We start from the raw sequence: 72,089 nt of genomic DNA on the forward strand, positions 1-72,089 counted from the left end.
GGATTGGTGCCTAACACCTTCCAATCCGTAACATGATCCCCGGACCTATTTTTTGTAGTTCAATATTTTTTTTCTATTTAGAGTTATGTTTCGGTTCCTAAAAACTGTAAAGTTAGGTGGCGTCTCGCAAAAAATAAAAAGCGGATCCACACCTACGGGTGGAGGGCACTTTTAGCCTTAACCCTCAGATCTAATTTTTAATCTCTTGTTCTTGACAGGATGTCACACAGCCCTAACCCTCAGACAACTCACCTTCAACAGTAGCCAATCTCGACATTATCTTCTCCTGCGACAATCGTTCAAGTATCCCCTTTCTCTTTTCAACCTAAGTCAAAAAACCATCGATTTGTAAAACAACTAGTTTTTCATAATTTTTTATAATTTGAACAAGGAAGATGATTTCAAGTTAGAACTCACAATCGAATATTATTAGGTATTTGATAATCTAATCAAATTCAAATTTTGAGGTAGTTTGTAACATCTATTGGATTTCAAATTTGAATTAGAAAAAAAAAATCGAAATCCTAATGTAGCTTGAATCGAATCGAATTGAATATTATAAGGTATTTGATAATCTAATCAAATTCGAATTTTGATGTAGTTTGTAACATTTGTTGGATTTCAAATTCGAATTGGAAAGAAAAATATCGAAATCCTAATGTAGCTTGAATCGAATTGAATATTATCTAGTATTTGATAATCTAATCGAATTTGAATTTTGATGTAGTTTGTAACATCTGTTGGATTTCAAATTCAAATTGGAAAAAAAAATCGAAATCCAAATGTAATTTGAATCAAATCAAATATTATTGGGCATTCGATAATCTAATCGAATTCGAATTTTGATGTAGTTTGTAACATCTGTTGGATTTCAAATTCGAATTGAAAAAAAAATTGAAATCCTAATGTAGTTTGAATCGAATCGAATATTATCGGGTATTCGATAATCTAATCGAATTCAAATTTTGATGTAGCTTGTAACATTTGTTGGATTTCAAATTCAAATGGAAAAAAAAAAAATCAAAATCCTAATGTAACTTGAATCGAATCGAATCGAATATTATTGGGTATTCGATAATCTAATTGAATTCGAATTTTGATGTACTTTGTAACATCGGTTGGATTTCAAATTCGAATTGAAAAAAAAAAATATCGAAATCCTAATTTAACTTTGTTTATTATGATTTATCTCTTATTAATTTTGATGTAATTTGTAACATCCATGTCTATCTTTATCATGTCTATATTTATAAATCCAAGTCATTCCAATTTTTGCTTTCTATGGCTGGTTTACAAGGCTACAAATGAAGATCTTAGTGGACATATTTCTTTGTGAATCAAAATTTGTTAGTCTTGTTTCATAAAGTGACACAAATTAGATTATTTGAGCTTCCCTCCTAGTGGCATTTGGTCCAAATTCTAAATTTCGATGTTACATTTAGTTTGGATTATAAAAGGGATTCCCTCATAATGAAAATCAGAAACGAGTTAGGAACCATTTCTTGAATGTTGTGCTAAATATTTCACTAGTGCATATAATATTTTGTTAAACCCATTAGTGGAAATGATGTAATTTTTTTAACAATTGTCAGTTGGAGGATGAATTTTTTATGGTTTTTAGTAGATGGATTTTGTATTTATATAGTTATTGATGTTTGAAATTTTCATAGATTTTTTTGTTCAATGTATATTTATTTTGATTTGTAAATACGAATGGAAGTCATTCATTGTTTTACCATTGTCAAATAGAGGATAAGAATTCAAAAGATGCGAAAACAGATTGGACATCCAAACAATATGAAATTTAGGTCGATATATGCTATGAATTAATTAATAAGGGGAGGAGATCACATAAAGTGCTCGACAAGATTCCATATGAAATCTTAGTAAGAGAGTTTAAAAAAAAAAAAACTAAGGTTTATTATAATAGAGGGCAAATGAAGAGCAAGTGAGATAGACAAAAAGGCATTTGGGGACGATAGAATAAGATTTGCATGAATACTAACGTCTCTTATGATGTTGAAACCGGCATATTAGATGCAAATGACGAGTGGTGGGATGAGTGGTTAGAGGTATATTTTTTATTAATTTTTTTTCTATTTATTTTAGTAATTTTGTCTCTTTATGTAATTATATATTTATTAGGGTATTCTAATCATTTTTGGTGCATTCTGGGTGCATTATCAACATTAAAGGTATTATGATCATTTTATCAGAATACAACAAAATCCAACAGCTGTATCAAACAATAATTACCAATTTCTGGTAAACAATACAACATTTTTACAAGACTCTATCAAACAAACTTTTCAGTATTTCTGCTTTTTATAACTGTTTTTGACAATTGCTTCTTATAGCAGAATCTGATAGCAAATTTTGGTAGCGTTATCAAACACAAAGTTTTAAAATCATGTTTTTCAAAAGAGTAGAGATAATCTGACTCTTCCATGCGGCATGTGCTAGAATTATAGATTTTTTTTGTCTTACAATACACATCTATATATCCCCATAAATATTTGCAATTATGTATACCAAGGCAAAAAGATCTATGAGTCTAGCACATGCCACACCAGGAGAGTATGTCACGTGTGGGAGTCAGAAAATCATTACTCTTTTCAAAATGCTTTTCAAATCATAAGGCTAAAGACACGTGATTACCCTCGTGGCTGACATGGCAAGGACACAGAACCGCAAATCTTTTTCCTGTGTATCCCGATGAAAAAGATCTATAGTTCTATGCCCTTGCCACATCAACCACGTACCCAACTGCATATCAAAATTGCATGCATTCATCATGACTCATTATTTAAAGAGAGCTACTATTGACACCCTAACTTTTACTCATTACACCCCAATTAGTGATAAAACATACTCTTTAAACATTACAAAGGTTTCACTCAAATGCTCCTATAAAATCCTAAGCCCAAAAAGTAGAAAATCGTAAAAAAAACAAAGGTGGATCTCCATTTCGTGCGTTGAATATGATGAAATTTTGAGTTTAGTACATTATTCATTTTAATTCCCAAAACATCTTTTTCCAGTGAATTCTTCACTTTTATAATATACGAAATCATGAGTTCAACACTTTTTATTATCAAAGAATTTGTAGATAAAATACCAACAATTTTAGTGATCTCACTGGTAATTTATTAATGAATTCATTGATTACAAAGGTAACGAATTTACTAGAAAAACATGTTTTGGGAATTAAAATGAACAGTGTATCAAAATCGAAATTTTGACATTGTGAATGTTTTGGGAACCCCCCACCCCCACCAAAATAATGATAGTAATAAATAAAAAAATAAAGAGAGCTTCTATTGGCACCCTAACTTTTTCTTATTCTCAACTATTTACTTATTTTCTTTATTTTTAATTGGGTGTAATAAATAAAAGTTGAGTGCTAATAGAAGCTCTCTACTTAAATTACTAAATCAAAATTTGAAAAGAAAAAAAATTCACTTTAAATAATCAAGAAAAAGCATTAGCCAAGGGGGTAAACCTAATCTTGTATTTTGTAAAGGGTTAAACTTAATATCGCCAATTTCATAAGAGTGGTGTTTCTAAAATAACATTTGCACGATTATGATTACTGAATATCACCAATTATACAATTATTTGGCTATGGTTATACTTAAACGTCTCAATAAATAGGGGTGATTTCATAAATATTTTGTGAACGAATGGGCTAATTCTTGATAACATTTCCTCAATTCAAAAAGATTAGAGAGTGGCTTCTTTTGTTTTTGTTTTTGTTTCATTTTTTTCTTGGTTGCATCTGGCATTTTCAGAAACAACTTCTATTGTTATTTGAGGTAGTCGAGTAGCCAGTAGAATATAATCAAAGATTAAAATGTTGATCATCTCTCGTTCCATATCCAACCACACGTTCTGGTCTTGAGCAACAACCAACTCAACATAACACATAAGATGCCTCCCCGCTTCGTTCTTATGATGCATCGGTATCATGAAATTATGGTAGTTAAGTACACATTATTATTTTAATACCTTAAAAATAAAAATTCAAAAAACATATTAAAACATTACCCACTCTTCATTTTGAACATTACTCTGACCATGAGAGGATCCTATATCTAGGGCCGGTGGGTTAAACTGAGATCTTCATATGGGTAATGTTATGGAATCATGATAGATATCCATATACATTATCTCATGAGTTGTTTAAGGATTTTCCACATTTTATGCAAGATTAACATGTGGTTTTCCCAATTGTCCCAATGTTACTCTATGACTTAGTATAACACCTTATAGACATTTGTTGTGGTTCCTCTTCTAGCATGGAGTGGTGTGACTGGGGTTGCGGGTATTTGATTGAATGAAACTAAATTGTTGGACCACACGGTCGGGTTGGTATGCTTCAATAACATTAAAAACTCGCAAACAACTACAGAAAAATGATATTTCATGCAGAACATATTATGCCCTATTATATGGGTCCCAATAAACTTGTAATAAAAGTAACAAAAAAACTATATTATTGGCGGAAAAGATATATAGATTATGTACATTAATGAATAAGATCATAATCAAACGTTACACCTTTCCTATTTAGCATATCCAATGCTTCACAAATCACAACGAGATTTGTTTTGAGTATCTTAAGTTTGTAATCGTGTAGGTATGGAATGAGTCTATCAGTCATAAAATGCTTGTATACCCAAGCTTACAAATCAATAATTAGAAATCAAATGAAATTACAACAACAACTGCAATGTACAATTTCAAATATATACCTCGAAGAGGATTAGATACCTTGCAATCTATTTCACTCCAAATCGTGAGTATATTCCAGTTGATGGTAGAGAAATGCTAAAATCAACTCCCCCTACATATGTTGAATTATTTAAATCAACGAATATCATGCAATCCAATAAATACAAGGGATATCCCTTCACATACCAGTCTTTTTTTTTTTTTCATTTGAAGATTCTTCTAGAACTTTATTGAGTTTGGATCGCAACCACTCCATACATACAAAAGTAGTCGAACCAATTTCTTCTACAACCGTTGATCTTGTAATCCCCAACGAATTGACAACCAAATCAATGGCGTCATCTATCGAAAGCATAGGTATTAATACTGCTACACCTAGAATTGATAATCCCAAAATTTGCTTCACATCATCAATCGTGATGACCATTTCTCCAAATGGTAGATATAATGTATTGGTTCTGGTTGTCATCACTCAACAAAAGCCGAAATCAAAACTTTATTTGTTTACTTGTAAGAAAACTGAACTATCTCTTTCAAACCCGAGTTTTCAACTTGATTCTTAACATGTTTAGACTCATCCTCTAATTTTCAATCAGTTTCCTTCATTGTTTGTTAAACACACATTAATATTTCTCTTTTCTACATACATATACTAACATACTACAAAAATTACAAAACATTCATCCATCACAAATCATAAAAAATAATAATAATTATAACATGTATATACTTCTCCAACCCAAATACGTGAAGCAATGTGGGTCTTAAAGCTCTGGAAAGTTGATTGATCAATGAGATCACCAGAGAATCCATCCCAATACGTTGTCACATCTTCTACACATGGGTTGTGTGGTTGTAAAAGGAACACAAAGCCTCCTGTATGAGGTTGTCTGTCTTTGACGTGAAGATATTGCTAAAAATAATGGATAAATACCTCTAATAGGCATTTTATCGAACATGTGACATACTATTCAAGTGTAATGCAATAAACTAATAAAAAAAATTAGATTTTAACTTGAATGAACAATATTAAAAAATGAATAATTAATTAAATGAAACCTATTTTATAAGTTACATTTAGATGTAAAAGTGAATGAGAAACTTACATCTATCATTACATGTATAAATAAAATACCTTTAATGGGCATTTTATCAAACATGTGACATACTTTTGAAGTGTATAGCAATAAACTAACAAATTTCTAGATTTTAACTTAAATGAATAATGAAAAATATTAAAAAAATAATAAGTAATTGAATGAAATCTCTTTTATAACTTACATTGAAGATTGAAAAGACCTTGAACCAAATTTATGAGATGTAGAGCTTCAAATTGAAAATGGCAAAATTTATGAGGCTTTGATAAGTCTTCAAGAGGTCATGATAAGAGCTTAATCAATCGAAGGGAGTACAACCGTCTTCAAAAATTTGATTTTATCAAGATAAAAAAAAATCACTTTTTTTGGTTGGTAGGTTTGAAATAGTATTCAAAAATAATCCGGTAGGTGAAAGTAGTGGACATATTTGTGCTGCATATGGGTAGTACAATGAGTGTATGCAGTAAGTGGTTGTATTAGGCAAAAAAAGTGGGTGTAGATAGCGTGCTTCTTTTCAAATACTTAAAGCTACTATTTGCACCTTGATTTTTTACTTATTACACCTCAATTTCTTAAATTGTTTATCACACCCCAATTAGTGATTAAAACACACTCTTCAAAGATTACAAAGGTTTTGGCTCACATTATAATTTGAAAATTACAAAACATTATAATAATAGATTCAAATAATTTTACTGGTTGTTTACATTTATGACAAGGCTCATATAAAATCCTAAGCCCAAAAAACGTAGAAATCGAGAATAAGAAAGAGAGATTCTATTGGCATCCCAACCTTTACTTATTCTCAAATATTCACTTTTTTTTTTTTTTTATAGGGATTTTTCCCAAAACATGCACAGCTTATGTCCAAATTTTGGCTTCGGTACACTGTTCATTTTAATTCGCAAAACATGCGTTTTGAGCGAATTCATCGCTTTTATAATAAATGGATTGACAAGTTTATCTATGAATTCATAGAAGTTAGTTGGTCATAAAATTAACGAATGTAGCGCACAAAATGAACAGTGTACCAAACTCGGTATTTCCTCATATTCAGTGCACGAACTGGAGATTGACCATTTTCTTTATTTTTAATTAGGGTGTAATAAGTAAAAGTTGGAATGACAATAGCAACTATCTAAATTTCACTATTAAATCATCGAGAAAAACAACGGTCTAGGGGGTAAACCTAATCTTATAATTGACTATTAAATCACCAATTTCATAAAGGGGTGTTTTAAAATATATATTTTTAATGACAGTTAAATTTATTTTTTCCAATTATTTAAGGAATGGATTTTTCCGTTTATATGATGTGGCGCTCTCTCAACCGTTGAAATAAAGTAGGAGAGTAAAAGTAGCATAGAGGATCCGCTCCCGCTACAATTACCTATATTATATATATCACCAAATTATACAGTTACTTGGCTATGGTTACAGTTAGGAGTGATTTCGTAAATATCATGCGAATGAAGGGCTAAAACTTGGTAACATTTCCTCAACTCAACCCGAAAAGATTAGTGGTGAAGGAGGGGCTCTGTTTCTTTCTTTCTCTTCCAGCCAACAATGGCAACTTTTAAGTTTCTCTTCCCTCCTCTCTCTTCTTCACTCTCTCTTCCTTGCAAATTCAAATCCAAAGAGTTCACCACCCACCAACCATCATGGTTCGTACCCACTCGACCCAAGAGGAAGAGGCTGGTTATATCTTCTTTTCTCGAAGAACCTATCTCCTCATCTTATTCTTCAACAATTGTTCATCTCCCTGTGTTCTCTATTGCAGAGACTACAGGCTACTCTTTGGCCAGCTATTACACTTCTCTGGGTCTCTTCGTCATCTCTGTTCCTGGCCTTTGGTCCCTTATCAAACGCTCTGTCAAATCTAAGGTATCCTTTCCTTTATGTATCTTTTCTTTCTTTCTTTCTTTCTTTCTTATGTAATAAATGTTCAATTTTTTTTTGTTTGGTTGGATATTTCAGATTGTGCAAAAGACGTTTGTGTGGGAAGGGGATGGGGAAGGAGAAGGAGAAGGAGAAGGGAAGAATGCGCCAACTAGAATAGCAGGAGAGATTCTGTCTTTCTTCACTCGCAACAATTTCGTGGTATCTGATAGAGGAGACACCATCACGTATGTACCCTACCCCACCTATCCACTTCTCTTCTTAGTTTTTTTTTTTTTATAAATATTTTCTCTCTCTAGTCTCTACTTTAAAAAAAAAAAAATGTGCTAAGGTGACTTCCTACAACACTCTGTGTATGTGTATAGAGAATCATCGATTTTCCTCTATCTATAGCCCTTTAAAAATATTATAAACTAAACGCAGTACATGATAAATTAGAAAATCATTAGTACAAAACACATAAGATATGTAAAGAGACATTGTAGTATGGATCCAAATTTAAAGCCAACCCACCCATTCACAGAAATAAATTTAATTGGTGAATTCTAGCAGCTGTAGTCGATCCATCATTTTCATCATGCTTGAATCAAACAAAGTTGAAGTCACCAATCTGACTGAAATGGTTGAGAATGAATCCAATTTTAATAAATCACCAATCACCCTGATTTACATTCAGAGTTATGTGATGTGCAAAAAAGTGTGTTCAACCATCCCTTAACTAAGGGTGTGTTTGGAAATCAGAGGTTGAGTGAGAATTGGATTTTCAAGCGTCCAACTCTTAGACGTTCAACTTTCTAAAGTTGATTATGAGACTTAAATATAACTTCGATGTTTGGTTGTTAAACAAATAGTTGGAAACCCTCTTTCATGCCCTGACTTGAGTACACGGTCGAATTGAGGGATGCAGAGAAGTGCATATGAGGGTTTTATCTTCTTAGAATCAAAGTCTATTATTATGTTTTGAAGGTTCCTCTTGCTTAGATGGGTATGTAACCCTGGGGTAAGGGATCTTAAGATTTTGCTCTTCCAACCAGAAAAAAAAGAAGGAAAAGAAGAATGTATGTGTGTGTGAGAGAGAGAGAAAGAGAGAGAGAGAGAGAGATTTGGATGAAGAGAACTTGAAAAATGGGGGCAACCTTAGGAGAGGAATCTTAAGGTTTTGCCCCTCCAACCAGAAAAGTAGAAGAAGAGAGAGAGAGAGAGAGAGAGAGAGATTTGTCAATTCTGGATGAAGAGAAGCTTGAAAATTGGGGAGAGACGTGTGTTGCTGACCTTCACCTCTTAGGGTGAAGGTTGGAACACCATAAAATTAGGAAGTTAAGGTGTTGGTGAGTTGGCAATTTGCATGAGTTGTCCTTCCTAACGCACAAACTAGCATAGATTGGTAACTATATTATGTGACTAGCTGTTTTCAAACACATCCTAACTCAATCTTCAAAGATACTTGCCATACTATTTAACCGTCGTAAAAGAGATCTCATGGATTATGTAATATATGCCTCTTTAATTGACTTCATGTCTTTCTTGATTAAGGTTCGAAGGCATGATGATTCCAAATCGGGGACAAGCTGCATTGCTCACTTTCTGCACTTGCATTAGTCTTGCAAGTGTTGCCCTTGTTCTTACCATAACCGTCCCAGACATAGGTGATAGATGGTATTGGCTCACCATCTTAAGCCCGTTAGCGTAAGTGAAACTCTCTGTGATAAATTTACATGTTCTATAATTTCTATAACCAAATGGATGATAAAATTGTTCAATTTGTGAATACTACAGAGGAGCATATTATTGGAAGCGAGCTTCAAGGAAGGAGCAGATCAAGGTCAAGATGATGTTGGCAGAGGATGGAACCCTTTCTGAGATCGTCGTCCAAGGAGATGATCAACAAGTAGAACAAATGAGGAAGGAACTCAAGCTTAGTGAGAAAGGCATGGTGTATGTTAAAGGCATCTTTGAGAGAGAGTGATACATTGATCATGTTGTTAAGCTCAAGCTGGAACTTGTTGTGTACATCGCAGCACGGCTACCAAAAGGAAAAAAAAAAAAGAGTAAAGGAATGAAGAGAGATTTTCAAGACATAGACCTCATTGTATTTGCAATCAAATTTCTAGTGTATTCTTTACATATGAAACTATAGATATGGCAGCTATGATCTTGTATGTGATTTTTTGACCATTTGGTCACTATGTCATCGCATACGATTTTCTACCCTATGGGCATGAAGTTAATATATTTTAATCCAACTCTTATAAATATTTAATTACTCCCATCCCATTCCTGCAACACTTCAACCTATTTTAACTCTCTAAACTCATTTCTACTATTAAACTTCCAATTACATTCTCTAGTTCTACATCAATTGAGAAATGTGGTAATATAAAGATGATGGCAACACACGCAACGATGATGATGGATTCAAAATATGACGGCAACACAAGCAATGATGATGATGGCGGTAATAGGGGAGATGTGCCACATCTTTTCAGAATCAATATGTAGAGTACATGGCTGGTTCACATTACTAGTACCAATGAGCAAATTACTTGTAATTTGTAACTTGAAAATTATATTAGAATTTCTAAATTGTATTTATACTTGTCTTAGATGATTCAATTATATAGTCGTTTCGTACGAATAAATCACAGTAATGATATCATTTTTTTAATATCATTGAATTTATGCATTCTTAGTGATATAGGGTAGAACACACAAATCTGGAGTTTATGTTAAAAATCAGGTTCTAGAGTGAAATTCCAAGAATTAGGAGTAATGAAGAATCTCTATGTGAGCAAAATAGACTAGAAACTTCAATCTAGGTTTGAGATTGATGGAAATCAATCGCATACACTAAAATTTAAAAACCAATATCAGATTCTTATGCTAAAACAAAAAACACAAAAAAAGGGAAGAAGTCCTTTTTCTTTTATTAATCAATCTTTAAAAAAAATTAACTCACTGAATTTGTTATTGGAGTTCTTTATATAGATAACTCGCTCATAACAACTTAAAACCTTCTAAAATACTAAAAAATAACTTCCTAATCTATCTAAAACATATGACTAACCTTCTGGTCTTATTAAAACTCAATTTAGACATCTAAAAAGACTTCTAATTATAACTTAATGAATAAAAACGAATTTTAAACATAACACAAATTAGAAACTAACTAGGAAAAGAAACTTTCTAAAATTGAAATAGCAAGTAAAAGATAGATACCTAAGAAAAGTTGGATTAGGTCTTGTGGACTGATCAAAGATTGGACCGAGTTGACTCAGTCAAATCAAATTGACTTGGACACCCCGAGTTGACTTAGTCAATGTTGCTGATTTCTTTCTTCGGATCTTCTTAATTCAATCATAGACATTGAAATAAGTGTCAGCAATCTTATCTACATCACTTAGATATTTGCTAAACATGTAGATATAAAAAATTATAATGAAATTTCAAATAAAGATGTAATACATATTTTGTTTAAAAATTTCAAAAATTTCTATATTTTAAATACAATATTTTTTTTGTCTTTACGACCGCACATACAATTGGGTGATATGCAATGCACATGGAATGTCTGGTATTGAACACAATAATCCGACAGATCATTTATTGAGAAGATCCATACACAGATTTTGGCTGGACAGTAATCAGTTAAAATTTTGTAAACTTATTTATGAGGTTCAGCAATCGTAATAATTTAATACAGATTGGACCTGGACAGAAAAGAACACAAAACCTTTATCCGCTGCTTGTCAAGTAAAGCACAGCTCTTGCATCATAACAGCACAAGACACTCTTATCTCAATATATTCAGGTAAATACAGATGTAAATGAGCCACACAAAAAAAAAAAATGCACCTTTTCTACTTACAAGAAACATCCCCCAATGTTCTTGGTGATGGAGTTTACAAACTGGCTTCCAAAGCAGCTCATGATAGCTTCAACCCTGAATAGAATGAGATTACTTAGGCCTCGAAGCAATTATCCGCTAGACTTACAAAACAAATTGACAAACTAGACAAGGCCAAAAAACTCTTCAACTCAAAAGTCACATCGTTACCAACAGAACAAGAGACAACCTCAATCAGCTTGATTGGAGATCAGTTTGACATTATTTTGAGCAGCTCAATATCAAACAACAATGTTTTGTCAATCAGTCCTTGGTTCCTCAGCACGAAACTCAAAGCTCTTTGACCCTGTGAAATGAAAAAATTCAGCAATGAGGCATCATTGTGGTGAAATCTAACTATAAATCAAGCACCATTGAAAAGGTTTAAGAAGCAATTACAGAAAATGTCGTTGGTCTTGGACCCTTTTTATCGAAGTCATACTCTGGATATCCCAATTCTGGGGGTACTATGATCCTGCAATGCTGTGAAGCAACTTGTGAGATGAAAATATTTTGGGACAGGTGTTGCATACATGCAAGCATACAACATGTATGTGCACTTTACTGATCGTTCTATCATAATTATCTAATCAAGAGCTTTCATTTGGATAGCTTAAGGAAAAACATTAGAATTCATCAGAAGTCAGATGAACCAAAGTATACTGATGGGATTATGGGGAAGTAAGGATTTCTCTGAAAAAATATCAATGACCAAGACACAGTGCTCAAATGAATGGTTAGGATCATCAGAAGGGAATGATGTTTTCTGTGGTCCATTCAAGGTACTGGACTATATGTGTTGCATGGATACAGGTGCGGGTGTTAAGATAAAGGTACAAATTGTCAAATTCGGTAAATACTGATAAATAGGATATGTGACTTAGCATTATATTTTAAATAATAGAAAATAAAGTTATCACATATATATATATATATTAAAGGGATCTCTTTCTGCCATTTACATATATAGGTACAAAACAATACATAAATACAATATTCTACAAAAAAGAAAATAAATTAAAAAAGGGTAGAACTCATAATCAAAGCTAAGAGACAATATCTTGCATTGAGAGAAGAAAAAAACAATTGGAAGTGTTGCGTAAGAGTTCATATAGTGTCAGAATCCAACATACGTTCGACACATGCACTTACCCTTTTATAAGAGTCCATGCAACATAGCAGATGACATTCGAACAGTCCAATTTAGAGTTTGAATGGCAAAACTATGGCATCCAGAAAAAAAAGTTGTCTTTAAAAAAACAAAACAAGGTTCTTTAAACAATGTGTTGAGAATGTCTCCTTGTAAGAATCCATTCATGATGTATAAGTATTTCATGCATGTATTTGTTGAATAAGGCATGTCTCTAGAGAGTTCAAAGACGTAGTGTGCAAGATGAATACGAAGGCTGCCCTAAGAAATTAGTAGCTGAAGCTTAGGTAGGTGCACAGTTTCAACTTCCAATTAGAAATGCTAGAGGCTACTACAAAGCATTGAGGGATCAGATGATTCCAGTTCTTCTTTAACATTCTGGATAGAAGAACATACTGCAAGATGTATATGAACGTATAGATCTGTACAATCCACCTATATACATGTGTATCCATTTAAGCATCTATGTGTTTTTCTATACATGTGATAACGAAACATAATTTTAATAAAAAGTTTGGACCATTTCTCGATTTGTAAGTGTCATCCTTGCACAGGGGCCATTTTTCCTGTACATGTGCGTATGCATATCTGTGTAAATATTGAAGAATTCACGAATTACATATGCATATGTGGGTATGAAGGGATATATAAATTAACATGCGAGTTACATTTCTGAAGCCACTCAGTGAATCGTTGCAAATACTTGGAAAAACTGTAATTTAGATAGAAGGATATGTAACCTCCTAATGCCACCCAAAGCCATTCCTGCGACAGCTTCCTCAAAAGCTGGTATGACCTGAACAAAGAAACAGGCAGCACAATTAAGAGATTCATTTCCACCATACAATAAAATCCCTCAGACAGAACAAGTGCACCACATGACCAGTACTCAAACTAATGAATCATTTTTCTTCATTCCAAATCTAAGTACTTTTGCTATGAAATTAGAACAAGATCCAGTGCTTGAGGACATAATAAATGGATTAACTACAATGTTATAGCTATTTAATAACCCTGCGACTAGTTTCATGACTAGATGATAAATCTCAGAAAAACAACATTAAGAATGAAAATTTTCCATAATACAAGATATAAGAGTCATAGTCAAGCCTCAAAGAAAACTGATATTAATAATTCGACTAAGACTAATCCAGGAAGAATGAACATAGACATCCTAAAGAGGCATGGAATTTGATCTCTGTATTCATCAGGGCTAAACTTTAAGGATTGCTGTTGTTATAAATTAGGTGATAACATGCTCACCTCTTGGGATCCAAGCTTAAATTTGTAAAATTCTTTGTCATCGCCCTACATGTTAACAAAGTGGCAACATCAATGTTTCATTATTCAAATGAAGTATAGAAGTTGGACTGTAAGATATAGAAACATGAAGAGCTATCAAATATACTGAAAAGAAAATAGGAGAGAACTAGAAATGGACTAAAATGATGTAAGGCATTATACCTCAAACGATCCACCCTTGGTCTTGTTTCGAGCTTCAAAGATCCGACCATAGTATCCTATGGTATATCCATCCCAATCAACCTAACATGTATTTATAAATCCTTCAATTCAATTGTAGTCAAACTAAATGTTGAACTGCTATAGAGCATCAGAGAGTGGTTGCCTTACCACTACAGTCTCCCCCATCTTAGGCCTGGGGCCATTGCCTTCTCTCAAGTCCTGCATCCTTTCAAATTTCTAATTCAGTTTCGTGAATTAAATGTGGGTGGACCATGCATGCATATGCAACCTCATCTTCTCTCTAATAGATTACCTTGTACTGGAGACCTGATTCTGTTTCTACGTAGTCGGGATACCGCATTTTTGTTTTCCCATAATCCTTCCCACGAATTGCCGGCACTGTAGATCAAACATAATCAACAGTAAGTACAGACACCTCTAACCCATTGAAAACACATCAAGAAATTTGAAAACAGCCATGATGTATCAATATGGTACAGAAATGAAAACATAAGTACGAAGAAAAATGTGATAACTCTGGAACTACGCACAATAACTCTTGCAGTAACATTTTTCATCAATCAAAAAGTAGATTTGAGTTGATTAGTCCTTTGATTGGAAATAATACCATATCCCCAAATCACGTCGTATGAATGATGGCATAGTGAGGAAGCATCGAGTTTCATGCAGCACCACATTACCAAAATACCTCCCTCATGTCCTCAACAATAACAACCAAATATCACTGTTAGAACGATAGTCCCACATCGCCTGTGGGAGCCCTATCCGTGCGATATATAAGGAGAAGGCAACCCTCACCTTATGACCATGGATTTGAGGTTGATTTAGGCCCATGGACCTTAATATTGTATCAGAGTTGGACCCGTCTGTTTCTAGATGTGTGGAAGCGTTGACTCTGCACGTGGTGTCCCACGTGAGGGACGATATTAGAACGAAAGTCCCACGTTGCCTGTGGAAGCCCAATTCGTGTGGTATATAAGGAGAAGGCAACCCTCACCTTATGACCATGGTTTTGAGGTTGAGTTAGGCCCATGGACCTTAATAATCACGACCATTTAACAACATCATACAACACATCAGCAACCTATTGGGAAAGGTACTTAGCAAAGAAACTTACTGTCAGTAAATTCTGATGCTCCGGCTACTCCATCCCCTTGAGCACGCCACAAAACCATCGCTAGAAACCCAATGGTTGAGAACAATACTTCCCTTCGCTCAAAAACCTCTCTAGCATCAATCGAGCCAGTTGCATCTATAAAAATGCCAAGCAACAAAGTGGAGAATTGTTGTAGTACCAATTTATCTCTCTTCATAAGATGCCAAGAACAATTATTGAGTAGAAGTCAGTATGAAGATCTACTCTTTCCAATTCTTCTGAGATAATTAACCTCATACATTCATTAATTTCTGTTGTGAGCATTCTAATCAGACCAACATCCATCTCCAAACTAAGCATTTCTTCAATATATAAAAATGCAACCTTGAAATATTACTTGAGATTTGAGATCTAATTATTCCAATCCACTGATTCATGCCTAAACTAAAAAATAAAATAAAATGGTATGGTATGGTTCAAAATTCAAGTGAGACAGACTCATTAGGGCCATCCCTCAGAAAATTGAAGCATCAACTTGCAATTTAAGACATTAACGGAGATAAATGGAATAAATGTTTTTAGACACTGAGGCATGAGGCATGGCCCTTAAGCCTCAAGGCATAAAGCGTAAGCCTCACATACATGATAATTTAAGATAAATAATATAACGTTTAAATAACAAATATTAAACAATTGAAAATTTACAATAGTCACTACATGCTCCTAAATTTCAAATCCACATAGTTGAATTCTAAGTTTTAATTCATTACAATATGATATTATTTTATATTTAACAAAAAAAAAAAACATATTTTATATTTGAATTGTAGAAAGTTTTTATAATAATAACTATTTTATGTTGATTGTAAAAAAATATCACTAAACATTATTTTTTCAGTAACTTCATTTGTGTAACGCTAAATACCACAAAAATTATTAATAATCAAATCAACTCAATGATTTTCTGTGCATATATAATTATTTTGTATTCTAATTTAATTCTTTGTATTCTAGTTAAATTGCATGCAAATAGAAACAAAGAAAAGGAAGTTAAGAATAAATTTATAAAATCTTGCTTAATTAGTAAAACAAAGAAGTAAAGAAATAAGTGTGCCAAGTAAGCCTTAGACAAACGGTTAATCCCCTACTTATACCTCACACTGAGGCATATGTCTTTTGCAAGCCTCTTGATTTGAGGCGTAAGCCTTGGCTGCTTTTATGTTCCAAACTTATGCCTCAGGGTCTTTTTAATGAGCCTCATCCCGAGGCGTGCTGTAAGTTTCATATGCCTCTAAAAACATTTAATGGATAATATTAATGGGATTTCAGTAAATGTCACTTGTTTTTATTTCTTTTCTTTTCTTGAAGAGTTCCACTTAGGAAAAGATTTCTCATTCTTTGGAAATCACCTAAAATCATTTCAAAGTTATTCTTCAAATATACTTGCCCCAAAAAAGAGGCAATGTAGTATTTTGTGTACTTCCCACCTAAACTTCAAAAAAACTTGTAGTCTTCGAAAGTTTTTTCCCACCTGAGTGACACTTTGCAGTGATCTTAATTCTAGAAACACTTGTATCAGTTGCCCACCCTTTATTTTCATTAGTACCACCAAAATTTTGAATTTATTCTATTCCCGGAATAGAATTTTTTTTTACCAAATAGGAAGAAAATCGTTTTAAATTACTAAAAACCCCTTGGTGTTAATAAATATAACATTTAAATAAGGGTACTTTTGTAATTTAATTTAGATTTTCCTATTTGGTGAAAATTTAATTCCAAAAATGGTAAACCATTTCGGAATTAAAATGAACAGAGCTGAAATGGGAATTTCACAATTTTCAGCAAACTTTATCTTACCAAATCTTTCTTTCAGTAAGAATCCAAGAAATAAAATCCATTCCATCTCCCGATTCACTCTTATTAAACCATATTCAGTATGGTTGAAACTCGGAGAATAAACCAGGAAGTAGATTTTTTTTTTATATTAAAAGAAAAAAAAAAAAAAAAAAGAGATATTATATTTCACCTTTTAAGCTCGAAACCACCAAATTGAGTGATCTTATTGGTTTTCGAAGAGATCCTCTTGTAGACCTCCACTGTACTAGTCTCTGAGATACCAAGCCCTAATCAATCAGAGTCGAATTCATCGAAGGGAGAAACTAAAAACATAGATTCAAAATTCGAATTTTCTAGAATTAAAGACGAAGCTGAAGAGATTAAATTTTTTTTTTTTTTTAAATGTTCCTAAATCATGATTTCTAAAAGAAGACATAGAACGAATTACCTTTTCAGAAGCATTTTCGATTGAAATCATTGGGGAGTTGGGGACAGCTCCAATGGCTGAAATCGACGCCATTAACTCTTCGTTTCAGAGAGAGTACATGAAGTTTCCAGGAGAGGCGGATAGGCGTTTCGCGGGAAGATAACGACCTCGTGTTAGACAGACTTGAATGACCATTATACCCTCAATGTCTTTGACATATTTCCGAAAATTTTTATTGGATAATCCAAGGTTGTTTTCGTCACTTCATATAGGTTCTTTTGTTGATGGTTAAGTGAACTGCGTATGCTGGATAACCATAGCATACACTAATAAGAGACTGCAATTTCTATGGAGTACATAAATATTAGAAAATTTACTTAAAGATCCCTGATTCTAACTTTTCTTTTTGATTAATCCCTGACTTTTCGATGTGAGCAATAGTCCATTTACAAAATTCCTCTTTTTTAATCAGTCCCTCAAACCCATTTCAGTTGAAAATTCGGGGGAAACTATCCTTAACCATTCGACCTTGCTATTTTTGCAAGCAAATCCCATCATTTCCAGTCCTATAATCGTGATTTCAAGATTCTATTCTTACCAAAAATGTGAAAGAAGGAAAACACTTCTTTAACTTTGTTTTAACAATGAATGTTCTAGTTAGGATTTTTTTAATTTTTTATTTCGTTTTTTGATGAAAATTGTTTGAATTAGTTTTATTATGTTCAAAATCATCAAATAATGTTGTTTTAACATATTTTTTCATTATTTTTTTCATGTGTTTTTTATGAAAAAATAGAAGAAAAAAAAAATTATCTTCTGATTCACTAGGTCAGGATCACTAGTAATTTTATATAAAAATTGTGACCTCGACCCTTGTTGAGTTTGATGAATAACAGATGAAGAAGGCTTTGCTCTTTTGAAGCTATATAATAGGTGCACTAAGTAGAGGAGGTGCATATATAAAATATTATTAACTTAATAAGGTGCAGTTAGGTAAAATGGTGGGTGAAACAGGAATTATCAAGAAAAAATTTCGTTACATAGAAGATAAGTTCTTTAAACATGTCTTCGCAGTCAATAATCTCATGATGATGAAGAAATCCTAGTCAATAAATGTGATGATGGTGAAGAAATCTTTCTTGGATAGATATCATGTGTATTTTGCTTTGCAAAATTGAAGTACAACTTCCCAAGGTTTGGACTGATTAGGAAAAAATTGCTTATAAAAATAAAATAAAACATCTAATCCAGCTTTCTTTTTGGGTGATTTAGATAAATCATTTATAAAATGAATTCAAATTTTATTTTAGGATGATTTAAATAGACCCCTCCATATTTCGATGAATATTTGAGATACCACCCTCTATTTTCAAACTGAAGACATGGTTTCTACCTTCAATCGTTAGCCCTAAATTTCTCTTTCTCTCAAAATTCGTCATCTTCAAACCATTTGACCATATAGTAATGTTTCTTTTCAATCTATTGATTTCAACCTCATCTTAAGTTAAAAATCCCTTGATTTTCTATTTTTAAACAAATCCTCTATCCAGTCTTGATGCTTGAAGGTTGAACTGGAGAGAATCTTAGTTAAGGTTGAAGATGACTGATTTTCAGGAGAAAAGAAAAAGGAGGGGACAGTCGAAAGGGTTTAGTTACAAGTTGAAGATGAAGGCATTGCCATTCAGGTCATCTTTCCCTTAGTCCATCACACCAAGTCATCAAAGTGCAAAAGGTGGTTCGAGCAACCGATGGCATTACCAAAATTTCAAATGCCCCTCCTGACCCCTTCACACAGCCGCATCCAACAGGTTTGTCACCCTCAGCTATCTGGCAATAATACCTCTCTCTCTCTCTCTCTCAAAATGTGAACAACAAAAGGAAACCCAAAATAAAAAATAAAAATTCTCACTGGTCAAAGGTTCCCATACATTAACAACCTCCTCTTACAAAGCACACCCATGAACTAAATTTACAGCAAGAAGAAACCAATCTGATTTTATTGAACTCATTCTGACAGTCGATAATCCAACTAACCTTACAGGCTGACTAATTTAAAGGAGTTTGCCTTCTCTTGAAGGGTAACAAGTAGGCTATCAAAGCTCTTCTTGAAGGAATCCACTCCTTCGAGTTCAAGTTGAGCCCCAACTTCATCCCAGTCAATCCCCAACTTTTCAAGTGCACTGTAAATGCCTTCAGCCTCCGATAAGTTCGAGTCGATTGTCCTTGAGACAGTACCATGGTCGATGAAAGCTTGGAGAGCCTGGTCGGGCATGGTTGACACCTGACACAAAAGAAACGAAAATAAGTTAAGCCACCCAAATTGAACAGGTTGAAATTATAAGCAATCACCATTATTTTTCCAAAACGAGCTTCTTCACTGTGTTATTTATGATTAATAAAAGATACATTGGCTAGTAAGAACAAGGGGGCTCACTGTATCTGGTCCGATGAGAGGAGCGACATACAACGTGTCGGAGTAAGCCGGGTTCTTGACACTGGTCGAGGCCCAAAGAAGCCTTTGTTTTTTGGCACCTTTCTTCACCAGAGCTTCCCATCGTGGCCCAGAGAATTTCTTCTGGTAAAGCTTGTATGCCAGTGCTGCTTGAGCTACTGCAGCCTAAACATGTTCAAAGTTAAAAACCATAAGTGAGACTATGATTGACGCTTCTATTTCCTTTTCAGAATTGGCAATCAGTGTATGTTTTACATACCTTCCCTCGGAGATTCAAAGCTTCTGGGGTTCCAATCTTCTCAAGCAACTTGTCAACAAGGGTGTCGACACGACTGACGAAAAAGGAAGCAACACTTGTAACCCTTGATAGGTCGCTCAGTCCGGAAGCCTCGAGGCCATCCAAGTAAGCATCAATTACTTCTTCATATCTAGGAAGGGAGAATATGAGCTGTGGAATAGAGGAAGACAAAGGAACAGTTAGTAATAGGGGTGCAACTTGGTTCCATTTGAGGCCAAATTGGAACCGAACTGACATAGGTCGGTTCCGCTAAGTAAGAACCAGAACTAAACTGCCGATAAAACCAAACCAACCCAAACCGAGCTAAGGTCAGTTCTGTTCTATGGGTTGCCAATATTCTATAATAATGCATTAATTTATGTCCTAGCTCCTATATATATATATTAATTTATTTATTATATGAGGGTCCAGTTCTCAGTTTGAACCAGACCAAGTTGCACCCCCAGTTTGTATCACTGTGGTTCCTGCTGGGTGAATTATCTGAATGGTTTGAGACTTTCAAGGGCATCCCCATTCTAATTTAGTTGGTCATAAGACTTGAGCCATCATGTATAGAACAAACTTACAGTTACGTTGACGCTTATGCCTAGTGAAATGACATCCTTGATAGAAGGGATACATTCAGCTGTTGCAGGGATCTTTATGTACACATTGGGACAGTTAACCACTTTATGAAGCCACTTGGCAGCCTCAACGGTCTCTTTTGTATCATGAGCAAGTCTAGGAGAAACTTCAACAGACACATAACCATCGGCACCATCCGTCTGATCGTAGATTGGCTCGAAAAGTTTACATGCATCCTGGATGTCTTTTATCACGAGTTCCCAATATGCATCTTCAATGTCTTTTCCCACTTGAACAAGGTCCCTGCACATTCCAACAGTTTTGAGGCCTCAAACAGAAGTGAGAGACAATTGGCCAGAGATTTGTACAAAAGACAACTCTTCTATCACTTTAAAACTTAATTAAGCGGACATTGTTAGTTTGCAATACCTGAACTGGTCATTGTACGCATCTGATGATGATATTGCTTTCTGGAAAATCTGCAAATCAAACATAAACCCCTAGGTCACATGAGATCTATACAACATCGATGAAACTATGAATTTTTTTTTTTTTTCCATGTTTGACATTACCGCAGGATTACTAGTGACACCTCTAACTCCGTTTGCGATCAATGGAAGCAAATCAGTAACAGGTCGACAGAGATTGTCATACCAAGGACTCTGGCCTTGATGCTCATAAAGGTCATGCAGAACTGTCCGCTTTGTTTGGGACCCATTTCCATCAATTTGGGCACATCTAACACTGTATTAGAAAGTTATTATTAAATAAAAAGAAGAAAAAAAAATGTAAATTCCACCACCAGCATAACAGAGAAATCACCAACAAGTACAAGATGAAAATAAAGATTAACATCGATCAATCAACAAAGCCTTGTCAAAACTATTTGGGTACTGCTACATGACTCTTGTTCCACCATTTCACTCTATCAAAGTTTAAAATTTCATCTTGAGGCAATGTTTCGATCAAGAGAAATACCGATACTCACTCGACCAATACATTCTTGAAACGTTCAATGCTTTCAGTGATTTAGTGTCAATGATCTGTATCTGTCTCGGCTGGTACATTCAAATACTTATCAGTCAATACACATCAATACAATATGATATTTTGGACCATGCACTCAACAACAAAGCCTTATCTGAAATATTTGGAATAAGCCTGTCAATGGATAGTCAAAATCCGAATCCAAAATTTTGGATGTCGGATTCAAATCGATATGATTTCGGCTACAAATTCGAATATTGGTAAATTTCATTTGATAATATGTGATTTGAAATTTAATTTAAATAACTATTATATTTATATAATGAAAACATTTTTTTCACACAAAAATTACGTTTTAATCATTCTCTTCTCACCCTTATCCAATCTCCATTTTCAATCGGCAAGAAAGGATGGGTGAGATGGGCGACTTTCTCCGGTGGATCCAGTGGTAAGTCCTCTCTCCCCCCAACCATCAAGCCAAACACACTTGATTATTCTTACCCAAAAACCCTTGATTTTTCTCACAAAAAACCTTTATCTTCAACCTCAAGCAAAAAACCCTAGATTTTCCTCTCTAAAATCCTTCATCTTCAACCTCTAGCAAAACCCTTGATTTTTCTCCCCAAAATCCCCTCATCTTCAATCTCAAGCCAATAAACACTTGATTTTTGCCCCCAAGCCAAAAACCCTTTTAATTTTCTACCCAAAATCCATCACTTTTAGGTTTTTTTCCGTTAAGGAATTGAATATTAACGGATATCCGAAAGTCTAATCGGATTAAAATTCGGATATTGCTAATTGAAATCCGTTGACTTCAAATTCAAATTCGGATATCAAGAAAAAAAAATCGAATTCAAATATTGCTATATTCGATTTGATTACTATCCGTTGACAGCCCTAATTAGGAATCGGCTAAATGAATCTTGCTCCTCCATTCCGCTATGTCAAAACCCAAATCATCATTTTTAATTGGTAAGCCTGTTTTCAGTGAGATTAGAAACTCAATGATGGCGGGAATTGAACCCAAATCTATCGTATCTTCACCCATAGCCTTTACTAACTAAGCTAGCCAGCATCTTCATCACCAATAGTTCCAAATTATATAGTTCATTAGAAGACAAAATCTATATAATAAAACACAACGATGTGTCCCACTCTCTGTCTCAAGATTTATGCCCTATAAACAACATATCTCAAGGAAAAGTTTTACTGACTTTCCTTTTCTCTTCTTCCTCTTTCTAAAAATACTGCTTACTTTATTCTCTTTCTTCTACCAGTTTTCAATATTACCCCTCCAAATTTATGGTCTTTCTTCATCTTCCGCCCTTCTTAATAATACCTCTCCAACTTATATTATTTCTCCTCTTTTACAGTTTTACTTCCTTTAACCCAAAGAGGCTGTCGGGCACGGGCAAACTCTAGTATTTGCTATAGCCCAGAACCATTAAAGGTTATGATGGCTGAATCAATCAATCAGGGCCTTAAAATTTGTTGACTACTCAATAGATAGGCCATTATCAAATAATCAAATAATCAAATTCAATCAGAAATCTTAATCAACCGATAATCACATGCACTTCCCCCTGAAAGAAAAACCAAATCTTTTTTTTTTCTTATGCCAACCCACTTTTAATTCCAAACTGCAAAGCTATGATCCTTTGATCTTTCGGGCTACATGTACTAACTACCACGTAGAAGACCCTTTCAGCTGCACCCAGTTAGGTACCATGGACTCTGATAGTGCTTCAATCCATCATATTAAAACTCCATCTAATTACCCAAAAAAAAAAAAGATCTGAAAGAAAATTAAAAAATCTAATTTAAACTAAGCTGAAAAAAATAGATCAATCTTAAAATATTCCTCATTGATTTACATAGACTTAAAAACGATCTGTGGAAAACCAAATCAACTAAAAAATATAACTAATAAAAAGAGATCATCATCCAAGAAACAACTATTAAACAAAAAAAAAACTTACATCAAAGAGTTCCTATCAACAGGACTTCTTCGAATCGATAATCTAGAAGATGAAAATCCTCTATTAATGATTGATCTGGTTTGAAGATTGGCTAAAGGCCTTGGTTCAGATGATCCGAATCTAGTAGAAGAAGCAAAGCTAGGGTTTGCGACCTTAGAAATCGAGGCCATTAGACTGAGTGAGAGAGAGAAAAGGATTGTAAGGAATTATATTTGACAAAAAAAAAGAAGAGGTTTTTGGGTTTTAAGGAGAAAATGCACCGTTTAGTTGAACTGAAAAGTCAAGGTATTTAGGAGAAAGGAAGGGGTAAAGTGGGAAGATTTGGTGGAGTGGTAGGTATTGGTAATTGGGATGCGCCACCACTTGGGCTCTGCTGCATGACGTATCAGGTTTGGTAGAACAGAAAACGCAATATTAGATCTTGATTTGTCAATTTTTCTCCCCATCTTAACATAATAACTGGTAGGTGGCATGTGTAAAAAAGCCAATGTACTACAAATATTTAGATTAATTTTGAAATCTACTATTGGCACCCCAACTTTTACTTACTACATCCAATTGTTATAAATAAAGAAGAGATATTTATGTAAACATGCACGACTTTTGTTCTAATTACGATTTCAATATACTGTTCATTTTATTTACAAAAACATGCACATGGTCAGGGGCGGAGCCAGGATTTTCTTGTAATGGGGGCAAATTATGATTAGTTGTATAGTTGAAGAACTTGAATGGAGGGAGGGAGGTGAGGTTGTGGGGGAAAATATTTAAAGGGAGGTGAGGGTGTGGGGGCAAATGGGGAGAGAGGTGAGGGAGTGGGGACAAATGGGGTATGTAATTAGTTGAGAATATAGGGAAGTCTCAAAGTTCTGTGGGGGCAATTGCCCCCACTAGCTCCGCCCTTGCACATGGTATACTGTTTACTTTTACGCATCTACGAACTTGTAAGATTAAAAGTGATGAATTTACAAATTCGTAAATACTAAAAGTGACGAACTTACAAGTTTGTAGACACGTAAAAAGTGAATAGTGCATCACATGCATGTTTTGAGAATTAAAATGAACAATATAATCAAAATCAAAATTTCATATCTAGTGCACGATTTGGAATAAAGAAAATGAATGACTTGGAATAAGTAAAAGTTGACTGGCAATAAAACTCTCTCATTTTTTTTTTTTTTTGTTGCTAGATTTCTATTTCTTGGGTTTAGGATTTCATATGAGCCTAATCATAATTATAAACAAGTACTAAAATTGTTTGAACGAGTGTTATAATGTTGATATTAGAATTTGAGCAAAACCTTTGTAATGTTTGAAGAGTGTGTTTTAATTTTTTATTGGGTGTGATAAATAATTTAAGAAATTGAAGTGTAATAAGTAAAAGTTCGGGTGCTAATAACATATTGACAACAAATTTCACAAAATCTATCTCAAGATTAGTGAAACAAGATCGCAAATGATTTTATATTGATTTTGATAAAAATGAGATGCATATCTCAATGTTTTCCTCTGATTAACAGTCAAGTATGAAAATAAAGATGACGTGTGTAACTTTCTTCTCTTCGGGCTTCGCATGTGATCGATTGAAAATGTTGCTTTGACGGTGACTTTGTTTGAACTTAATTTTCTTAGAGGCTTCTGTAGATTTTTTTCTCTTCGAGCTTCGCGTTTTATCTGTTGAGAAGGATTTCTTGACTTCCGGAAAAAGGTTTTAGGCTTGATCTTCTCTTTAGTCAGATTTTGAGTCTCTTGAAGAGCTCTAATTTGTCTCTAGAAGAAGGCTTGAGAGCTTCTTCTTCTCTAGAAGGAGAGCTTCTATCTTTTGAGAGAAAGTGATCCAGACAAATGAGAGAAGCTTTAGTATTTATAGACTTAAAGTAAAATGATATTTCCAAATATGCCCCAAACTTAATCGGATTTTACATAATCAATTTAAATAGTATTTTGATTATTGATTCAATCCATTTTACTACGCTTTGGGCTTAACCATGGGCTAACCCATTTGTTGGGTATATGGGCCCAATTCATAATGCAGATTACTTGAAATTTGTTGGATCATGGGTTTTATCTACAAAAACCTAAACCCAAATCATATGTGGCTCGTCCCAATTTAGACTTGTGAGCCCAATTTTGATCTAAAGGACTTACGTTAATTTAGAAAGTGATAGGGATCTATTTAAATTTTGATGCCTACATATGCCCTCTCAAGGATAAGTTGACGATAACGTAGTTGGTGATGAGGCATCCTTGATCATGTCAACATACGTGCATCTTCTTTGAGTTTAGAGGGGTTGGTCACGTGTCTTCACTTGCAATCCTGCAACAGAGGTAGGAAAACAATTTTTTTTAATGAAAATCCTTTTTTTTTAATATTGTTTTAAAAAAATATTATGAAAAAATATATATACATTTTTTTAAAATGAAAACATTAATTACTTTTTACTTTTTTAAAGATGTTTTCAAAAAAGAATATTTTCAATGAGCTTTTATGAAAAAATGATTTTTTTTTATCATCATTTAAAAAAAAATTCAAAATCTCCTTTTTTTTTTTTAATAGTCTGACACATCTCTTTTTTTTTTTTTAATGCATTTTTTTAAGAGATTTACCTAAGGGTACATATGGTTCGGATTGGTTCAGATTTTGGCAAAATTGGAACTGAACTAACATGATCGGTTCTACAAATTTAGAATCGAACCAATCCAATTACCCTATAGAACCGAACCAATCTAAACCAACCTTAGTTCGGATCAGTTTTCGGTTCTTATACTTATTATTTTCAATAGTAAAATTAAAATAGTTAAAATTTAAAACTAAGCAAAATAAATATTAAACAAAGAATCACGCATAACACATTAAAAATAAAAATCATGAAAAAATTAGAAAATAAAAATCATTTAACACTTACCTTAATTGAAGATCAAAGTCATTCTTAAAACCAAATGTTATTTGTTGTTCGTTCAAAGTCGAAATCAAATGTTGCTTGTTGCTTTATGATTAAAAATAAAGGGGGCACATTTTTTATGAGTTTTTGTTAGAAAAAAACAAAGGAGATGAAGTTGAAGACTTTGATGAGTTACCTCTAACACACTAACACAGTTGAGAGAGAGAGAAAGAGAAAAAGATAGGTTACCTCTTCGTTTTTCGACGAGGTGATGAGTGGCGAGGTGAGTGAGGGAAACGTACGACAACTAGATTTTCTTCAGATTTGAAGAAGAAAGAAATAGATAATAGAAGAATGGAACTAAGAAAGGGTTATATATATATATATATATATATATATATATATAAATTGGTTCGATTCTCGAATTGGTTCAGTTCTATTATACCCCTAATCCAGAACTGAACCAGATCAATCGGATTTTTTTTTTTACAATCCGCACCCAAACCAAATTGTGCTCAATCTGAACTAATTCAATCCAAAAGACTCGGATTGGTTCGGTTCTCGGATTTACCCATTCCAATGTGCACCCCTAGATTTACCAAGACTTATTTATTGGAACGTTACCGAACGAACTCTACTTTATGGGTGAGGCTAACATGATTACTTAGTAAGGTTTCAAATCTTACTAAGTTATATTAGGCCCACATAGATTATCAAATTGGCAATCCAACCCATAGTCCTCCTAGATTTCAGGATAGAAACTCATATCGAAAACAAAGAGAAAAATAAAAATTTATTTTAGGTTTGATCCGAAGTTTTGAAGATGGACAGCTACCGAATTCCATTGAACTCAAGAATTAAAATTACAATCTAATGGTTAAATAAAAAACTTTTAAAAAAATTAAAAAGAAATTTACACAATTTTGTCCTCTACAACCTTGAAGAATTGGATCATGTGTTTGGACCCAACAAAATGGACCCAAGGGCCTTTAATAAGATTTGAATCTTACTAACTTAGTGAGATCAGCCTTACTCTTCAAATTACCACTACCGTTTCCAATAACACTCAGACTCCTACTCATCTTGCACCTCTTTTTTTTTTTTTTTGAGAATGACTTTGAGGGACTCCTTATTGAGAATATGTACCGAATATCCCCTAATAAAGAATATGGACCATTTGAATCCCACTTAATAAAACATTAGTCTAGTAAGAATCTTTTGAAGATTTTTTAAAGAAAAAATATTTGAAATACCATTTTAACAACTTTACAAAGTCTTTGATCTAAAAATACAGGGAGTCAATTAAAAAACTCGACCAATTTATATAGTTATTAATATTTCTATGAAAAATAAAAGATAAATATTTTATTTATTAAAAACTAAATTCAATATAATTTTATTTGACACATTTGTGTCGACTTGCTAATTTTTAAGTTGAATCAATTCGATGAACATTCAAGTCGAATTTTAAAATTATGTTTTAATTATTTAAAATTATTTATATATTTTAATAAATCTAATATTCATAGACCAAATCAGTTTGATGTTGATCATACTCATCTCCATCATCATCATTGGTGTAGTCATCATCATCTATTTGATTTAAAGATTACTAGTTTTAGTAATTGAACAAGTTTTTTTTTCTTTAAATTGATCTATAAGAGATGATCACAATTGAAGGGCATGTCATTAATTATAAAACACATGAGTAACTCAAATATTCCAAATAAACATGTTTCTTTACTTCAAAAATCATTAAAAGGGTATTATGGTGTTTTTGGTTTAAAAATCTTTTTAAGATTAATATTTGAAAATTTGGGTACTAAAGAGTCCATATTTTTTTAGAAGGGACCTTTTGGTACATATTTTCAAAAAATAGGTCTTTGAGGTAATTGTCCCTCTTTTTTTTATTCCTTATCCAATTCAACTTCCTCTTATTTATTTATTTCATTCTTCATTTTTTTTTTTTTTTTTTGTTATGTTTTTGCCCATCCATGGGAATGAAGAGGTACAAGCACAACAGCCACCCAGGTAAGCCTTTTTTCATCTTCTTTTCTTTATCTCTTTCTTTAATGTTTTTTTTTTGTGTGCTGATTTTCTTTTAATGTGGAGAATTCGCAACCCACAAAATGACAACCCCATTATTTCCCTTGACTGTTACGAAAATAGGTATGTCTCCTCATCCTAAAAATTTTTATTTGAAGAGTATAGATGTGTGATTTTCGAATTCAAATATCACCTCTACAAAGATTTGGAGTTGCCACAATTCATTTTTGTAAGAGGGTGTGAATGATCATTCAGAATGTATTTTTTGAAAAAAATGTTGTTTTGGCATTTAATGACTCTCGTACAGGTAAAATACCGATCTACCTAAAATCTAGGTAAGTGGTCCAATTAGAGAGAGGAGAAGGTGTTAGGTATCATTTTCTCTCCATCAAATAATGGTAACCTCAAAAGACATAGTTATTTTAAAGAAATAAAAGAAAATAAAAAATCCGGTTAAACAACGATTTTGTACCCCTCGAACGAGAGGGCTTTTAATGTCGATTTAAAATAAGAGGGTTATCTCATTGAGAGAAGAGACCTTACCATGTTTTGCCTTTAGAAAACAAGCTTTGGAAAAGTGTCGACTTTACAATTATGAGTCCATTCTCATGGAATGAAAATGACCCAACTTCCTTTAGCCTCAAGCATGAGTTGTGTGATGTGTGCAACTTGTGATTAGGGATAAAGATGATTTTCTTTTAAAGGTAGTTATAACCCATATACTTTCGATCGAACCGAAGTTCGATCTTCCGGAGGTAGGGGATGGTGATCATTACATCTTAAAGGCTTTCTAAAAATAAAAATTAAAGAAGTGAATAGGAGTAAAAGAGAGAGATAGAGAGGGAAGCGAAGGGGTGCAATATTATGTCTAGCCCACCTTGAGGCTTGGGCTTTCCTTCTATTTCTTCTTTTCTTTCTTCTTCTTGAGTCTTTAATATAGTTATATGAGTTTCTTTTTTAGAAAAAAATGAAGTTAACAAAAGAGAAGATGAGTTGAGTAAAATGAGATTGAGAAACCTCTTTGTCGAGTTCCTTTTGTAGGGCTTGGGAGCATGAGTTATTTTGAAAAATGATGGAGGTATTTATAGGTGTTGAGGGTTACTTTTAAGGGTAGGATAGAGTGAAAAGGTAGAAAGGTGAAAAATGACATGAATTTTATGGGTGGGTGTGTGAAATTTAGAGTTGAGATAAAGGTATTTGTGAAATGAGAGGTAAATGGGTTATTTATGATCTAAATGAGTTGGATCTTTCAACCCATTTGGGTTGAGTGCTATGTGAGTTGAATGAAATGGGTTTTGATTAAAAGAATGATGGTACAATAGGGGTGGTTGTTGATTTTTTTTTTAGGGTAGAAGAGGTGGTGACATGTGTCCCAAAGGTGTAGGTGTGTTTGTTAAGTGAGTTGATTAAGGAAATTGAGGTGTGTGGGGTATAAAGATGACTTATGGAGTATTTTGATAAGAATGTGATGGGATTAAGTTATGACATAGAATATGGATTGTGGTATGAGTGGTATAACTTTTAGGGGTGATGATGAGGTTGGGTAAAATAATTTTGCAAGGTAGGTTGTGGTGATGACAAGTGTCCTCTTTGATGATCAAAGATTGCATGAATCTTGATTGGTGGTGATCATGGGTGTGGGTATGGATAAAGGTATGGGTTTTAGGTTTGGATTTGATTGTGTTGGGTTTTTTCTTGATGAGGGCTTAGGTTTTAGAATTGACTTGTGTTTAGGGTTTGGGTTGGAGTTAGGTTGCATGGGATTAGGGTGGGGCTAAAATAAGATTTAGTAGATTGAAGATTGATGGACCTTAGGTGGGCTTAGAATATTTTCGAGTTTTGGATTGGAGTGGTGAGAAGTGGAGAAGGTAAAGGGTTTGTGAAGCCTTATTATGTGTCAATGAGACCCTTAGGGATCTTAAGACCTTCTGAATTGATCAAAATGTCGAACCTCGACGATTTGGGATTTTTGTGTCTATTGGCAAATTTTGCTAGAAAACTATCTTTTTGTCTTTTCGAGTGGAGGCTCGTTTAAATTGGGGTGTCTACAGTAGTCCTTATTTGCAGGAATTGTGTATGAAGAATTGCAAATAATAGACTGAACTCCTATCTGTACGGATTAGAAAACTTTGTTAAAAATACAATTTCAAAACACCAAATGGATTGACGATTTTAAAATGGCTACCCAAGCATGGGGTCTAATAGGGTTCTCCTTATTAATTCCTTGATCTCGTGACACAGAACTCATTTGAGATCTCAGACTTGATGAAAATTTGATGAGTTTTGAAATTCGGGCATTTTTGTCGTGTTTTGACAAATCGGAATTGAATTCATATTAAAAGGATTTTTTTTTAACTCTTTTGATTTTTTTTTTCTTAATTAATTAATTTTTTTGTTTTTTTTTTTTTTTGGTAAAAGAAAAAAATCCCTTATATATTTGTATTATTATTATTTTTTTGACTGATCCGTGCATGGTGCACGGATGGAGCTTAGATCAGGAAAGGATTTTCTTATTTTTCTTAATAGTAGCAGATGCGATAACATTGGTGTTGCGAGATGTCATTGATGTTGTTGTCAGTGTTTTGCAGTTGATTGAAAGATGAGAGGCTGAGCTGGTCCCAACGGGTGTCATAGAAAATTTTTTATAACAAATTTCATAAAATCTACCTCGAGATTTGTGAAACAAGATCACAAATGATTTTATATTGATTTTAATAAAAATGAGGCTTAAATCTTAGTGTTTTCTTCTCATTAATAATTAAGTACAAAAATAAAGATGACGTGTGTAAATTTCTTCTCTCCAGGTTTTGCGCGTAATCGGCTGAAAATGTTATTTTAACGGTGGCTTTGTTTAGGCTTAATTTTCTTGGAGGCTTCTGTAGATTTTTTTCTCTCTGTGCTTCGTACTTTATCAGTTGAGAATGATTTCTTGGCTTTTGAACAAGGGCTTTAGGCTTGATCTTCTCTTTAATCAAAGTCCAAGTCTATTAAAGAACTTTACTTTGTCTCTGGAGGAAGGCTTGAAATATTTCCAAATATGCCCTTAACTTAATCGGATTTTACATAATGAATTTAAATGGAATTTGGTTATTGATCTAACCCATTTTAGTAGGTTTTGGGCTTAACCATGGGCTAACCCATTTGTTGGCTGTATGGGCCCAATACTTAATGTGAATTACTTGAAATGTGTTGGATCATGGGCTTTATCTACGAAAATCCAAATCATATACAACATATTCCAATTAACGGGCTCCAATTTAGATTTGTGGGCCCAATTTTGATCTAAAGGGCTTGCATTAATTTAGAAAGCGATGGGGACTCCTTTAAATTTTGATACATACATAACAGTTCTCTTAATTTTTGGAAAAAAAAATTAATACACCCAAGTATTGACTTCTTTCTAAATACCCTTTTTCTTTTGGGTAATATCTTGATGGCTTACTTAAAAAAATTTTGAATAATGATTTTCTAACACCACCTCTACGCACACCCCATGAAGTGGCATGTGCTAGAACCATAGATACCTTTCTTTGGGATACACAATTGCAAATATTTATGGGGATGTACAATTGTGTATCTTGAGGGAAAAAATCTATGGTTTTAGCCCATGCCATGTCAAGGGACAAATGGGGGCATGTGTCAAAGGGGGCGTTAGAAAATAATTGTCCTAAAATTTTTCATTATTAATCACCTCACCCAGTCACCCCTATTTAGGGAGAGTATTTTTAAAAATAACAAAAACAAAAACACACACACACACACACACACACACACACACACAATTTTAGCCTTTTTAACTTGTCGAAGTTTTTCTAGGGGGATTACGATTCATTCCAATGATGAATGACAAATGAAGAATGATATATTCTTTACTTCAAACATATAGATATAACTTTCAATCTATTTAAACAATTTTGTGACAATGAATAGTGAACATAGAACGGTATAATTAAAATTTGAAGATTTAGTTATAACATTTGATTTGAGTATCCATTTCACCATTATAATATATGCATTTTGAATTTTTCAAGAATATCCAGGAGTGGAGCCAAGATTTTCTAAACTCCAATAAGGTTGAAGATTGAGGAGAAAATTCAATGATTTTTATTAGAAGTTGAAGAAAATGGTATTTAGGGCACTTATCATTAGTCTATGATAAAAGACCTGAGTCAAGGGGCAATGTCATCCTGGGGAGGCAAGTGCCAAATATCAACCAAATAAAGGGGCTCTAATCAATCCAAAAACATGTTTGAGGATTGGGGTAGGTGGGGGGCAACTGTCAAAAATTTATGGGGGCAAACTATCAAATTATCATTTTTAAAAACAATTGTGGGGACAAAGTGCCCCCACTCTAAATCGGCCCTTGAGAAGATGTATCTAATGTTTAGCTGAAGAGAAGTAAAAAAACAAAGATATCAAAATCGGGGTAAATTCACAGTATCTAATGTATCTAATGTTTTTAAACGAGTTTAGTAATGTTTTCATTTATTTATTTTTTATTAATTAAAAAGATGAAAGACATTTTATTAAAAGTAAGTGAGTAGATAAAATAAGAGAGATTCTATTGCCACACCAACTTTTGTTAACGTCACCCCAATTGTATGTAAATCACCAAAGATTAGCAACACATCTTCGGGTGGCCTTAACAAAATTTGATGTGGCAATGGCAGTTCTTTTAAATAATCTTATCACATTAGCCTGCAACATTGTTGGTAGTATAAAATAGTAGGGGTGCAACTTCGTTTTTGGCTTAGGGTCAAATTGGAACCAAACCCACTAAATAAGAATCAAACCGAAAATCCATATAACCAAATCAAATCGAACTAAGGTTAATTTGGTTTGGTTCTACTGATTGCCAGTATCCTATAAAGTGCTTGGAAAGAAAATATTTCTAATGAAAAATAAATAAATAATAACCATGAAATTTATGTTATAATTAGATTAATGGATAGTCATTAATCTATCCATCGACAAACGTCATTAATCTATGTCTTTAACTCCTAAAATAATTCATAAAAAATTAATATATATTTATTTATTGGGAACGGATCAAGCGACATGTGAAAAAACATATGTAAAAATAATGTAACATTAATAAATTTTCAAAATATGGGTTAGAAGTTTCAGATTGAACTGATTTTTTGTGAGAATATTCTCAATGATGGGAAGATCATCTAAATTAAAAAAAAAAAATCAGTCCAATCTAAACTTCTAACCCCATTAAAAGTGATTTAAAATGTGGACCATCGATTTTTTTTACCAATTTTTGCCAATAATTTGTAAATCACTTTTAATGGATTTAGAAGTGTTTCAGATTGAACTGATTTTTTTGTGACGATGATCTTCTCGTGATAGTGACCATCCTCACAAAAAATCAGCTCAATCCAAAACCTCTAACCCATATTTTAAAAAACCATTGTTTTTACAGATGTCCCATGAACCGCCCCTTATTTATTATACAAATGGTTTGGTTCTCAAGTTGTTCGGTTCTATACAAACCTTGATCTGAGAACCGAACCAAATTAATTAGTTTACCATTTTCTTAACCCAAAATCAAATCACAACTTGTTCTAAACCAAATCAAACTAACCCAAAACCATCAATTTGGTACGATTCTTGATTTGAAGTAGACCAAGTTGCACCCTTATAAAATAGTGTTTGTAATTTGTACCGGCATTATTTTAAAATTAAAGGAATTTTAGTAATACATCATGTAAAATTAGTAATATTAGATTCATCCCCTTGCAAGATTAGGATTGATAATATTAGATTTATCTCCTTGTAAATTGCAAGATTAGGACCGTTGATCAAAAGTCAACATTTTTTTGTTGATGAATTACGATGAAAATTTGATTCTATTGAAATTTTGATTGGTAATATAAAATTCTGAAGGGAGAGATGAATTTCAATTTTCCATGGGATTGGATGAGAAAATGAAATTCAGCCTTAAACTGGAATTTTAGGTTTCCCACCAAAAATAAGCAAATCAACTATTAATGAAAAATACATTAAACCATTTTCAAATGTCTAATAAAAAATAATTTACTCAAAAATTAAGGTGCATTTAAGAAGAAAATCACATATCTAGATCTATTCAGATGTATATATTTTTTTAAATAATGAACTGAAAACTAGTCCTTCAAACTTGAAAAGTGAATGGGATACATTAGCCTCTTCTTCAACAACAACAACAACAACAATACAGATCTGGACAAACCAACCTACATCTTAAGAAAATGGAATTTATATGTAACTGATTTCAACAAAATGAGGATTTACACTTTAGTTGAGGACATCACCTTGATCAAAAAGATAACAGCTCCGCTGACGTAGGGCCTATATGAAACGATGAATTGCAATATAATAAGGATCCACGTTTGGCTGAGAGTAGCTCATGCTACCAAGGTTTTAGGTCGCCCACTGGACCCGCGGTCCAGTTCAAGATCTTCTCTCCTGGATTCAAGTAAATACTCTTATTATGAGGTAACTTACGAGCAAGACCATTCAATATCTGATGGAAAGCATCTCTTGACTGAGCTGGTTGAGGGAACAACATTGCTTGTTTCATAGAAGGATTTGCAAGTAATCTTTGCTTCCTCAATATTACTTCTGGTGGAATTGAGGTAAGGATGGTGTCCAAGTTAGGAACATCTTCCTCGGCTACAAACACTCCGATATCTTCCCATGGGATTGCATCCGCAAATGGTAAGACAATGTCATCTGCTATGATTACAGGGATGCAACCGAATATTACTCCTTCAACCAATCTAGGACTCCAAGGGGCCCATCCTAGTGGACACAAACAGAAAATAGCCCGTTGCATGTCTTCATAGTACGTTGTCGGATGCTCTGTAGAGATGTCGAATAGAAGGTTGTCCTTGAAGTTCTCCCAAACTGCTGCTCTAGCACCTCTGTGTAGTCAACAAACAAACAAACATATAAACAAGGAGTTCAAGCTCCCAAAACCTCATGTTTGCTACACAAGGCACCTTCATTGAGATGCAAACTCAGTTGGAAATAAAGGGTAGTGTCATGAACTAGTGCAAATATAAAGAAAAGAAAAAAGAGAGATTCTATTGCCACACCAACTTTTGCTAACGCCACACCAATTCATATGTAAATCACTAAAGATTTAGCACACATCTTGGGGTGGAATTAGCAAAAGCTTGGCAATAGAAGCTCTCCAAAAAAATAAGTTCCCAATGGAGTTAAGCACATCCTGTAACTTAAAGAAATATACCTTGCATAGTAACCACCTTCGGGGTCATTTCCCACATCATAAAACAATCCGCGGAAATAAACAAAGATGGATCGAGGAATGTTTGGAGGGATCAAGTGAGCTTGCATTTTCTGCGGAGGGGCATATGGAGGAATCATGATTGAACCCTCTTTTAAACAAACATGATTCCGTTGTCCAAACGTCTGAACCAATGTAGCACGCTGGAGCAAGTGAAGAATCCCGCGTTCAATAGCTTTCTCTTCCTAAAACAAGAAATTAACCAAACCATAAGATGACTTACAATTTTTTTTTAAGAACTAACTACTTGCCTGATTATTGCACCTTAAAGAGGACTTGTTTCAGATTTCATTACAACTTGAAAGTATGAAAATTAAAAGAAACAAAAATACTTTCTTAGGATAGGACACATAAAGGGGGATTGTCCAACCTGTGAGATCTTAAGACTTTATTTTTTTCAATTTTTTTTTTCCGCTTATCATGGGTATCCCCACCCTTCGGTGAGAGTAATCCCACGGTCACCCTTTGGAAAGTCCTACATGCAACTGGTTGAGTCGAGGTTTAACCGGACCCTGTAGGGTGGCCCCAAGGAATTCATTTCTTTGTGGGGTTTCGAACACTTGACCTGCCCTTCCTAAGGGGCTTATCAAGGCTCGGCTTGCCACTAGGCCACCCCTTTGGGGTTAGACCTTAGACCTAAATGACCCAATCTGAGGATCTAAAAAGTGAACAGTTTAAAGTACAATGAACGATTTAAAATAAGTCTCTTAGATATACTCAGTTTTCAGTAAATTCTTAGCAAGAGAAACCAATTGGAGGCTCACAACCCCCTCTTTACCTGATTTTGTGTACCATGTAGGGAGGGCTACTTTCCATGTCATAGCATCTAGAGATGAGAAAGAGAAGGTTTAGTTTCTTACTTGATAGTGAAAGCAGGCTCCAAAGTCATGAGGGACAACAAAGAAGTGATCAGCCCCTTCGGTTCGATTCCAATATGGCCAATTTGAAGAGATCAACTGTATAGCACTTCTCATCATCCGTGGAGATTTGAAGGGCAATGGTAGCCCATTGGGTGTCAGATCACAAGTGGTGTATACAGGGGTGTAAAACCAATCGGCTTCCTCGGGATTGAGCGTTCGGACAGGGCTCGACAACAGGAACCGATGCATGAAGATCTCTGCAGCAAACATGTGGGTGAGGCATCTGGGGTCCTTCTGAAGGATCTTCTTGTTGTACTTGCTTGGAAGCTCATAAACAAATACTTTCAACCTTCCCACCGGATCATCTTCCAAGACATCACCGGCACTCCCTATATTTGAAAAAAGAAAAGAAAAAAAAAAGTAAAGCATCATCATCATAGATCTCGGGAACTTCTTAGTAATTGAAATTTTTAAGAAACCGGACCATCTCAATACATACACAAAAATAAAAGTTTAATGTTTAAAAAATTTCATAAAACCATAAATATTAACCTCTTATGAAAATCTCACACAAGGATTATGTGAGGAGAAGTTCAGAAGAAAAAAAACAATTTAATTTCTGATGATATATAAACTTTCTTGTGAAAATTTGAATTACAACATTTTTGAATTTATAATAGATACTTGGGGCAGAGAATCAATACTTTGCTATAAGCATAGAAAATATCATAAATGGCATTCGACAAGACAAATAAGAGTAATTTCAAGTTTGGACTGGAAACCCACACGCTTAAGCAAACAAGTCAATTCAGTTAGGTTTCAGTTTGATCAACGAGTTCTGGAGAACGGGTGCCAAATTCCAACTATAGTGTGCTGTGCTACAACAATACATGCAACTAGTTTTTTTTTTTTTTGTTGAAATTTAGTAATGGCATGCCTCAATTATGTTACAAGGAGGCATGTAGAAGCAAAATAAGTATTTAAATAATAAGTATAGCTTGTTCATAGACAGATGCTTCTTAATCAAGTAGGTCCCTCCATGGTGGCTGAAGAAAGAAACAAATAATACAAACTCCAATTATAGTCACCTTAACAAAACTCCATGATTGAAGTATGAGAAAAAGCCTCTTCCCATGTCATTGGAGACAAAGAAAAAAAAAAACCCATTACAATCATAAATACCTTGGATTTCAGAATAACCTTTGAAAACAACTAGAAACCAAAGTGATAAGAGCATGAGGCAAGAATATGGAAGCACCAAATTCAAAAATCTTCATGTGTTTGATCAAAACAATTGTGCTTGTGTGGCATAATTTTAGGCCCAATGATCCCATTAATATTTCTCCCATCCCTTGGTGAGCCTACACCCCAACAATCAGGCTGATTGATGATTCTAGGTCAATGGATTTACACTTTTTTTTTTTCCTTTTATCATGGGCTCAGAAACCAATGTTTTACTATAACGAAAAGAAAAATGCCACAATGATGAGGTCAGAATCAAGGACTCATCTATCTTATGAACCATGCTCTTGAGAAGTTGGACGCATTATGATGGAATTATGGGAGAGCAGGCCAGAGGCAAATCCGCACCCAAATCATGAAATCAGAGTTTGGGAGCAGGATTGTTACCCATTTGGAGAGTTCGGGTTAGTAATTAGAAACCCTCCGATAGTTCTGGTTATTTTTGCATTTTCTGTCATACTATTACTTATTTTCCTGTCTGAATTGCCAATAAAAATAGGTAAAACATATATTTCTTCAGTTCAATGAATTTTTTTATTACAATAATTGAAGAACAGATGCCAATTTAGATAAAAATTTGAGAATCATCAATGTTTGAATTTCACTGCATGAACTTTATAAACCTAGAAACTGATTGAAATTGAACAAACAACATCCACATTAAAACGAAATCAAAGCTTACGTAAACAAAAGTTGCCGGATTTCAATTATACACTAACATCAAATAAAGCTTGAGAATCAATAATTGAATCCCAAAACAACAATTAATAAAGCTTGAATCCCACTCTATAATTATTTTAACACAGAATAGCCCTCAATCTCACAGATCCCCAAAAATCCCTAAATTTCAACTACATGATAGAATTATATAAAACTACCCCAAGACTCCACAAAATAAGCCCATAAACAATAATTTCAACCCTAAACCCAAAATCAGACTTAAGGACTTACAAAACATTCACATTAACCAAAAATTAACAAGTAAAAATTGAAATCCCAACAAAAAAACTCAACGAAATCAAAGAAAGTCACCTGAAATTCGCTCTGTCTGATGAATCTGATCGAGCTCCACAGCACTAATCCTTAAAAAAATAGCATAAAGAAGAACAAAAACAGAAACCCAACTTGGAATTTTCATTTCCTTCCCCCAAAACTCAATCACTGATCACATACAATCAACAAATTGGAAAATAGAGAAATGGGTCTTCTAAAATTTGACCCAATGAGGAACAGAAAGCTTAATTATGGAAAAAGGGGTCGTTGAGATGTCTTCTGGCGGAGTGGTTGAGACTTGAGAGAGATTTCTTAAATTTTGGGTTTGGTGAAAGAATAAGAAATAGAGGTTTTAAAGAAGAGAATGAGGGTGGATACAGATAGAGAGGATTTGCTTGAAGAAACAGAGAAGAAATGTTCAGGAAAGACGTAGGAATCTATGTAGGCTTTCTGAAAGCTATTTGCTTCTCTTCTCTGTCTTGAGTTTGATGGGAAGTCATGCTCATTAACCAACAAACATGAACTAATGGAACCACTACTCAACTAATCCCTAGAAAAATCAAATGTTTTGGTTACAAGATGAGGGCATTTTGGTTATTCTAATTCGGTGTGTTAGAGAAGACTGATATGATGAAAAGGGGAGTACCATCTGCTTGAAAGAGTCGTGCTGGAGTGACTCAAGTTTTACATCATATCGCACATGTTGACATAAAATTGTATAGGAGCTCTTGTTAGTCATTCGGAATACGAAAAAAATTTGAGTTCTATTTGATTTTGGATTGCAAATATACGGTAAAAAATTTGTCCAAAGATTCGAAAAATGAAAAAAAATGCAGCATATGCTTCATACGTTTATTATTCATTTCATTTAAAAAATTCAGCCATATAATAGTGATGGTGGCAATGAAATTGATGATGATAATAATGATGGTGGAAGATTATGAGGATATTGATGTTATTGTTTCATTGATTTTTAAAAGAAGACCAAAGTCAAGGGACAAATCTTCAATTTGAAAAATTAAGGTGTAATCTCAAATAAATGTAGAGGGACATGTCATTATTTTTTTTAAGATAAAAGAGACATTTATCACATAAAAAATGTGGATTCCTCCAAAATTTTGAAGCATGGTCGCTTTAAAGTTGACTTGTGATACATATCACAATTTTCAAGTTTACACTTTGCAACATACAATAAGTTATAATAGCATTTTTTTTTTTCACTAAGTTTTATAAAAATTCGTAAGAAAAAAAAATCCTGTTTTATTCTTTTCAAACTTAAAATCCGTGAATTATTCAGAATAATTCAATAATCTGGAGAATAATACTTTCATTGAAAAAAATGAAAAATTCGTGAATTTTTCAAGAATTAAACGGGAGATTGCTAACAAGGGTAGGAACCATAGAACATGTAACTACCAAAGAATAATGAAGAAGTGGCCTCAAAATTGACCTCATTTCACACTTTTTTTGATGTGGAAGTGTTTAGGAATCATAAATGCTTTTCACCGTGATACAAATGAAAAGTGACTATGGTTCTGGGTACACCTCCACATTTGAAAAGTGTGAAATGATAAGAATCATAGATGTTTTTCATTGACATACAAGTGAAAATCTATGATTCAATATGCACCTCTTGTTAGAATCCTATGTAACGTTGTGGTCTCATTGACCTTAGTTGGTTGACCTCCATGATTTTGGTTTCTAAATTGCATATGAATTCTATAAAATAATAGATATCAATATTAATAGAAACCCAATATAATTAGAATTATTATATTCTTTATAGATTAGTAGGAAATCTTGATGGATAGGAAACCTATTAAAAGAATAATTCTAGGCCCTCAATCTTCATCTATAAAAGGGATCGGCTACCCCATATTGAAGTTGTTGAATAGAGAACGATTTGTGTAGAACGCACAAAAAAAGGAGTTATAAAAGAAGTGACATTCATTAATCACAAATCCAACTGATCCGCATAGAGAGAAGGGGGAAGGTGAGTCTAATAAAAAAAGATCAACTTGATTGAGATTTCGAAGGTTACAAGGAACGTATATTGAAGGACACACCTCCAAAATATTAAATCAACAATTTTTGCAATAACACAAACTAAGTATGAATGGTATGTTTGAGATATATAATTGATTAGATTTTATTAAGACAATTAAAAGTAGTGTTTAAAATTTGAATGCATAAATTTTATAACATGTGGTATCAGAACGATAGGTTTTGAATCTCCATATCTTGGCTACTATTAATGAATAAAAAATTTTCATGATTTAAAATCAAATCCTTGTGTCAATTTCTTGATCTCGTTATATAACCATAATTATTGAATTTTCATGTATGTACATGATTTCAATTTCTAGTATTTGGAATTTCGACTTTTCATGTATATATATAATTTCGATATTTGGAATTTCGATTTTTCATGTATATATATAATTTCGGTATTTGGAATTTCAATTTTTCATGTATAAATATATGATTTCAGTTTTGGAATTTCAATTTTACATATAATTTCAATTTTCAATTTTGGAAAATTTTAGTTTTACATATGTTTATGATTTCAATTTTCAATTTTTAGATTTCATATATGACTATGATTCCAATTTTTGGTTTCCGGAAATTTCAATTTTACATATGTATATGATTTCAGTTTTAGTTTTATAAATTTTAGATTTCATATATGAATATGATTCCAATTTTCAGTTTTGGGAAATTTCAGATTTTACATTAGTATATGATTTCAATTTTCAGTCTTATAAATTTCAGATTTCTTGTAAATATATGATTCCAAATTTTGGTTTATGAAATTACAAGATTTCGTTTATGTAATTGAATTCATATTTGGGTCACCTTTTAATTTCAGCGGTTGAACTCAGATTTTGGTTATTGTATTAATTTTATTTTGGTACAAGATTATGATAAAATAAAATAAAATTTTAAAATTCCTAGCTCATTGTACCTTAAATTTGGTGTTGAATTTCGGCGTATTGATCAAAACTTTATGCCATATCATGTTGGCGGAACATTAAAGATTGATCTAAAGATCACGTAAATATTATTGAACAATTTAGAGAAACATAAATTTTATTGATTTTGTATCCGCCAAAGTGGCCTTAATTAGTAAAATTTATGAAATTGTTCTCTATTTATAAAGATCAATTCTGTTAAAAAAATATATATAATTTTCATTCTAACTTTCTACAAAAATGACATTCGTGTATTTGAGATACTATGTAACAAATTGTCTTTAAATAGTGTAAATTTTGAGGAAATATATAGTTGTGATAAAACTAGGCTCTGTTGTATCCTGAAGACAAGTTCACCAACAACCCATCTACATCTTCGTATTTAATCGGAGTGGGGGTGTCTGTTGTCTATAAGTCAACGTAGATTACTACGTGCTTCAGAGTAATTTTTTTCTTTATTTTCAAGTTATTTTTCTCAACAGTTTATAGACATCAAAATATTGCTCTAATGGCACAAAGTATCAAATTTATGAATCAAGACCATGTGAAACTTAACCATTTTGATGGGTCGAATTTCAAACGATGGCAACGAAAGGTATTCTTTATGCTCTGGCAATTTAAGGTCGCATATGTCCTTACAACAACATGTCCAACTATTTCAACAGATGCACTTCTGATCAAATCGACACTCAACGAAAATGGCAATATGATGATCTAGATTGTTGGGACCATGTACTTAATGCAATGACTGACAGATTGTTCAACTCATTTTACAAGTGCACAACTGTCAAATAATTATGGCACTCACTAGAGAAAAAATATTTAATCGAAAATACAAGTACAATTTTTTTTTTTTAATTTCTAAATACTTTGATTTTAAAAATGATAAAAAATAAATCTATTCTTGAACAAGTTCAAGAGTTGCAATTTATTATTATTGAGATGGAGGAAAAATTATTAAACTTCTCAAAAGTTTCCAGATGGGTGCAATTATCTCTAAATTATCATCTAGTTGGAAAGACTATAGAAAAATTGTCTTACAATAAGAATTTGCAAACTCTAGATGAGATTTTCAAAGATTTAAAATAAAAGAAGAAAATAAGATTAGAGATAGAAAGGATGATCGCTTTGAATTTATTAAACCTCATATAGTTGAATTTATAATTCAAGTAAAAGAAAGTATTTTTTATTTAGAGCATTTCTATTGGTTCATATCTTTTCACATGGATTGAAGATTGTAAAAGTACTTAATGGCTCTTTTTTCAAATAATTTGTAAATCCCATATTGTTTTCTAAATTTTTTGGAGAGATTTTTAAACTTATAAATAAAAACTTATTCTCAATTCTTTCTTCATTCAAAAAACTCTCTCCTTGAAAGCTCCAAATGGCTTTTAGCTATATGAAAATTTTAATAATTCTTTTTTATTATATATATAAGAAAGAAAGAAAAAAAAAAAAAAAAAAAAGAGAAAGAGAGAGAGAGAGTGTGTGTGTGAGAAAGAGAGAAAGAAAAAATAATTAAAAGGGGGGGCGTCCAAATTTGGATAAGCTCCAAAATCGACCCAAAAAGTGTTGAAGGGGCCCATAGGGTGCGTAACGGACTCTCTGATCCAAATAAGTGCCTAGCGGTTCCAATGGATTTCATACTTATTGAGTTTCTTAATACATTTACAAATGAATGTGACTTTTAAATTATTCTCTATTTATAGAGATCAATTTTGTTTAAAAAATATAATTTTAATTCTAATTTCTACAAAAATGGCATTCGTGTATTGAGATACAGTGTGACAAATTTTCTCAAAATAGTGCAAATTTTGAAGAAATATGCATTATGATAAAATTGGCTCTGTTATATCTTGAAGACAAGTTCACCAGTAACCTATTTGCATCTTTGTGTTTATTTGAAGTGGAGGCATCTATTGTCTATAAGACAACTTAGATTATTATATGCTTCAAAACAATTTTCTTTTTTATTTTCAAGTTATTTTTCTTAACATGTATCTTGTTCTTATAACAAGATACAATGTCTATTGTGGTACTTTTTGGTTGGAGATTAAATAACATACTACTTGTAACTTAGAAAATGGTTTAGTTAGGAGTTTGAGTGAGTTACTCTCTTAAATTGGGCTAAATGGATGCAATTTAAAATCTGGCCAAAACATAGATATCGATCTTGATTATTTTTTATATTTATTGTACCTAAGAGGTCGAAAGTGAACAAGAATATCCCTCCCCCCACCCCCCAAAAAAAAAAAAAAAAAAAAAAAAAAAACCCTAGAATGTGAATTTTTCAAGGTCAAACCTCAAATTCAAGTTCAAGTGGACTCAAATTTAGATAATTGTCCCTTTGAAAAAGAGTAATTTCTTGAACCTCCTTCAAGTTCATGTCCCATCGAGATACTGCAAGACAAAATTGTAAAATCCGATCCAATTTATTGTAATCCTTAAATTCACATTAACGATGATATCTATTATCGGTTCCTATATGCTCCCGAAAATTCAGAGTAGGTGCAAATTCTTCCAATTTATGACCTATCATACGATATGTTCTAAAAATAGTCAAATGCTTTCGTATTTTAAAGAATTTACAGTGAAAGCTTGATTTTATTCAAAATATTGACTTAATAATTTAAATTTTGAAGCCTAATCTTGCATTTTGTTAGGGTAAATCTAATATCGACAATTTTACTAAATTACACTAAAAATTGCTTTGAAACCATCAAAATCCTAACTCCAACCAATGATGAAGCATATAATTGAACAGGATTGTGATATCTGAGGTCTAAACAAAGGCAATGATCAATGATTGAACCCGTGATGAAACCTTGCTTGAGATTTTTTCAAGGTCCAACAGAGACCAATTTATCATGTCCCTTTCTTTTCTTTGGACTTCCCCTATGAGAGTTGATTTGCAACCCTATTATTCTCTTCAAATCAAATGATCATAAGTCTTATTTTAGTGATCTCACAAAGACTTTGTTCAAGGGAGGGTATTAAAAGAGTAAATAAAAAATATTTATTGTAACAAGATGTACATTGGTATACCGGATCATGTTGGCCTAGTGACAAGTAGAGCCTTGATGATAAAGCAATGAATTCACAAGACCCTCGACTCAACCAGTTGCACGTATGACTTTCCGAGAGGGGGTGGTGTGTGTAACCGTTGGATTAGTCTCTCACCGAAAATAAGCGAAAAAATATGTATATATACTAGATGTATTCATTGTAATAAGGTGTATGTATTTTCAAACATTAGATGAGGAAAGACGACAAATTTGGAAGGGAATTCACCAAAAAAAAAGTGAAAAAAAATATAGTTAGAAGTTGTCTTCCAGATTAAATTCCCAACCCATTGTCGGAAAGCACCATATTTCAAATCAACCAAATGTTGAGTAGATCATTAAGACCATTATAATTATTAAGGGTTTTTATTTATTTATTTATTTTATGATCCAAACCCCACTAGTATTTAGACTTGAACAATCATGGTGTCCATAATGAGGTTTAAAATCTTGTCTAAAGAAGTTTCCGATCATTCTAGCAACATTCAATATTTTGGGGACAATATTTCATTCCAACCTCAGCCCAAATTGAAATGGTCTACAAAAAAAATTCCAAAAAATTAAAAAAATGGAACTTTGAACCATGTTTTGTAAAACACTTGGAACATAACAAAATAGGCCAAAAAAAGGAAACATACTATATGACTAGTTCAAGCCTCACTCTCTCTAATGTACAAGGTTACATTAAGTGCAAATATTCAAAAGCTTTCAACAACCAAAAAATAATAATTACACAACATTCTGATTAAAGAAAACTAGAATCCAACTTGTCCCAAAGAAGATAATTACCTAATTAGTTACAAACCAACCACTATTTTGTACTCATGAAGAAAGTCATACCTGGGTACTACCAGGTTGAACGGTGTTGGACCTTTACATACCTTGCCTGAAATATCATAGTAGGAACCATGGCAAGACAAAACCATCCATCAAAGTCCCCGGAATTAGGTATAGGAATGCAACTTAAATGAGTGCACACACCAACAACAACAAGCCATTCTGGTTTCTTAACTCTGTCTTCATCCTTCTCTGGGTCACAAAGTGATCTCAAATCTATGCTTCTGGCCAATTTGATGTCTTCTTCAGTTCGATGCCTGATGAAGATAGGCTTACCACACCACTTGACAGTAACGGTGGACCTAGGCTCAATTCCGAAGAGGTCAACCTCAATCGAGGCTAGTGCAAGAACATCCTTGCTAGGAGACATACTCAATACAAACCTAATTATGAGGAAACAGATTAAGAAAACCGATTTCTTATGGACAGAAAGAGAAGAAGTTTGAAAAATCCTGATTTTCAAAATGAATGTAATAGAAAAAATATTACCTAAATAAAATGGTTGAGGCATGCACAACGCATTGTTCTAAAATGAAAATTTCTCCTGCTACGGTACTACAGTCTGCAGGCGTTCATCCTCCAGGATACAACAACTCACGTTTCCAATAGGGTATTCTAAATTAGAAACATAACTTCGAACTTGACAATGTTGTGTGCTCTCACAACGAATAATAAAGTGTACTGATAGTCGAAATCAAGTAAAATAAAAATCATAGATCAAGTTTTTTAAATTGACTAAACATTGGATATAAATAAAGAGAAAGTGACTGTTTAGAACAGTCATAAAACTATTTGAATGTGCTGGTTCCGAACAGACACATTGTGTTAGTTCAGAATATACACACTGGTTTAAAATAAAATTATATACACACTGGTTCAAAACATAATTTAAAACGTCTGGAATTTTTAAATAAAATTAGGCCTTGAAAATTAAAATAAAAATGGGTTTTTGCGCGCACCCACATGAGGTATAAATCCAAGATTTTGCCCCCCTGCGTGCACGTCGTAGGTGGGCACAAGCATTAAAATTTTCAAACCAATGGATCCAAATCCCAATTGGTACCTTGGGTTTTTCTTCTGGGCCCCCATGTGCGCGCGTAAGCCCGTCCACTACTTCTATCCACTTCAAAGCTATTATAAGTATAACTATTTAAGAAATGCAAATCAATTCTTCTCCTAGTAGATGTGGGACTAGAAATTACTCTAGACAAAAATAAAACTATCAACTAAACTTAAAGTAATAAAGTAAAAAAATATAAAGCATAAAGCAAACATGGGATTGAATTACCCTATGGTTAATAGATTGATTTACCATATGATTAAAACTAATTGAATATTAAAGGATTTTCAAATTCAACCCTTTCAATTCCAACAATCCCCCATATGAATGCAGAAAACACAAAATAAAAATATATATAAAATGTGAAAGCACTTTTTTAGCAACCATATTTCAGTATAGGTGTCTTTTGGACTTGACCCTTACCTATGATAAGTCTATCGGATTTACAAGTCGGTTAGTAGACTTTTAGCCTTGAACTGCCAACCTTTAGTGTAAACCAAAATAGTAGACTATACACACAGGTTACTCAAACAACTATCAACTTCTATCGATGGTGTTCATTTTGGCCCTAAACATAACCTGATATCATAAGTGCTTTAGAGAGCTTAGTCTAAACTCTCATAGAATCGGCTCAATTCTATACTTATTTAGGTGTGCCTATGAGAAGTATCCTGTTATACTCCACTTTTACAAGTATAGGCAACATTAAGAATTATACTTCAACCTTTCTACTTTACAGGTAGCACTAAACACTTCATAGGAATGGACTTGGAACACTATGTTCCGTTAGTGTTTTCTTTTAAATTACATTCAACTGATTTTCCTATTGAACCTATTTTTTGGGATCTCCAATCAATTAGGTTGGATTTCCATTGAAGTAATTTTTAATTAATAGGCTTTAGGCCCATTCCCCTCGAAGTCGATGCAACTAACTCTCTAGATAATCCTTTGATTAGAGGATCCGCCAAATTTTCCTTAAATTTTATAAAGTCAATATAAATAATTCCATTAGAGAGTAGTTGTTTTACAGTGTTGTGTCTCTGTTTAATATCCATTGACATGCCATTATATACATTATTTTGGGCCTTTGCAATGGTAGCTAGGTTGTCACAGTAAATAGATATAAAAGATACTAGTTTAGGTCAAATTAGAATGTTAACAAGAAAATTCCTTAGCCACTCAGCTTCTTCACCAATCTTGTCCATGGCAATAAACTCAGATTCCATAGTGGAACGAGCTATGCATGTTTGCTTGGTGGATTTTCATGAGATTGCTTCACCTACAAGTGTAAAAATATAGCCACTAGTGGATTTTGACTCTTCCAAGTCTGATATCCAATTGGCATCACTGTATCCTTCTAATACGACAAGATACATATTATAATGTAGCATGTAACTCATGGTATACCTTAAGTATCTCATGATTCTCACAAAGGCTTCCTAGTGATCATCTCCTGGGTTGCTAGAGTATCTACTTAATCTATTTACTGAATACGCAATATCTGGCTTTGTACAGTTCATAATATATATTAAACAACCAATAACTTGAGAATATTCTAATTGAGAATCATTTTTACCAACATTTTTCATCAATTTACAGTTTGTATCAAAAGGTGTTTTTGCAGGAATATAATCAAACCGATTAAATCGTTTTAGAACATTTTCAATATAATGAGATTGTGATAAATCAAATCCATTATTATTTCTAAAAAAAAATTATTCCAAGAATGACATTAGCTGGACTTAAGTTTTTCATGTAAAAATTTCTTAATTTGATTTATAACATTTATATTAAATCCAAAAATTAGCATGTCATCTACATATAGGCAAATAATCACATAAGAATCAACGATAGTTTTATAATAAACACACTTATCAACTTCATTAATTCTAAATCCATTTAATATCATTACATTATCAAAATTTTCATGCTACTGTTTTGGAGCTTGTTTTATATAAGGATTTAATTAATCTACAAACTTTATTTTCATGTCCTTTAATTATAAATCCTTCTGGTTGGTTTATATATATTTTTTCATCAAATTTTCTATTTAAAAATATAATTTTTACATCCATTTGATGAATTTCTAAATTATAAATGAAAGCTATAATAATAAGAATTTAATAGAAGTAATCCTAGTAACAGGAGAATAAGTGTCAAAAAAGTTAATGCATTCTTTTTGTTTGTACCCTTTACTACTAATCTAATTTTATATTTATTTATAGTTCTATTGGATTTTAATTTTTTTTTTAAATCTATTTATAACCAATTATTTTATTACCAGGAAGTAAATTAACTAACTCCCAAGTGTTATTACTCATAATTGAATCCATTTCATTATTTATAATTTCTTTCCAAAATGGAGCCTCAAGTGTTGAAATTGCATTTTTAAAAGTTTGAGGATATCATTTTTAGAGAAAACTAATAAAATCAGGTACAAAGGATATTGCTATTCTAGTTCTCTTGCTTCTCATAAGTTCTATATCAGATTCTTGTTATCTAAGTTCATTATTAGATAATTCAATGTGAGATTTTTTTAATATTTTTTCAATTTTATCCTTACCAGGGTACACATTCTCAAAAAATTCAACATCTTTAAATTCAATTAATGTGCTAGGATTAATATCATTTATATCAGATTTATATATACAGAAATTGATATACACTACTATTAAAACATATCTAATAAAAATTCAATCTATAGTTTTAGGACCTAATTTTGTTCTTTTAGGTAAAGGACAGCCACTTTTGCTAAAAACACCCCCACACTTTCATGTATTTAAAAGTACGTGTTCTACTTTTCTAAAGTTCATAAGGCGATTTTTCATAATTCTTCAATGAAATTTTATTTAAAATATAACAAGATGTTAAAAGGGCTTATACTCATAAATTTAAATGTACTATTGAACTAACATGTAAAGAGTTAACCATGTCTTTCAAAGTTCTATTTTTTCTTTCTACAACACCATTTTATTGGGGAGAATAAGGAGTAGTAGTTTGGTGTATAATTTTATTTTCTTGACAAAATATAGTTAAATGATTAGATTCATATTCTCCTCATCGGTCAGATCTTAAAATTTTAATTTTCTTTTCAAGTTGATTTTCAAATTCAGATTTATAAATTTTAAACATTTCTAACGCTTAATCTTTACTACTTAAAAAATATATCGTAAAAAATCTAGTGTAATCATCAATAAAAGTTATGAAATATTTTTTACTGCCTCTAGATTGAACGTATTTGAGATTACACAAATTAGAATGTATTAATTCTAAAGGTTTTGTAAATCTTTCAATATTTTTAAAAGAATTTTTAGCAAATTTTGATTCAATACAAATTTTACATTTTTTAGATGTATCAATATGCATTTTAGGAATCATACCATTATTCATTAATTTGATAACTGATTTATTATTAACATGGCCTAATCTAATATGTCAAATATTGGAATACTTAGAAACATAAGTAGAAGAAATAATATCATTAATAAAATCAGAAATTACATTGAATTTAAATAGCCCATCACATAGATAGCCATTGCCCACAAACATTCCATTTTTGTAATTATACATTTATCATACTCAAATACCATTTTGAAACCTCTCTTACTTAAAAAAAGAATCTGAAATTAGGTTTCTTCGAAATGTCTGAAATATGAAGCACGTTATTCAGAGTTAGAACTTTGCCAGATGTGAAATTCACATTCAATTTTCCTTTTTCGATCACAGCAGATGTGGAAGAATTTCTCATGAATAATTTTTCATCTCCAACATTGTTGTAAGAAGAAAACATGTTTCTCAGAGCATATATGTTTGGTGGCCCCCTTATCCAGCCACCAATCATTGGTATTTCCTACTAGATTCCCTTCTGAAACAACCGTTGATAGGTTATGAGTTTCAGACACATTGACTTCTTCATATTTCTAATGGTGTTGTTGATTTTTTCTTTTGCGACAGTTCTTAGCCCAATGTCCAGGTTTATTACAAAAATAATAATTTTCCTTAATCTTCTGAATATTGATTTTTGGACCATGCAAGTTTTTCTTTACATATTTTTTCTAGAATCCAAGTTTGAACTTTCTAGTGAATTTGAAAAATTCTTCTTTCACTACATTCGCTTTAAAAATCATAGAATTTGTTACACTCTTCTTCTCATTCTTTTGGTCATCCTCTTCAATTCTAAGTATTTTCACTAGATCATCAACTCCCATTTCTTTTATTTTATGTTTCAAATTATTTTTAAAATATTTTCAAGATGGTGGTAATTTTTTAATTATCAATCCAACTTGGAATCTTTCATTTATACTCATGCCTTCAGCATGAATCTCATGAATAAGGATTTGGAGCTCTTTAGATTGTGATACAACTAACTTAGAGTTTACCATCTTAAAATCTAGAGAATGCTCAAAAACAAATTTCTTTGTGCCGGCATCTTCTAGAGTATATTTTCTTTTAAGAATTTTCTTGTGATGCCCCGTCGAACACTAACACAAATCCCAATGCCAAATATTCAAGGTACTAAGTGGCACCTCGAAATTTTAGCATGGCCTCCTCTGTATATGTAAGCGTTCAACGGAACACAACACCTAATAATCTAATATAACAAAACCTATATATACAGATGCAAACATAGGAAATTAACAGCGGAAGACTAATTACATCTAACATGTAAGTAGATCAGAGTGCGGAAGATTTAACAATATACAGGTTTACCAAAATACTTTCACTCTAACATAGGCCTAAATTCTCAATCCAAAAATCTACATACATCCTAGATGAAACTGACAACACTAAGGGATGTAGCCCTAGTTCTCACCAGGCAATAAACTGTGATCGTCGATCTGACCAACAGATACTTCTCAATTACTGACTCTACGCCTGCCTCGGTAACTGCAAGTGCTGAAACTAAAAAAATAGGAAGGAAAGGGTGAGTAACAAAAGTTACCCAGTAAGTCCACAACCAATTCCTACTAATAACCCTCCCTAAACATAATCGAATAAAGCATACTGAACATTTTAATACATGCAAGGTTTTACAAAATAAAATACAATCAACTGATACATATAGCCAGGGATGAGCAACTAAACAGTTTAAAATCTCAAATAACATCAATCAGGCATACTCATTATACATATTCTATTTTATGCAAATACAGTTGACAACATTGAAATAATAAACATGTTTTTCAGTTTATAATTCGAAATATAACAACAGATACATTGTACAAGTGGTGGAGTAATGGATTCTGAGCGTTGGGATTCACGATTGGATTGCTCCCAGTCGGGACATGATATTCCTCAATAACATTGTAGTTCCTGATTTTGTGACTGATCGTTGTTTACCACGCTTGCAGGACCATTTATCCGACTCAGGCTGACCGTTTGACGTGACCGTAAGCAATGGGTCTCTTTTCGATGTGTCAGAACGTTCGACTACTACTAGATTGTTAGTGATCACTAACTAATCATCTTCGTCTATGCCTATCAGGGGTACATGTGATTTCCAAATGACACTCCACTCATATACGACCACCTTTACAATACACGTTCACTAGTAAAGATAAGAAAGGAATAGACCTAGATTCCAGTTGTGACTCCACTCTCATACGCGTCCCATACTACGTATGAGCTTGGTTGTCCCTACCGTACATCCTAGGATAGTACACGCCTTCGGATGATGTGACGCATTATCTCTTCAGGCATTCACAAATCCTTTAACAGCTCACAAAATAGCTACGTGTATATATATATATGATTTTTCATTTAAAACAAAAGAGAAATTAATAGAACAGGGTTGAAAATGTATATCCAGTTCCTACCATGCAACTATGGCCACCCGGCCTAAACATAAATAACAGTATTCAGCGCATGCGCTAACATAATCTTAGATAAATATGCAACCCTTTCATTAATAACCTGTATATCCTTTCACCAACCTACATACAACATACAATGTAAAATGCAGACATCACCCCTCAGGTGTGATTCTGATATTTTTCCGTTCATTCCCTTTTTTATTATCTCGATATTCTCAATTTTCGTCTCGTAAGTCAAACCATTCATTTTCAATCGTTCAAAGTCATTTTTGGTCTTTCCATCGAAAATCATCAAAGTTTATTCAAAATGAGATCCCAGCGATACACGGGACCAAAGCTGTTAAAAATAAGGAAAGTTGGTGAAAATTTGGCTAAGTGTCGGAAACTCAAATTTTCAAAGTTCTTGAAATTGAAAACGAGTTTTTCGAAATGAAAGTCTCGATCACGAGATTCGACACCATATAGTTTTTGTAATCTAATTCAAAGTAATGCGAAAGTTATTACATTTTGAAAATTTGTCAAAAATGTCAAAAACTACGTTTTGTTCTTGAAACCAAAATTTGGATTTTGATCCTTTGAGATTCGGATCTCGAAACCATTCCCAATGTTCTGAAATTAGGGGTAAAATCGTAATTTCATTAAATAATTTAAAGTAAATGGAAAGTAAAAATATTTTTAATGAAATAAAGGGTGAGAAATCAAGTATAGGCAATGAGGAGGGCAAAACAAGAGTCAGAGTCTATTTTTGACTCAGGAAGGTACTGTCGGTGGCAGAAGCTTCTTCTGTCGGTGGAATCGACTGTTCCTACCGATAGAAGGTAACTATCGATGGCAGAAGCTTCATTCTATCGGTGGAACCGATATAATGGTCATCGGTGGGACCGACGGTCCTGCCGACAACACTGAACCTCCTCGCGAATTTTGGGTTTTTCGATCCATTCTATGGATCTTTGTTCCGCTCTTCAAATCCTTCAACCCACCCACGAATTCAATACTTAAAACATAGATAAAACATATCAAATCCTTATTTCTAGCATGAATTTCAATTCAAACAAATATTTTTACGATTTAAAACAAACAATAAGTTTTGTTAAAACAACCTAAATGCATATTTCGAAATCTAAAGTTACTACTAAGAATTGAGAGTCCCTTACTGTTGTGGACGCCAAGGATATAAGCTAGCACTACAAATCAAGGTTGGATGGCTCGAGAGTCGAGGTTGGGTTAACTTGGATGCAAAATAGGCGAAGATTTGCAAAGCATTTGACGACAATGCTCTTCTTCGTTTCTACAATAAAGGGTAACTCTAACTCCTACTCGATGGAACCTTTGGATGGAAGGTGTAGAGTTTCATTCGCACTATACAGTTGATTATTGATGGAGGGTAGGAAAAACGAATGAGAATGGACAATCAAAGATGGTGAAGTTGTTGTCCTCATCGTGGCCGACAACTTTGTTTTCTTCGTCGAGGTTCAAGTCAGCCTCGATCATGCTAGTACTTGATAGAAATGGGTCGAAACCACCCTTGGGTTGAAAAGTGACTGTCGTTTGATTCTATGGAGTAGAAGAGAAAAGAATAAAAAGAAACCACTCTCTTTTAAATAAAAGGCTTGAGGGGTAAATTCGTAATTCTCTTTTCATTGTTCCTAGTTTTTTCGACAACTCGGCCATTCGGACTCGAAAAATGACGAACGAGTATTCCATTTTGAATAATTTTTTGCTACGGATTTAATGGTGACGTCGAATTTTCTTGATTCTCCCTCTAACGAAAATTTCACTATTTGGATCCCACTTAACACGAAATTCGAGGATTCTATAACTTTTCCATCCGAACTTGCTTACAGGCTAACGTATATATTTCGATCATTTTGAACCTAATGGTGAAGTTGATTTTTCTTGAAATTAATCATAACAATATTCGAGTATTTTACTCTAAGTCCATCCTTCGATATTTTTCGCCAAATCTCACCATTCAATTTTCTCGAGATATGAGTTGAAAATCCGAGGTATTACATTCCCATAATGTCTTGGCAAATTCAATAGAGGAATACATTTTATAAAGAACAATACTTAATCCATTTAGGATATAATTCTGACACATGAAATTGGAATATTCCATTTTCGATATTCGATTCTTTTGATTTGGTCCTCCTCATCATCATCCAAAAAAATTGGTTCTTGAGTGATGATATGAGCTAAATGAAATGTTGTTAAATAAAACATGTTTTGTTGCTAGATTTAAAATTATTCCATCGAATTTATCGGATTTTTCACTGTGCACAAAATTAAAGATTGTTATCATAGAAATCAGTAATTAACAGAAAATTCGTTTTAGATTATTAAATACTACTGAGTACTGATTTCTTATGGACAGAGAGAGAAGTTTGAAAAATCCTGATTTTCAAAATGAATATAATAGAAAAAAAATATTACCTAAATAAAATGGTTGAGGCATACACAACGCTCTATCCTAAAATGAAATTCGCCTCTGTTACGGTACCACAATTTACAGGCATTTGTTCTCCAGGATACACTAACCCACGTTTCCAATAGGGTACTCTAAATTAGAAATGTAACTTCAAACTCGATGATGTTGTGTACTCTCAGAACGAATAATAAAGTGTACTGATAGTCGAAATCAAGTAAGATAAAAATCAGAGATCAAGTGTTTTTAAATCGACTAAACATGAGATATAAATAGAGAGAAAGTGACTGTTTAAAATAATCACAAACCTATTCGAATACGATGGTTTCGAACAGACACATTGTGCTGGTTAGTATAATTTTTAAATAAAATTGGACCTTTGCGCACACTCACATGAGGTATAAATCCGAGATTTTGCACCCCCCCACCCTGTGCACACGTGCAAAGATTTTTGGACTGGTGGATCCAAATCCCAATTGAAACTTTGGGTTTTCCTCTTGGGCCGCTATGCGCGCGTGAGCCCGCCCACTACTTCTATCCACTTTAAAACTATTAGAAGTACAACTATATAATAATTGCAAATCAATTATTCTCCTATTTGATGTGGGACTAAAAATTACTTAAGGCAAAAACAAAACTATCAACTAAACTTAAAGCAATAAAGTAAAAAAACATAAAACATAAAGCAAATATGGAATTGAATTACCCTATGGTTAATAAATTGATTTACCATATGATTAAAACTAATTGAATATTAAAGGGTTTTCAAATTCAACCCTCTCAATTCCAACAAATACTAAGTAAGCAAATACCTGTTTATTGGGGTCTCCTCAAGCTCCAGGGAGCAAACGTTCATGGTGAGTCTCATCATAAACAATCTTCGGGGTTGGGTTTTTTACAGCAGCCACAGTTGGGGGAAGATCGAGTGTTAGCCCCATGTCGTGTTTTGAGACAAGTGGCTCTAAAGCAAACCATGGTGAAATTTAACAAACCATTTACCAAAGAGCCACAAATTTACCATGCTGTACATGTCATCTCAATTACCACTAGCAACCAAAAAAACATATGAAATGAAAGTTAGGCTTATATTGTATGAGAGCTTGTAAAATAAAATCCATTTATTAGTCTCATCCCATGTCTACATTTGAAAATGTGAGAAAATTCCTTCAAATTTCTCCTTCCTACTGCACCTTGAGATTTGCACGTGAACAAGTAAAAGATGATGGACCAAAGGAGTACAACTTTTATTTTTTGGGGGGAGTGCAATCAATCAATCATACCAATAGAATGCAGTAAGGATTTCTCAAGTCATGGGGGTGCAATCAGTTCTGGGTGGTGTGCAAGTAGTCGATCCCTAATTGTATTGTCCAATATCATCAAAATATTATTTATTTAAAAAAGACAAAAATACTCCTCATTTCTAATGGTTGAGGCACAATTTATTTATATATTATATATATATATATATATATATAAAACAAGATTCTCTAAAAAGAATTTCACGGTCAGATTCTTCAACCTAAACAAAAAAAAAAATCATTGGAAAATATTTTAACAATTTGAATAATATATTTTGAAATAATAAAATAGTAAAAATAGGTATGATAACCTTGTTGGTCTCTTTTGTATTATTTTAAAATATGATGGTTAACAAAAATAATGGTAAAGGAAGAAAAGAAAAGATAATGAAGCCTACCACAAATTTCAGGTTTACAATATACAAACAAATATTATAATATTAATTTTTCAATTAAATTACGAGTATTTTTATCTTTTAAAAGAAGTAATATAATGTTGATGGAGTCCAACATCTTTGCACCTTATAATTATCCATTTACTATTTTTAGAGCCTTTAATCGAGCGGATCTCAAACCCAAGTATTATTCACCTAAACTCCCCTAAAGTTGAAACGATTCCCCTTGAATCTTGCTTTTTAAACTTAATTATAAATTCTCTCTTCAGTAAAGCATTTAACTTTAAGTAACAAAATTTTACAAAGAATAGTTATAGGATGCTAAGATATTGGACAGAAAATATTCATTGCTATTAAAATATTACTTATTTACAATAGATGAAAATCTCATGTACAATGGATGAGGTACAATCTCTTTATAAATAAAAGAGATTTACCAAGCAGACCTACCTATTGCATTTTCATTACAAAAACTCCCTTAAATTATCAACTTTGTTAATCAACAAACCTTGGAGTGGAAGCCACATAATTGTAAATGATTAAATACGTATAATACCTCAGTTCTTTTAATCAAATACCCATTAGCCCAAAAACATGGAAAGGGTATAATGAGTATTTGATTAAAAGAATTGAGGATATTATATGTATTTAATCTTTTTAAAGATGTGGGGCACACTCCAAGGTTTGCTAAGAAAGAAAAACACTTTCCTTACTAAGGAAATTTTCCTAGCCGTATCAATTTGTGGCATCCAAAAACATGAATTGATGCAACAAGGTTGTAGAGTACAAAATTTTAAAACTTTGAAAATAAATTTAAAAAAAGGTCAATTTTCACTGTCGAATTTTAATTTTAAACTTGGGAGTTCAATAGCTATCCATTTTCAACACCTAGCTGAAAAAATATTTTCTTTTGACTTTTTTCTAATCTAAGTTTTTCCATTAAACCCTTGAAGGTTGTGTTGTTGAATTGCCAATGTGATCATCCATGTGGGCCCAATGACCCTTGGTAAGATTTGAAATCTTACCAAGTTAGGGAGTTCTGGTCAAATGCAATCTGCTCAGTAAATTTCTTTATAAATAAAGGAAAAGACTGTATCCATTAATATTGTACACAAAAAATGTCGATCATCAATTAGAGTGTCATATATGTATTAAAAATCTAACATGGTGATGGTTTTACTTACTCTCTTTTTCATGATCAAGTTCTTTAAGTAGCAATCAAAAACAAAAATAAAAATATCATCGAAAAATATTTTAATATTTTAAAAATATATATTACTAATTATGGAAAAAATTAAATTAAGGTATAATTTTATTGGTCTATTTTGTGTTATTTTAGAGTGTGATAGTGCAAAAATAAATAAATAAAAGAAAGGAAGCCTACCATGATTTTTAAGTTTACAATGTACAAATAACGATAGGTATCTTAATGATGAAACTAAAAGATAAAAGGTATCCTTGTATTTTGAAATAATTAATAAATAATAAAGTTGGAAACATCATGATAGCCTATAATTATCCTTAATAATTATATCGTTCCAAAGAAGGGTAATTTTGTCCAAAAATGTACATAGTTGTTCCAATTTTGAGGGAGAATTTATAAATTGTACTTCGTTCTTATTTTTAAACAGGGGTGCAATCAGGCAAAATTTTGAAATTGAGGCTTTGCTTGTTTGCTCTGCAAAGAATCGTAAAAGGTCGAAAACACAAAATATTATAGTATTTTGAATTTTGTGCGTGCTTGGCTGTTGAGTTAAGATATGGGCTCATCTGCAATTCAGCGTAAAAGACCACAAAATTGGATGAAAATCTCCAATAAATATTACAAGAGAAAAATTCTCACAACGTTTGGAGATCAATTGAAACAAGAGGTAAGATCAACACTGTAAAACCCAACAAAAATCGATAGCAACCCGATTTTCTTCTCTTTCTCATCCTCTCTATCTCAAAGGAATCTCATAGACCATGACACGGCTAAGATCTTAGATCTCCATCAAATAGAGGAAGCTTTACACCTCTTCATTTTTTTACCAACCCGCTAATTGTTTCTAAAGATCTAAGAACCTAGATCTATTTGATACATTCTTTACATTAAAGTTGCAAATATCCGTAAATCGATTGATTGAAGTGTTAGTAGATGTGCATGAATTTATAGACCAGAAATCCTATTTTTATCTTATCTTTTAGATCAAATAATTTTTCCATTTTGTTACGGCCACTTAACAATAATTCTCCTTGATTTCTTTGATTTGATCATAGATGTGTATATGTTGTGGTTATAAAGGATCAACATGCTCAATAATTTGGTTCTTATTACGACAACAACCTTTCTATATCAATATATTTGCATACATTGAGTTTAAGGAAAATGGAGTCTCTTGTTTGAATTTTTTTTATAAAGGTAAACAAGGTTAAGGCAGACCCAATCCAGCTACAATCGAAGAACCAGAACACCACAGGTATCCTGATAAACAACAGAAACAAGGTCACTATAGAGCAACTCACAATCTAAATTAGTAAAATCTAAACTATTCTGATAGGAAGCAAGTATGTCGAAAACCTTATTGGCCTCTCTAAAGACATGGGTGAAGGATACTTTATTGAGTCCATCAAGCAAGGACCATGTGAAGTATACTCCACGGGGGGCTCCACCTACCCTTCAGGAGTTGGACAACGAGAAAGGAATTAGATTGGATCTGAATCTTAGAGCATCCTTCAGAGATTGCTAACTTGATCCCATAGAGAATGCCCTGGAGCTCATGGGAAATGACAGAGATTGGAGCTTCACATCCAGCAATAGAAGCCAAAACTTTTCCTTCACTTTTTATAATAATTGCTCCAAACCATCCTCTACTCGTGGAGAAGGAACCATCAGAGTTAATGGTCGAAATTCCTCAATTTGGTTTAGGCCAAAAGCAATACCTACTCAACTTATGGATAAAGTTAGCCTGAAGGCCTGTAGACACCCCATTTTTGCACTCGCCTGATTAATCAACTCGTCAACCCGATTGCGACAGTTCCCAATGATGGATGGTTATTCCAATGCTCTGTTTGTTACCAAATATGTTTCAGAAATTCGGATGAGGTATCTCAAGCAAACAAAACTGTAGAAACCATGCTACGCTAGGAAAATGTGCCCCAAGAACATAGAAATCATCATTTTTTAGACAAGAAGAAGCTTCACGATAAAAATTACTAAAAAATAACCAAATTACCAAAATACCCCTAACATCAAAACATCCCTAGAGCCTACATTTCACTTAGGAAAATCCTTTCAAACACATAAAACAACAAATCGAAACCAAATAAACCATTTTGCCATTTTTCACAAAATTCGATAAAATTATGAAAATGCCCCTCATAAAGTTCACGACCATTTCCCACAAAAAATTTCATAAATGACACAAACCAATATTCCCATTGAATTCCTTAAGAAAAATCGATTCCAAAACATCCTGAAACATTGAAAAATGACTTAAAACGTAAAAAATCCTCTCTGAGGGTAAAACGATAATTTTACAATTTTAATAATTAAAAATTTTAAAATTAATAATTAAAATATTAATTAATGTAAAGTGAAATCCTAATTAAAATTAAATTTTTTTTAAGTCAAGTCAATCAAGTAAGACTTAAGTCAAAATCCTAAAATCTAGTCAATTAAGTGAGACTTAAGTCAAAATCCTAAAATCAAGTCAATCAAGTAAGACTTAACTCAAAATCCTAAATTCTATTCAATCAAGTGATACTTAAGTCACAACCCTAATCAATCTAATAAGACCAAAGTCAAATCCTAACCCTAATAGAATTCTAATTAAACTCTAAAACTATCTAAAAGAAACATAATCTAACTCTAACTCTATCTAAAAAGCTCTTAAAAAAATCTATAAATAGGGGTCTCCACACCCTAATCTCGTAGGTCAAAATAAACCCTAAGAAAAGTAGGTCAAAAAGCTTCACTAGCCTCATCCAAACCCTAATTTTGAAGTCATAATTCCTTACTAATATCCATACCCCAACTTTAGCTCAAAAAATATCTAGAAACCCTTAAAAAATACCCAGAAATCTATAAAACAAATAGAAAGATTCAGATCTAAGAAGGAGGTACTTCGTCTTGGAGATCTGAAGCAAATCCGGTGACAGAACGAAGTAAGGAATATTAATCAAGGGGATCTCTCCGCCAGCTCTGAGGGAACCACCGTTGCAATTATCAAGGTAACTATTTTTTATTTTTTATTTAGGTCTTTTTAGCAATGTAATCTTCTTGGGAAATAGTAGAGACTGGCATTTGCCAGGCGGGGTTGGTGTTTAACACCTTCCAATCCCGTAACTTGATCCCTCGACTTAGTTTTTTTTTGGTAGATTAGTTGTTTTATCCTTTTAGAGTCGATGTTCAGTTCCTATACCGTAATAACTAGGTGACGACTCCTAAACCTCAAAAGTCAAAAGCAGATACGCGCACCCCATGGATCGAAGGCGCTTTCAAGGCCCAAAACATAAGTGAAGGCACGATTCAATTTAGAGTCTTCAATATCTTCTAGCAATCCTTCGAAGTTGATCCAAATATCTTCAACAATCTTGTGAATAATCGACTCTAGATCAAGGCATTTATTTTGATAAATTTTATTACAAAGCTCCCTCCAAATGTGGTATATAAATGCACAAACAGGCACTTGCTTCAACCTTTGAATAATAGACTTTCCCTTGAAGTTCTTAGCAGCCAATTCAACCTCTTCAGCCCAAGTACCGGAGACTCTTCGCACAAGGCATTTTTTAAGAATATCAACCCAAACCCATCTCGAAAAAGGGTAGCCCTCAAAGATATGATTGGTATCCTCATCTTGTACTCTACACAGGCTACACTTAGCTTCATTGATGAGACCCCACTCCTTTAGTTTGATCAAAGTCTTAAGTCTTCCTTTAATCGCTAACCACGCAATGAAGTTATGCCTAGGAATTTTGTTCTTGTGCCAAACAAAGTGGACCCAACTAAGAGAAAGAGAAGGAGAAGAAGCTAGCATGGACTTTACCACTGAACTCACCAAGAAGGTACCATTCGATATGCCTTTCCAAACAACCTTGTCCAAGGATCCGCCCAAAATAGGGACTTGAGGAAGGAGCTGGTGAATATCATGTATAAGAACTCCTCTACCACTTGGCAACCTCCATTTACCATGCCTGATAATGGCTGAAACCTTCGCACTCAGCCCAATCATAGAATCATTGATGAGCTCTTCAGGGAAGGAAGTATTAAGAATCCTCAAGGGGTGCACGGGTCATTCCAAAGCGAGGTAGATGAGCCATCACTAATAAGATGGACTGTGTTACTCAAGGCTAACTGGTTAGCCTTCAAAAAAATTCCCAACTCCATGAAGCTTCTCTCGGGATTTTCATCGATCAAAAGTTCTTACCCTTGATTAAATGCTTGTTGACCCAATTCAACAAAAGAGAGCTTTCACTCGAGGCAATCTTCCAAGTGAATCAGGTAATGACAGAAGAGTTCCACGTGAATGCTCATCACACCCAACCTACCCATCTTGAAAGGCTTGCACATTTCTTCCCAACTGACAGTATTGTTACTACTCTACTTATTTGGCCCAGACCATATGAACCAAGCATAAAACCTTTTTAACTCCTTCACAACCTTGGATGAGAGAACAAAACAATTGCACCAATACACCTTGATGCTTAGAAGGAGTGATTTCACAAGCTCCAGTCTCCCGACATATAAAAGGAACTTTCCTTTCCATGATAGAATTCTTTTGGACATCTTCTCTACGAGAGGAAGATAATCTATGTAAGAGAGTCTCGAATACAGCAAAGGAAACCCTAACTACCTCACAAGCAGTTTGCCTATCTTAACACTAAGAGCGGTCACAGGTTCCTCAAGGAGCACACGGTCTTGGCCCGCTATGAATAAGGAACTCTTTTCCAAATTGACCTCTAGGCCAATGAGAGCAAAGACTGCTTGAATGGCTAAGTTACTAGAGCGATTCTTGTTGGAGAAGATCAAGAGGTCATCGACGAAGTAAAGTGGGTAATATTTGTGCTTTTGTACCTAGGGTGGAAAAGAAACAACCATTCCCTTACCTTCTCTTGAAATAGTGGATTTAATGCCTCCAAAATGAAAACAAAGAGGTATGGGAAAAGAAGGTCTCCTTGTCTAATACCTCTTTTACCCTCAAACCAGTCAACAAAGAAGCCATTAAGCGATATCGTGTAGGAAGCACTAGAAATGCACTTGTAAATCCATTCTATGAACTTTTAAGGATATTTGAACGCCTTAAGACTTCCAACAATAGCTCCTTTCAGGCTAGAATTATTCCTTTGAAAGTTCCTAACCAATTCATGAGCCAGGAGGATGTTGTTTGAAATACTTCTGCCTTTGATGAAGGTTGGTAGGTTCAAGCGTACCAATTTGTGCGTCACCTGTTTGATTTTATTAGTCATGACTTTAGAAATAATCTTATAAATAACATTACAACAAGAAATTGGTTTAAAGTCGGGTAGCCTTGAAGGCATGTCCACCTTAGGGAACAAGGATATAGCTGTGGCATTACACTTCTTGAAGAGGTTGCCACTCTTGAAGAAATACTTAACAGCCTCTAACAAATCAACTTTAATAATATCCCAAGCCTTTTGAAAGAAGCACGCATTAAATCCATCAGGCCCTGGGGCTTTGAAAGGATCCATACTGAAAAGAGTACTTTGAATTTCACTATCTAAGACATCCTGGTCACCTTTATCAAATTGGTTGGCAAAGGAAAGATTTTCCCACCTATCGACTAAGTTGAGGTGGTTGGTGACCCCAAGAAACTCCTGTAATAACTGACCACTTCTCCCTCAATTTCCATAGCATCAGTGAGCGTCCTTCTATCCCTTCTAGAAACAGTCATGATCATATTCCTCAATCGCCTAGCTCTAAGATGTATGGTAGAAGAAAACACTGTTCTTGTTTTCCAATTTAAGCAAGCTGACCCTAGACTTCTGTTGAAGTTCCGACTCCTGAATCATTAAAGTCTGGGCATAACCCCTTGCTAGCCTCCTTTCCTCATAGGCAGTAAAGCTAATTCTAGGATTAACCTGAGCAGTGACTTGGACCAAAGCAAGCCTACTATGAGATTTCCTAGGAACATAGTTACTATAAGATCTTTTTTCCAAATTCCAAGCTCTTAGCCTAGCCTTGAGTTTTATTATGAATCTAAACAAAGGATAACCTTGAGACCTCAAGGTCCATGACTCTCTAACCACATCGAAAAAATCCCTGTCTTCGGCCAATTAGTTGAAGAATCTGAAAGGCGTTTCTTCCCTGTGCTATAAGGGCTCAATGTAACAATACATGGGTTGTGGTCCGAAAGACCACTTGGAAGAAAAAACCCTTCAGCCTCATTAAAGGATTCCACCTACTCAGAGTTCACCAGAATTCTATCAAGCTTGCACCAAATCCTCCCATAGTCCTGCTTGTTGTTCCAAGTGAATCTGGCCCCAAAGTCTTTAATATCCATAAGATAGCTATGGGTCAAACAATCAGGAAATTCTTTCAAAGATGTAAGGTTGACCTTCCTTCCTCCCACCTTTTCAAACTAGTTCTTGGCACAATTGAAATCTCCCACTAAGACCCACGAAATTCTAATCATACTAGCAGATTCAGCAATCTCATCCCATAGATTTCTTCTCTCTACTATAGAGTTGCCCCCATAAATCACTATTAAGAAGAAATCCTTATTTGTCTTGGAATTAACATGTACATGAATTCTTGGCTCAGTTTTACTAACAAGATGAACATTAACCTTCAATGGGTCCCAGCAAACCCAAATCTTACCATTCATGACCTTATTATGGTTATCTAGTCTTCTTCAATGACATATTCTCCTCATCACTCTATCAGCATTTTGGCTTTTTACCTTAGTCTTAATTAACCCAATAATGAATAGCTTCTTCACCTTGATGAGGTCCCTAACCTCCCTATGTTTAGCTGGGTCATTAAGACCCCTTATGTTCCAAGTTGTTAGAATCATTGGGAACTAATCATAGAAGTCCCCCCTTCCCTTGTAACAGCCTCAGAATGAGTTGTAACCCCCTTTAGATTCTTGCCTTTGGCCTCATCAATGCCCTTAGCCTCTGGTCGTGCCTAGATGAACTTGTGGGAACATACTTGTCTACGCTTCTATCAAAAGAAGAGTCAATGGAACTGAAAGCACCCTCGATCCACGGGGTGCGCGGATCCGCTTTTGACCCTTGAGGTTTGGGAGTCGCCACCTAGTTATTATGGTCTAGGAACCAAACTGACTCTAAAACGGATAAAAAACTAATCTACTACAGAAAAACTGAATCCGGGGATCATATTACGAGGTTGGAAGGTGTTAGGCACCAACCCCGCCCGGCCAATGCCGGTCTCTACTTATCCCAAATATAACTACATCGCTAATGAAAAAACCTAGATAAAAATAATAATAAAAATCTTACCTTCGATCTGCAAAGGTTCTATTCCCTCAGATCTGGTGAAAATGCTTCTTGTACCGTACTCCTTACTTTGTTCTATCTCTGGATCTAATTTCTGATCTCCGAGGCAAGGTATCTCCTTCTTAGATCTGGGTGCTTTGAATTTGTTGTGGATTTTTAGGTGTTTTTGAAAGGTTCCTGGGTGTTTTTTAGGCTAAAATCGAAGCAAGAATGTTAGGTAAGGAGTTGGGGCTCCAAAATTAGGGTTTTGGAGAGGTTGTGGAGGCTTCTTCACCTACTTTTCCTAGGTTTTTTCTTTGATATGAAAATAGGGTGTGGAGGCTCCTATTTATAAAGTTTTTTAGGAGAATTAGGGTTTCAATTAGGGTTTAGACTTTGGTCTCATGAGATTGACTTAGTCTTTAGGGTTTTAATTTAGGGTTTTGACTTTAGTCTTATGAGATTGACTTGATTAGTTTAGATTAGGATTTTGATTTAGGGCTTTGACTTTAGTCTCATGATATTGACTTGGTTAGTTTAGATTAGTGTTTTAATTTAGGGTTTTGACTTTAGTTTTTCTTGGTTGGCTTTAATATCTTGACTTTAGCCTTACTTGACTTTAATGTTTCACTTTACGTTATTTAATGATTTATTTATTAATTTCAAAAATTTTAATTATTAAAGTTGTAAAATTACCGTTTTACCCTCGGAGATGATTTTTTACGTTTAAGTCATTTTTCAATGTTCCAGGATGTTTTGGAATCAATTTTTTGTAACAAATTCAATGGGAATGTTGGTTTTTGTCATTTATGAAATTTTTATGTGAAATGGTAGTGAATTTTATGAGGGGTATTTTCGTAATTTTGTCAAATTTTGTGAAAATTGGCGAAGTGGTTTATTTGATTTCGATTTGTTGTTTTATGTGTTTGAATGGATTTTCTTAAGCGTAACGTAGGTTCTAGGGTTGTTTTGATGTTAGGGGTATTTTGGTAATTTGGTCATTTTTAGTGATTTTTATCGTGAAGCTTCTTTTTGTCTGCAAGATAATGATTTCTATGTTTCTGGGGTCGTATTTTCCTAGCGTAGCGTGGTTTCTACGTTTTGTCAGTTCGAGATACCTCATCCAGATTTCTGAAACATATCTAGTAACAAAATAAAGCATTGGAATAAACATCTATCATTGGGAACCATTGCGATCGGGTTGACGAGATGATTAATCTGATGAATGCAAAAATGGAGTGTCTACAGATGCCCCTCTTTGGCAGAGGGTTGAAGCAAACTAGATGGCAAATCTATTTTGGTAGATAGTGCGATATCTGAATGCCAAAGCTAGTGACAGTTCATTTTGCAGTCTGATTTAGCAATTCGTCGGGGTGTGAAAGCGCCCTCGATCCGCGGGGTGCGCGGATCCGCTTTTGACCCTTGAGGTTTGGGAGTCGCCACCTAGTTATTATGGTCTAGGAACCAAACTGACCCTACAATGGATAAAAAAGAACTAGTCTACTATAGAAATCTGAATCCGGAGATCATGTTACGGGGTTGGAAGGTGTTAGGCACCAAACCCGCCCGGCCAATGCCGGTCTCTACTTATACCAAATATAACTACATCGCTAATGATAAAACCTAGATTTAAAAAATAATAAAAAACCTTACCTTCGATCTGCAAAAGTACTATTCCCTCAGATCTGAAAAACAGTTCCTTGTACCGTACTCCTTACTTCGCTTTGTCTCCGGATCTGATTTCTGATCTCCGAGGCAAGGTGTCTCTTTCTTGGATCTGGATGCTTCGAATTTGTAGTGGATTTTTGGGGTGTTTTTGAAAGATTTTTGGTGTTTTTTTAGGCTAAAATCGGAGTAGGGGTGTTAGGGAAGGAGTTGGGGCTCCAAAATTAGGGTTTTGGGGGTGTGGGGGCTTCTTCACCTACTTTTCCTAGGGTTTTTTCTTTGATACGAAAATAGGGTGTGGAGGCTCCTATTTATAAAGTTTTTAAAAGCATTAGGGTTTGATTAGGGTTTCTTTTAGGGTTTCAATTTGGTTTTGACTTAGTCTTTAGGGTTTTAGGGTTTTGACTTTAGTCTTATGGAGATTGACTTGATTAGTTTAGATTAGGTTTGGATTTAGGGTTTTGACCTTAGTCTTATGAGATTGACTTGATTAGTTTAGATTAGGGTTTTGACTTTAGTCTTATGAGATTGACTTTAATTTTGACTTCAGTCTTGCTTGATTGACTTTAATTTTGACTTCAGTCTCACTTGATTGACCTTGACTTCAGTCTTGCTTGATTTACTTTTATTTTGACTTTGGTCTTATTTGATTGACTTTAATATCTTAACTTTAGTCTTGCTTGATTGATTTTAAATTTTTGGAGAACCTCTTTCTATTATATCTTTAATTCTTTGGACCCTCAAATGGAGGGGTCCTTAAAGAAATATCCCACGAACCCTCAACAATTTTGCCTGAGAGTCCAATTAATCGATTTTTTAGGTTCAACTTTTTAAATTAATTTCATTAATGTTTCAATTTAATTATTTAATGTTTTATTTATTATTTCGAATTTTTTAATTATGAAAATTGTGAAATTACCGTTTTGCCCTCGGAGAGGATTTTTTACGTTTTAAGTCGTTTTTCAATGTTCCAAGATGTTTTGGAATCAGTTTTTCGTAAGGAATTCAATGGGAATGTTGGTTTTTGTCATTTATGAAGTTTTTGTATGAAATGATCGTGAACTTTATGAGGGGTATTTTCGTAATTTTGTCAAATTTTGTGAAAATTGGCGAAGTGATTTACTTGGTTTCGATTTATTGTTTTATGTGTTTGAGTGGGTTTTCCTAAGCGTAATGCAGGCTCTAGAGTTGTTTTGATGTTAGGGGTATTTTGGTAATTTAGTAATTTTTATCGTGAAGCTTCTTTTTTATTTGCAAGATGATGATTTCTATGTTTCTGGGGTCGTATTTTCCTAGCGTAGCGTGGTTTCTAAGTTTTGTCAGTTCGAGATACCTCATCCGGATTTCTGAAACATATCTGGTAACAAAATAAAGCATTGGAATAGACATCCATCATTGGGAACCTTTGCGATCGGGTCGACGACTTGATTAATCAGGCGGATGCAAAAATGGGGTGTCTACAGGGTGTTCGGATCCTTGAGGATAAAACTCTCTCCGAACTAGAAAAATGTCAGGTCCTTAAGCTCTAGCTCTCACTGGCAGTGTCAGATCCTTGAATTTTAGAAAATTCTCCTTGACTGATGTAACAACTGTGCAAGTGTGTGGACTCAAAATCTGAGATAGATTTCAAAGAGTTTGAATTGGAAATGAGTCAAAACTGAGCATGAAGTAAATATAAACTGAGCATAATTCCAAGAAAACCCTTGGTGGCATCTGAGCATAATTCCGAGAAAACCCTCGGCGGTAACTGAGCATAATTCTGAGAAAACCCTTGGCGGCATCTGAGCATAATTCCAAGAAAACCCTTGGCGGTATCTGAGCATAGTTCCGAGAAAACCCTCGGCGGCATCTGAACATAATTCCAAGAAAACCCTTGGCGGCATCTGAGCATAATTCCAAGAAAACCCTTTGTGGCATCTGAGCATAGTTCCGAGAAAACCCTCGGCGGCATCTGAGCATAATTCCAAGAAAACCCTTGACGGCATCTGAGCATAATTCCAAGAAAATCCTTGGAGACATCTGAGCATAGTTCCGAGAAAATCCTCGGCGGTATCTGAGCATAATTCCAAGAAAACCCTCAGTGGCATCTGAGTATAATTCCAAGAAAACCCTCGGCGGCATCGGAGCATAATTCCAAGAAAACCCTTGGCGGCATCTGAGTATAGTTTCAAGAAAACCCTTGGCGGCATCTGAGCATAGTTCCGAAAAAACCCTTGGCGGCATCTGAGCATAATTCCAAGAAAACCCTTGACGACATCTGAGCATAGTTCTGAGAAAACCCTCGACGGTATCTGAGCATAATTCAAAGAAAACCTTTGGCGGCATCTGAGCATAACCTTTGGCGACATCTGAGCATAATTCCAAGAAAACCCTTGGCGGCATCTGGGCATAGTTCCGAGAAAACCCTCGGCGGCATCTGGCTGGGTAAAACTGATAATGAAGGAATAAATTTGGGAAAGAACGATTGAAAATGAAATCTGAAAAAGAGGGGTTGAATCTGGGAATGAATAGATCTGGGACAGAATAAATGCCTTATCTCCTATGTGAGATCCAAAATGCATGTGTTTGAACCTCAAGGTTTTATCCAAAAGTTTTATGAATTTAAAACCTGAGTTTGAACCTTATGAGTTTTTCGAAAAACTGTTATCAAGAGGGTAACCTTAAGTTTGGGGTTCTCTTTTAGGATTAACATTGCTCAAACATAAAATGCCCCTGGTTTGATAACAAATATGACACTGGAGATAATTGAATACAACATGTAAAATAAAAAATGCCCCTAGTAAAGGAGAAACTACATATTAGAGGAAAAAGAAAAATGCCCCTTGTATGAAGGTTTAAAATATTCGATTATCACAAGCGCAATAAAGATCCAACTTTTATTTTGATTAATTTTATTGAAGATTTTGAGTCAGGCTCAAGAGAACAAAATATTTCCTTTTGAGACTCATCATAGAATTCACGCTTCTCTCCATTGGTTCACTTGGGGAAGTAAGAATTTTCAGATCGATCATAGACAAGATACTTGTGGCTTCTGAATCTATGCTTGGTTTAAGCTAAGTATTGACTTTGATTATTCAGACTTCTGATGTTTCAGCTCGGACCGCTCTCAGTTTAGGATTTTCTTCTGTTTTTCTTTGTTGCTCTAACTTTTGCCTAGATCGCCTTTTCAGGTTTTCAATCTATCGAGCTTGCTCTAGCTTTTGCCTAGATCACCTTTACAGATTTTCAATCTAGCAAGCTCTTTCTTTTTTCTTGGCTCTAATTATTGCCAAAGTTGTCTTTTCAGATTTTCAACCTTGCGAGCTTGCCTTAATTTTTGCCTAAGTCGTCCTTTTCGGGTTTTCAACTTAGCAGGCTTCATCATTTTTTTTTCTCTTCTGATCTTCTAGAATTACTGTCTGATCATGCTTTGCTATCTTCCTTGACTTTTCGCACGGTACTTAGGAGGACTTTCATGGGTAAGCTTAGGACTGGGTATAAAAAGAAAGGGATTTTGAGGCTCAAAAACCCGAATGTCCCTTGTGTGGCATTTTTTTTTACTTTGAATTTTCTTCCCCATTTTGAAGATATTTCTTTTTCTTTTCTTTTTAGATTTTTTCTTTATCGAGGAATCTATTTTTTTATTTTGATGTGGTCGGGCCTGAAGTAACTTCTCAAGTTGCCTACGTACCCCAAATTTTTGGGATCAGACCAAAACATAGTTCGGATTTTCCCTCCCTTGGGTTAGGTAATTAGGCTAAGAAGTAAAAGGCATATTTTTTCTCTTTTTTGAACAGGCTGCAAAGGGTTTGAAAAAGGAAACAATGAACTGGGTAATAGAAAAATTGATTCGGCTAAAAATGGCCTCCTTAAATGTAGTACCGTTTGATTTGATCAAGGTTGGTTGGTTCTGGTAACTCGATTCCATCATGATCTTGAAGCCTGACAGCTTTTCCTGGTAATATCTCCTTGATGATGTACGGACCTGTCCAATTTGGTTTGAACTTCCCTCTAGGGTCAAAGATAGGTGTCCGATTCTCTTTGAGTACTAAATCCCCGACTTGTAAGTGACGGACCTTGATCTTTTTGTCAAATGCACGGGCGACTCTTCTTTGATAAGCTTGCACGTGATACAAAGCTCTCAGTCGTTTTTCTTCGATCAAATTTAATTCTTCATACCGCTGGCGAACCCAATCTATTTTTGACAGCTGACTTTCCAACAAGACCCTGAGAGATGGAATTTCCATTTCAACTGGTAAGACCGCTTCCATGCCATATACTAAAGAGTAGGGAGTAGCTCCAGTAGAGGATCGAATTGAAGTTCGATATGCCCATAGTACAAATGGTAGTTTTTCAGACCAATCTCGATGTGATTAACACATTTTTCTGATGATAATCTTAAGATTCTTATTAGCTGCTTCGACTGCTCCATTAGTTTGAGGGCGGTAAGGAGATGATTTGTGGTGTGAGATTTTGAACTTTGAACACAAAGTAATAACCTCAGCTTTGAAATGTGACCCGTTATCAGAAATCAGTTCTGAAGGTATCCCGTACCGGCTGATAATGTTTGTTTGGATAAACTTTGCAACTCGAGACGCAGTGAGAACAGCATAAGAGGCAGCTTCGACCCACTTAGTAAAATAATCGATAGCAACTAAAATGTATTCATACCCGTTTGATGTTTTAGGTGATATTTTACCAATAATGTCAATTCCCCAAACTGAGAACGGCCATGGTGAAGTCAGACCAACTAATCGAGAAGGTGGTACATGTATGAGATTTGCATGTATTTGGCATTTGTGGCAGGTCTTGACCATGTGATGACAATTTGTTTCCATCGTAGGCCAGTAGTACCCTTGTCTCATAATTTTCTTAGCTAGCATTTTCCCACTCATGTGAGGGCCGCATTCTCCTGAATGCAGTTCAACCATTATCTG

At 33.8% G+C, this 72,089-nt stretch overlaps 5 protein-coding genes and 1 pseudogene across 13 annotated transcripts; 1 reads left to right on the forward strand and 5 right to left on the reverse strand.

Annotated features, from left to right (window-relative positions):
- The first annotated feature begins 7,331 nt into the window (after positions 1–7,331).
- On the forward strand, positions 7,332–9,973 carry CCB1 (cofactor assembly of complex C). Its single transcript, XM_086447486.1, has 4 exons — positions 7,332–7,715; positions 7,809–7,957; positions 9,264–9,416; positions 9,507–9,973. Exons 1-4 carry the CDS (start codon positions 7,398–7,400, stop codon positions 9,694–9,696), a joined length of 810 nt encoding a protein of 269 aa, XP_086303612.1. The 5' UTR covers positions 7,332–7,397; the 3' UTR covers positions 9,697–9,973.
- A 1,398-nt stretch (positions 9,974–11,371) lies between these two features.
- Positions 11,372–17,868, reverse strand: LOC147398329 (FKBP-like peptidyl-prolyl cis-trans isomerase family protein). Of its 9 annotated transcripts, none has more exons than XR_015179831.1 (12): positions 17,629–17,858; positions 17,371–17,467; positions 15,366–15,500; positions 14,541–14,626; positions 14,396–14,446; positions 14,228–14,308; positions 14,027–14,071; positions 13,467–13,559; positions 12,013–12,096; positions 11,785–11,920; positions 11,596–11,670; positions 11,372–11,437 (listed from the first exon to the last, which is right to left on the reverse strand). XR_015179831.1 is itself a non-coding variant. In XM_086447481.1 (11 exons), exons 1-10 carry the CDS (start codon positions 17,698–17,700, stop codon positions 11,825–11,827), a joined length of 840 nt encoding a protein of 279 aa, XP_086303607.1. In that variant the 5' UTR covers positions 17,701–17,858; the 3' UTR covers positions 11,372–11,670; positions 11,785–11,824. The 9 variants fall into 9 exon arrangements, 6 of the variants coding, with proteins under 6 accessions (XP_086303607.1, XP_086303606.1, XP_086303608.1 ...); XR_015179830.1 differs by having other exon boundaries at positions 11,804–11,920; positions 17,629–17,851; XM_086447481.1 differs by having other exon boundaries at positions 11,372–11,670.
- Positions 17,869–19,485: 1,617 nt separating this feature from the next.
- On the reverse strand, positions 19,486–24,262 carry LOC147398330 (uncharacterized). Its single transcript, XM_086447488.1, has 7 exons — positions 23,888–24,262; positions 21,494–21,665; positions 21,351–21,400; positions 20,924–21,224; positions 20,319–20,507; positions 20,042–20,224; positions 19,486–19,888 (listed from the first exon to the last, which is right to left on the reverse strand). The coding sequence occupies exons 1-7, from the start codon at positions 24,055–24,057 to the stop codon at positions 19,643–19,645; spliced, it is 1,311 nt and encodes a 436-aa protein (XP_086303614.1). The 5' UTR covers positions 24,058–24,262; the 3' UTR covers positions 19,486–19,642.
- Positions 24,263–34,898: 10,636 nt separating this feature from the next.
- On the reverse strand, positions 34,899–39,754 carry LOC147398331 (putative beta-1,4-xylosyltransferase IRX10L). The gene is made up of 4 exons (XM_086447489.1): positions 39,247–39,754; positions 36,973–37,361; positions 36,056–36,297; positions 34,899–35,726 (listed from the first exon to the last, which is right to left on the reverse strand). The coding sequence occupies exons 1-4, from the start codon at positions 39,350–39,352 to the stop codon at positions 35,213–35,215; spliced, it is 1,251 nt and encodes a 416-aa protein (XP_086303615.1). The 5' UTR covers positions 39,353–39,754; the 3' UTR covers positions 34,899–35,212.
- A 6,284-nt stretch (positions 39,755–46,038) lies between these two features.
- Positions 46,039–56,314, reverse strand: LOC147398332 (cytochrome b-c1 complex subunit Rieske-4, mitochondrial-like; annotated as a pseudogene).
- Positions 56,315–61,508: 5,194 nt separating this feature from the next.
- On the reverse strand, positions 61,509–62,282 carry LOC147398333 (uncharacterized). Its single transcript, XM_086446702.1, has one exon. The coding sequence runs from the start codon at positions 62,280–62,282 to the stop codon at positions 61,509–61,511; it is 774 nt and encodes a 257-aa protein (XP_086302828.1).
- Between the last annotated feature and the right edge of the window lie 9,807 nt (positions 62,283–72,089).

This window comes from Akebia trifoliata, chromosome 7 (genome assembly GCF_017979445.1).
Source record: "Akebia trifoliata isolate Shusen 1 chromosome 7, ASM1797944v1, whole genome shotgun sequence".
NCBI classification, from domain to species: domain Eukaryota; kingdom Viridiplantae; phylum Streptophyta; class Magnoliopsida; order Ranunculales; family Lardizabalaceae; genus Akebia; species Akebia trifoliata.

Bases quoted from the DNA above. Each gene is read 5' to 3' on its own strand.
- CCB1 (XM_086447486.1), top strand. From the start codon at position 7,398: ATGGCAACTTTTAAGTTTCTCTTCCCTCCTCTCTCTTCTTCACTCTCT. The intron at 7,958-9,263 runs GTATGTACCCTA...TTCTTGATTAAG, and splicing joins GATAGAGGAGACACCATCAC to GTTCGAAGGCATGATGATTC. The intron at 9,417-9,506 runs GTAAGTGAAACT...TGAATACTACAG, and splicing joins ACCATCTTAAGCCCGTTAGC to AGGAGCATATTATTGGAAGC.
- LOC147398329 (XM_086447481.1), bottom strand. From the start codon at position 17,700: ATGGCGTCGATTTCAGCCATTGGAGCTGTCCCCAACTCCCCAATGATT. The intron at 14,627-15,365 runs GTAAGTTTCTTT...TTTGATCTACAG, and splicing joins AGCATCAGAATTTACTGACA to TGCCGGCAATTCGTGGGAAG. The intron at 11,921-12,012 runs GTAATTGCTTCT...TTCATTTCACAG, and splicing joins CAAGACCAACGACATTTTCT to GGTCAAAGAGCTTTGAGTTT.
- LOC147398333 (XM_086446702.1), bottom strand. From the start codon at position 62,282: ATGATTGGGCTGAGTGCGAAGGTTTCAGCCATTATCAGGCATGGTAAA.
- LOC147398330 (XM_086447488.1), bottom strand. From the start codon at position 24,057: ATGGCCTCGATTTCTAAGGTCGCAAACCCTAGCTTTGCTTCTTCTACT. The intron at 21,666-23,887 runs GTAAGTTTTTTT...TTTCTAATACAG, and splicing joins GTTGATAGGAACTCTTTGAT to TGTTAGATGTGCCCAAATTG. The intron at 20,508-20,923 runs GTAAGTTTGTTC...TCTATTCCACAG, and splicing joins GCATAAGCGTCAACGTAACT to CTCATATTCTCCCTTCCTAG.
- LOC147398331 (XM_086447489.1), bottom strand. From the start codon at position 39,352: ATGAAAATTCCAAGTTGGGTTTCTGTTTTTGTTCTTCTTTATGCTATT. The intron at 36,298-36,972 runs GTAAGAAACTAA...TTCTTGTTTTAG, and splicing joins GAGCCTGCTTTCACTATCAA to GAAGAGAAAGCTATTGAACG. The intron at 35,727-36,055 runs GTATATTTCTTT...TTGACTACACAG, and splicing joins GAAGGTGGTTACTATGCAAG to AGGTGCTAGAGCAGCAGTTT.